The 72,089-nt window shown below is 38.5% G+C and overlaps 1 protein-coding gene and 2 pseudogenes across 1 annotated transcript; all 3 read left to right on the top strand.

The window, feature by feature from the left end:
• Window positions 1–18,801: 18,801 nt before the first annotated feature.
• Window positions 18,802–19,737, top strand: LOC113922086 (olfactory receptor 6C2-like). The gene has a single exon (XM_027593858.1). The coding sequence runs from the start codon at window positions 18,802–18,804 to the stop codon at window positions 19,735–19,737; it is 936 nt and encodes a 311-aa protein (XP_027449659.1).
• A 24,558-nt stretch (window positions 19,738–44,295) lies between these two features.
• On the top strand, window positions 44,296–46,390 carry LOC113922366 (annotated as a pseudogene).
• A 6,901-nt stretch (window positions 46,391–53,291) lies between these two features.
• LOC113922104 lies at window positions 53,292–54,211 on the top strand (annotated as a pseudogene).
• The last annotated feature ends 17,878 nt before the right edge of the window (window positions 54,212–72,089 follow it).

Genomic DNA, 72,089 nt, shown 5'->3' with positions numbered 1-72,089 from the left:
CCTCAGTTTTCTTTTATTAGCAAATCTACATACAGTCTTTATCTTTCCAGTGCCTCTTTCACAGCAGGTTCTACCTCCCTCACCCAAATCCAAGAAAATGACTCTTGCAGGTATCTGAGAATGTAAAAACTGTGCCCAAGCCTGGTTCCTATAGTTAATGAGCCCCTTGACTCCAACGTATCACCAAGAAAATTGGTGATCTTGCAACAGTAGTTATGAATCTAACTCAATACCAGGTAAGTGGATTTGACTTTGGTTTCTTGATTTCCAGCTTGGCCTGATACATAGATTAATGTAAAGAGTTCTACATAGTTTATAAGTCCAAAATAGAAAACCTTTTCTTATTTCTCATAGACAGACAAGAGTGTCCATGAGCACTTGTTCTTACCTTTGTCCTTCCGTGGAATGAGTTACATTTTTTTAAACAGATTTAACATAATACTACCACAAAATGAAAATTAAATGATAATTTATTCAATTTAAATTCTTTTTTTTAAGATTTTATTTATTTATTTGAGAGAGAGAATGACACAGAGAGAGCATGAGAAGGGGGAGGGTCAGAGGGAGAAGCAGACTCCCTGTTGAACAGGGAGCCCAATGCGGGACTTGATCACGGGACTCCAGGATCGTGACCTGAGCCGAAGGCAGTCGCTTAACCAACTGAGCCACCCAGGCGCCCCTCAATTTAAATTCTTAATTTGGCAATTTGTAAAGAAATAAAATTATATAAGTTTGCTTTTGTAAGAATGTAACAAGTAAGCAGAAATGCAAAAGTAAAAATTAGGACAGTATACAAACAACATGAAAATGTTAAGTAAATGAATATATACTATATATATGGCATATATAATAGATAGGTATATAGGTAGACAGAGAGAGAGGTAAAGAGAGAGAAGAAGGAAAGTAAGAGGGCAAGGGAAGGTTGATCTTCCTGATTGACAGAAACTTCTCTGAAGATGTGGTTTCTAATATTTACTTTGTTAGTAAGTATAAGTTGAAATACTATTGTAAAGTATTGTGATATAATGAATATTTATTGCAAATGTGATGGTTGTGAGAAATGTATCAGATATATGGTGGAGGTCATGTTTTTAGTGGCTTTCAAAAGTATTTAAATTCATATTATTGTTCAAACTAATATTTCTAAAATGCTTTTCCTTTAACAATAGGGAAAATTACATGTATGTAATCACCACACAGAGCACACCTGTGCCATAATCCTCTTAAAAATCAATGGTGGGGGAGGAGCAAGATGGCGGAGGAGTAGGAGACCTAAATTTCGTCTGGTCCCAGGAATTCAGCTGAATAGGGATCAAACCATTCTGAATACCTATGAACTCAACAGGAGATCAAAGAAAAGAATAGCAACAACTCTCTGAACAGAAAAGAGACCACTTTCTGGAAGGTAGGATGAGCAGAGAACTGAATCTGAGGGGATATTTTGGAAGATAGATGGTGGGGGAGGAAGCCTCCGTCAGCCACTACTGGCAAGTGCTAGAGCCACGGAGCACAAAATCAGAACTTTTAGAAGTCGACTCCCCTGAGGAACGTCGCTCCAGTGGCTAAGCGGGGGGTGGAACCCTCACTGGGACAGTGTGGTCTCGGGACCTTTGTGGTCACAGAAAGACCGGGGGTGCCTGAGTGCAGCAGAGCTCCCAGGTATCAGAGTGAGGAAGCCGGCTGCAGAGACGGAGCAGAGGAATGGGATCTCGGCTCAGAGTTGCCATAGACCAGGATCCGTGGCACAGTCAGGCCACTGCTCAACCAGCAGGGCCCCAACAAGTGGCAGATCCAGGGAGACACCCCTACCTCCCCCGGAAGGAGCGGTGCAGAGGCACACCACAGGGACCTGCTGGGTTTGGAGACTCCACATGGGGTCGTGTGTCAGAGATAGAAATGCTCAGTTGCAGGCCAGGGGAGCATGGAGTGCAGCCGGAGACCAGGGAGATGGGAGTGATTGACTGCTTTTCTCTGGGGGCTCACTGAGGAGGGGGGCCCCAAGTTCTTGGCTTCTCTGGGGCAGAGATGGAGAGGCTGCCATTTTCACTCTTGTCCCCCAAAGCTATAGGGAAAGCTAGCAGGGACAAAAGCTCCCGAGAGCAAACCCAAGCAGTTACTTAGCCCAGACCAGCAAGGGCGGGGCATTCCACCTCCGGCAAAGACATCAGGGAACCACAGCAACAGGCCCCTCCCCCAGAAGATCAGCAAGAACCACCAGCTAAGACCAAGTTTACCAATCAATGAGAATGGCAGAACTCCATCACTAGGGGAATACTGCACATACAATTCATGGCTTTTTTTCCATGATTTTTTAGTCTTTCAAAGTTAATTTTTTATAACTTTCTTTTTCGTTTTTTAATTTTTCTTTTTCCCCTTTTAAACCAACATCTTACCAATCCCTTTTTTTAAAAAATCTTTTTTGTTTTTCATTTTTAGAGTCATATTCTATCCCTTCATAGTAGTTAACCTTATTTTGGTATATATATATAAAAGTTGATCTCTCTTTAAAATTCTGGGATACAGTTTCTCCTAACAGACCAAAATATACCCTAAATCTCTAGTGTATGGTTTTGTTCTAGTCTCCTGCTTGATCACATTCTCTCCCTTTTGTTTTTAAATCCTTTCTTTTTTCAAACAACTTCTTATCAATTCCTTTTATAAAATCTTTTATAATTTTCATCTCTACACTCATATTCCATCTCCTCATCATATTTACCCTTACTTTTGTACATATATAAGCTTTTCTTTCTTTAAAATTTTGGGAGGCACTTTCTTCTAACAGACCAAAATACGCCCCAAATCGAGTGTGTGGCACTAATTTATGCACCAGCCTGATCATATTTGATCATATTCTGTTTTTTGTTTGTTTCTTTGTTTGTTTTTACAATTTTCTTTTTCTTTTTCTTTTTTCCTTCTTTCCCTTTCTTTTCCCCCGGTTTCAGGTCTCTTCTGATTTGTTTAGATTATATTTTTCTGGCGTTCTTGTTAACCTGTCAGCATTTTGTTCTCTCATCTATTCTCCTCTGGACAAAATGACAAGAAGGAAAAAACCACCTCAAAAAAAGAATAGACAGTACCAACGGCCAGAGACCTAATCAATATGGACATTAGTAAGAGGTCGGAACTAGAGTTCAGAATGACGATTTTAAACATACTAGCTGGGCTTGAAAAAAGCATGGAAGATATTAGTGAGAACTAAAATCTAACCAAGTCGAAATCAAAAAGGCTATTAATGAGGTGCAATCAAAAATGGAGGTTCTAACTGCTATGATAAATGAGGCAAAAGAGAGAATTAGTGACATAGAAGACTAAATGATGGAAAATAAAGAAGCTGAGAAAAATAGAGATAAGCAACTACGGGATCACAAGGGCAAAATTCGAGAGATAAGTGATACATAAGATGAAACAATATTAGAATAATTGGGATCCCAGAAGAAGGAGAAAGAGAGAGAGATGAAGAAGGTATATTGGAGCAAATTATACCAGAGAACTTCCCTAATTTGGGGAAGGAAACAGGCATCAAACTCAAGGAGAATGCCCCTCAAATCAATAAAAATACGTCAACAATCTGACATCTAATAATAAAACTTATGAGCCTCAGAGACAAAGAGAAAATCCTGAAAGCATCTCAGGACAAGAGATCTATAACCTACAATGGTAGAAACATTAGATTGGCAACAGACCAATCCACAGAGACCTGGCAGGCCAGAAAGGACTGGCATGATCTATTCAGAGCACTAAATGACAAAAATTTACAGCCAAGAATACTATATCCAGCTAGGATGTCATTGAAAATAGAAGGAGAGAGGCGCGGAGCAAGATGGCAGAGGAGTAGGAGACCTGGATTTCGTCTGGTCTCAGGAAATCAGCTGAATAGGGATCAAACCATTCTGAACACCTACGAACTCAACAGGAGATCGAAGATAAGAATAGTAACAACACTCTGAACAGAAAAGCGACCACTTTATGGAAAGTAGGATATGCAGAGAAGTGAAACCGAGACGATATTCGGGAGGATAGACGGTGGGGGAGGGGGCCTCCGTCGGCCGCTTCTGGCAAGTGCTAGAGCCGCAGAGCACAAAATCGGAACTTTTAGAAGCTGGCTCCGCTGAGGGACATCGCTCCAGTGGCTAAGCAGGGGGTGGAACGCTCGCGGGACAGTGTGGTCTCAGGACCCTCGAGGTCACAGAAAAACCGGGGGTGCCTGAGTGTGGCAGAGCTACCAGGTATCGGAGCGGGAAAGCCGGCTGTGGAGACTGGCCGAGGCGCGGGTTCTCAGCTCGGGGTGGCCATAAACTGTGATCCGCGGCCCAGTCGGGCCACTGCTCCTCCAGCAGGGACCCAACAAGCGGCAGAGCCGGGGAGATTCCCCTTCCTCCCCCGGGAGGAGTGGCGCAGAAGTGCACCGCAGGGATCTGCTGGGTTTGGAGACTCCACACGGGGTTGGGTGCCAGACATAGAAACGCTCGATTACAGGCTGGGTGAGCACGGAGTGCGGCCGGAGACCGGGGAGACGGGAGTGACTGCTTTTCTCTGGGGGCACACTGAGGAGCGGGGCCCCGAGTTCTCAGCTCCTCCGGGCAGAGATTGGGAAGCCACCATTTTCACCCTGGTCCTCCAACGCTGTACCGAGAGCTTGCAGGGAACAAAAGATCCTGAGAGTAAACCGGAGCAACTTGATTAGCCAGGACTCATGAGGGCGGGGCAATTCCGCCTCCAGCAAAGACATATGGGAACCACGGCAACAGGCCCCTCCCCCAGAAGATCAGCACGAACAGCCAGCAAGCCAAGATCAAGACTACCGATCAAGGAGAACGGGAGAACTCCAGCGCTAGGGGAATACTGCACATACAATTCATGGCTTTCTTACCATAATTCATTAGTTTTTCAAAGTTAATTTTTTTAACTGTTTTTTTTTAATTTTTCTTTTTCCCTTTTTCAAACAACATCTTATCAATCCCCTTTTTAAAAAAAAACTTTTTATTTTTCATTCTTAGAGTCATATTTTTATCCCTTCATAGTAGTTACCCTTATTTTAGGCATATATATATATAAGTGGTTCTCTCCTTAAAATTTTGAGATACAATATCTTCTAACAGATCAAAATATACCCTAAATCACTAGTGTATGGCTTTGTTCTATTCTCCTGCCTGACCATATTCTCTCCCTTTTTTTTTCTCTTTTTTTTTTTCTTCCTAAATCTTCTTCTTTCTTTTTAAAAAACAACTTCTTATCAATTCCTTTTATACAATTTTTTATAATTTTCATCTTTATATTCATCTTCCATCCCTTCATTGTATCAACCCTTATTTTGTACATATATAAGTCTTTCTTCCTTTAAAATTTTAGCAGGCACTTTCTTCTAACAGACCAAAATATGCCCAAAAGCTAGTGTGTGGCACTGATCTATGCACTAGCCTGATCATATTTGATCATATTCAGTTTTTTTTGTTTTGTTTTGTTTTTCTTTGTTTTTATCTTTTTCCTTTCCCTTTTTTTTTTCTCTTTTTCTTTCCCTTTCTTGTCCCCTGGTTTCAGGTCTTTTCTGATTTGTATAGAGTATATTTGCTGGAGACGTTGTTAACCTGTTAGCATTCTGTTCTCTCATTCATCTATTCTCTTCTGGACAAAATGACAAGACGAAAAAAATCACCTCAGCAAAAAGAACAAGAGGTAGTACCGTCTGCCACGGACCTACACAATGCGGACATTAGTACAATGTCGGACCTAGAGTTCAGAATCATGACTTTAAAGATACTAGCTGGGCTTGAAAAAAGTGTGGAAGTTATTAGAGAAACCCTTTCTGGAGAAATAAAAGAACTAAAATCTAACCAAGTTGAAATCAAAAAGGCTATTAATGAGGTGCAATCAAAAATGGGGGCACTAACTGCTGGGATAAATGAGATAAAAGAAAGAATCAGCGATATAGAAGACCAAATGATGGAAAATAAAGAGGCTGAGAAAAAGAGAGAGAAACAACTACAAGATCACGAAGGCAGAATTCGAGAGATAAGTGATACGATAAGACAAAACAACATTAGAATAATTGGGATCCCAGAAGAAGAAGAAAGAGAGAGAGGGGCAGAAGGCATATTGGAGCAAATAACAGAGAACTTCCCTAATGTGGGGAAGGAAACAGGCATCAAAATCCAGGAGGCACAGAGAACCCCTCTCAAAATCAATAAAAATAGGTTAACACCCCGACATCTAATAGTAAAACTTACGAGTCTCAGAGACAAAGAGAAAATCCTGAAAGCGGCTCGGGAGAGGAGATTTGTAACCAACAATGGTAGAAACATTAGATTGGCAACAGACCTATCCACAGAGACCTGGCAGGCCAGAAAGGACTGGCATGAGATCTTCAGAGCACTAAACAAGAAAAATATGCAGCCAAGAATACTATATCCAGCTAGGCTATCATTGAAAATAGAAGGAGAGATCAAAAGCTTCCGGGACAAACAAAAACTAAAGGAATTTGCAAACACAAAACCAGCCCTCCAAGAAATATTGAAAGGGGTCCTCTAAGCAAAGAGAGAGCCTAAAAGCAGCAAAGATCAGAAAGGAACACAGACAACATACAGTAACAGTCACCTTACAGGCAATACAATGGCACTAAATTCATACCTTTCAATAGTTACCCTGAATGTAAATGGGCTCAATGCCCCAATCAAAAGACACAGGCTATCAGATTGGATTAAAAAACAAGACCCATCCATATGCTGTCTGCAAGAGACTCATTTTAGACCCAAAGACACCCCCACATTGAAAGTGAGGGGGTGGAAAACCATTTACCATGCTAATGGACACCTAAAGAAAGCTGGGGTGGCAATCCTTATATCAGACAAACTAGATTTTAAAACAAAGACTGTAATAAGAGATGAGGAAGGACACTATATCCTACTTAAAGGGTCTATCCAACAAGAAGATCTAAAAATTGTAAATATCTATGCCCCGAACATGGGAGCAGCCAATTATATAAGGCAATTAATAACAAAAGCAAAGAAACACATCGACAACAATACAATAATAGTGGGGGCTTTAACACCCCCCTGACTGAAATGGACAGATCATCTAAGCAAAAGATCCACAAGGAAATAAAGACTTTAAATGACACACTGGACCAAATGGACTTCACAGACATATTCAGAACATTCCATCCCAAAGCAACGGAATACACATTCTTCTCTAGTGCCCATGGAACATTCTCCAGAATTGATCACATCCTAGGTCACAAATCAGGTCTCAACTGGTACCAAAAGATTGGGATCATTCCTTGCATATTTTCAGACCACAATGCTTTGAAACTAGAACTCAATCACAAGAGGAAAGTCGGAAAGAACTCAAATACATGGAGGCTAAAGAGCATCCTACTAAAGAAGGAATGAGTCAACCAGGAAATTAAAGAAGAATTAAAAAAATTCATGGAAACCAATGAAAATGAAAACACAACTGTCCAAAATCTTTGGGATACAGCAAAGGCAGTCCTGAGAGGAAAGTATATAGCAATACAAGCCTTTCTCAAGAAACAAGAAAGGTCTCAAATACACAATCTAACCCTACACCTAAAGGAGCTGGAGAAAGAACAGCAAATAAAGCCTAAACCCAGCAGGAGAAGAGAAATAATAAAGATCAGAGCAGAAATCAATGAAATAGAAACCAAAAGAACAGTAGAACAGATCCACGAAACTAGGAGGTGCTTCTTCGAAAGAATTAACAAGATTGATAAACCCCTGGCCAGACTTATCAAAAAGAAAAGAGAAAGGACCCAAATCAACAAAATCATGAATGAAAGAGGAGAGGTCACCAACACCAAAGAAATACAAACAATTATAAGAACATATTATGAGCAACTCTATGCCAGCAAATTAGATAACCTGGAAGAAATGGGTGCATTCCTAGAGATGTATCAACTACCAAAACTGAACCAGGAAGAAATAGAAAACCTGAACAGACCTATAACCACTAAGGAAATTGAAGCAGTCATCTAAATCTCCCAAGCCAGGGCCAGATGGTTTCCCAGGGGAATTCTATCAGACATTTAAAGAAGAATTAATACCTATTCTCCTGAAACTGTTCCAAACAATAGAAATGGAAGGAAAACTTCCAAAGTCATTTTATGAGGCCACCATTACCTTGATCCCAAAACCAGACAAAGATCCCATCAAAAAGGAGAATTACAGACCAATATCCTTGATGAACATGGATGCAAAAATTCTCACCAAAATACTAGCCAATAGGATCCAACAGTACATTAAAAGGATTATTCACCACGACCAAGTGGGATTTATCCCTGGGCTGCAAGGGTGGTTCAACATCCGCAAATCAATCAACGTGATACAATACATTAACAAAAGAAAGAACAAGAATCATAGGATCCTCTCAATAGATGCAGAGAAAGCATTTGACAAAGTACAGCATCCTTTCTTGATCAAAACTCTTCAGACTATAGGGATAGAGGGTACATACCTCAATATCATAAAAGCCATCTATGAGAAACCTACAGCGAATATCATTCTCAATGGGGAAAAGCTCTCAGCTTTTCCCCTAAGGTCAGGAACGCGGCAGGGATAGCCACTCTCACCACTGCTATTCAACATAGTATTAGAAGTCCTAGCCACAGCAATCAGACAACAAAAAGAAATCAAAGGCATCCAAATCGGCAAAGAGGAAGTCAAACTCTCACTCTTTGCAGATGAGATGATACTGTATGTGGAAAACCCAAAAGACTCCACCCCAAAACTGCTAGAACTCATACAGGAATTCCGTCAAGTAGCAGGCTATAAAATCAATGCACAGAAATCAGTGGCATTCCTATACACCAACAACAAGACAGAAGAGAGACCAATCAAGGAGTCGATCCCATTCACAACTGCACCCAAAACCAGAAGAGACCTAGGAATAAATTGAACCCAAGAGGCAAAGGATCTGTACTCAGAAAACTGCAAAATACTCAGGAAAGAAATTGAGGAAGACACAAAGAAATGGAAAAACGTTCCATGCTCATGGATTGGAAGAACCAACATTGTGAAGATGTCAATGCTGCCTAGAGCAATCTACACATTCAATGCAATCCCCATCAAAATACCATCCACTTTTTTCAAAGAAATGGAACAAATAATCCTAAAATTTGTATGGAACCAGAAGAGACCCGAATAGCCAGAGGAATATTGAAAAAGAAAAGCAAAGCTGGCGGCATCACAATTCCGGACTTCCAGCTCTATTACAAAGCTGTCATCATCAAGACAGTATGGTACTGGCACAAAAACAGACACATAGATTAATGGAACAGAATCGAGAGCCCAGAAATGGACCCTCAACGCTATGGTCAACTTATCTTTGACAAAGCAGGAAAGAATATCCAGTGGAAAAAGACAGTCTCTTCACCAAATGAGTGTGGGAACATTGGACAGCCACATGCAGAAGAATGAAACTGGACCATTTCCTTACACCACACACAAAAATAGACTCCAAATGGTTGAAAGACCTAAACGTGAGACAGGAGTCCATCCAAATCCTAAAGGAGAACACAGGTAGCAACCTCTTCGACCTCAGCCGCAGCAACTTCTTCCTAGAAACATCGCCAAAGGCACAGGAAGCCAGGGCAAAAATGAACTATTGGGATTTCATCCAGATAAAAAGCTTTTGCACAGCAAAAGAAACAGTCCACAAAACCAAAAGACAACCGACAGAATGGGAGAAAATATTTCCAAATGACATATCAGATAAAGGGCTAGTATCCAAAATCTATAAAGAACTTATCAAACTCAACACCCAAAGAACAAATAATCCAATCAAGAAATGGGCAGAAGACATGAACAGACATTTTTTCCAAAGAAGACATCCAAATGGCCAACAGGCACATGAAAAAGTGCTCAACACGGCTCGGCATCAGGGAAATCCAAATCAAAACCTCAATGAGATACCACCTCACACCTGTCAGAATAGCTAAAATTAACAAGTCAGGGAAGACAGATATTGGCGGGGATGTGGAGAAAGGGAACCCTCCTACACTGTTGGTGGGAATGCAAGCTGGTGCAACCCCTCTGGGAAACAGTATGGAGGTTCCTCAAACAGTTGAAATTAGAGCTACCGTTCGATCCATCAATTGCACTACTGGGTATTTACCCCAAAGATACAAATGTAGGGACCCGAAGGGGTACGTGCACCCCAATGTTTATAGCAGCAATGTCCACAATAGCCAAACGGTGGAAAGAGCCAAGATGTCCATCGACAGATGAATGGATAAAGAAGAGGTGGTATATATACACAATGGAATATTATGCAGCCATCAAAAGGAATGAGATCTTGCCATTTGCAACGACGTGGATGGAACTGGAGAGGGTTATGCTGAGTGAAATAAGTCAATCAGAGAAAGACATGTATCATATGACCTCACTGATATGAGAAATTCTTAATCTCAGGAACAAACTGAGGGTTGCTGGAGTGGTCGGGGGTGGGAGGGATGGGGTGGCTGGGTGATAGACATTGGGGAAGATATGTGCTACGGTGAGCGCTGTGAATTGTGTAAGACTGTTGAATCACAGATCTGTACTTCTGAAACAAATAATGCAACATATTTTAAGAAAAAAAAAGAAAAAGAAGAAGATAGCAGGAGAGGAAGAATGAAGGGGAGTAAGTCAGAGGGGAGACGAACCAGGAGAGATGATGGACTCTGAAAAACAAACTGAGGTTTCTAGAGGGGAGGAGGGTAGGGGGATGGGTTCGCCTGGTGATGGGTATTAAAGAGGGCACATTCTGCATGGAGCACTGGGTGTTATGAACAAACAATGAATCATGGAACACTACACCAAAACAAATTATGTAATATATGGTGATTAACATAACAATAAAAAATTTTAAAAAAAGACAGAGGAGGACAAATACCATATAATTTCACTTATATGTGGAATCTAAAACAAATGAACAAAAAAACAAAACAGGAAGTGCCGAGGTGGCACAGTTGGTTGAGTGTCTGACTCTTGGTCTCGGCTCAGGGTGTGATCTCAGGATCATGAGATCAAGCCCCACATCGGGGCTCAGCACAGAGTCTGCTTGAGACTCTCTCTCCCTCTCTCTCTGCCCCTGCCCCCCTATGCTCTCTCTCTAAAATAAATAAATAAATCTTAAAAAACAAAACAAAAACAGAAACAGACTCATTGATAGAAGAAACTGTTGGTTTCCAGAGGAGCTAGGGGTTGGGTGGCAGGTGAAATAGGTGAAGAAAATTAAGAGGTACAAATTTCCAATGATAAAATAAATCATGGGGATGTAATGTACAACACAGAGAATATAGCCAACAATATTATAATAATTTTGTACAGTGTCACATGGTAACTAGACTTATCGCGGGGATCATTTTGTATGTATAAAAATATTGATTCACTGTAATATACACCTGAAAATAATAAGATATTGAATGACAATTAATCTTCACTAAAAGAAAAACATGTTTTCTAGATTCCCTTCATCAGACTAACAAACTTTGTTTCTATTCCTAATTTGCTGAGAATGTTTAATAATGTGTGGGAATTGTAGTTATAAAATGCTTTTTTCTGCATTATTGAGATGATATTTTTTCCCTTCATTCTACTAATGTGGTGGATTACATTTATTGATTTTCAAAGGTTAAACCCACCTAGAATTTCTGTAATAAACCTCACTTTATGGTTACACATATCCTTTTCTAACACTCTATTTAAGTTGATAATTCATATTTAAGGATTTTTATGATTATTATGACAAAAATCAACCTGTAACTTAACTTCTTGCAAAATCATTTCCAATTTTGGCATGAAAATTATACTACCCCCATAACCAAGTTGAGAATTATTCTTCCTTTTACTCTTCTCTGGATTGGTTTACATAAAATTAGTAGAATTTTTTCTTTAAATATTTGGAATAATTTACTAGTGAAGCCTTTGGTCCTGAATTTTCTTTGTGAGAATATTAGTAATTATGGATTCAGTAAGTTTAACTTACATTGGAATATTTATATTTTCTTTTTCTGTCTTTTTTTTGTTGTGTTTTTAACATAAACTAATATTTTATGTAAACTATTTTATTGGCCTAGTGTTCTTTATGATGTGCTTTATTATTCTTTTAATATTTGTTGCATCTGCATTGATCCTCCTGTTTTTCATTTGGATAATTTCATTTTGGATAATTTCTTATTTTTTCCCTTTTGCTTCTTCTTGACTATATCTACAAGTTTACCTTTTTTAAAGAAATCATTTAATAGTTGCATTTATTTCTTTAATCTTATATTTATTCTCTATATAACTGATTTCTACTTTTATTATTCTTCCTTCTATTTATTCTCTTTTAGCTTGTTCTCGTAATCTCTTAAAATGAACGCTTAGGTCACTGGTTTTTCAATATATTACATTTTAAATAAAAATTTCCCTCTAAACAATGTTGTTGCTATACTGCACACATTTTGATATGTTATATATTATTGCAAGATGAAAGAAAATTTACCATTACAACCCACATCTCAAGAAATTACTAGAGCATAAACTATAGTTTTTTTTCCCAAGTGCACAGGATTAATCCAAGGAAATAGTATGAAAATGAAAAGCAGTAGTGAATGCCCAAACCAGATGTTTATTGTGTAAATAATAGTAGCTTGATGTGAAAACTATATATGATAATATGCACAATTAAGTATATTGTAAAAAGAAAATAAATATTCAGATGAGTTTAAAAAAACTATCTTTATGGGATGCCTGTGTGGCTCAGTCGGTTAAGCGTCTGCCATCGGCTCAGGTCATGATCCCAGAGGTCCTGGGATCGAGTTCTGCATTGGGCTCCTTGCTCAGCAGGGAACCTGCTTCTCCTTCTGCCTGCAACCCCCTGCTTGTGCTCTCTCTCCTTCTCTGACAAATAAATAAAATCTTTAGGGCGCCTGGGTGGCTCAGTTGGTTAAGCGACTGCCTTGGCTCAGGTCATGATCCTGGAGTCCCGGGATCGAGTCCCGCATCAGGCTCCCTGCTCAGCAGGAAGTCTGCCTCTCCCTCTGACCCTCCCCCCTCTCATGTGCTCTCTCTCTCTCTCTCTTTCAAGTAAATAAACAAATAAATAAAATCTTTAACCAAAAAAAAAAAACTATATATGAATCTATATATGACCAATCTTAGGAAGTGCTGAAAGGGGAAGATGGAAAAAGTATTTTTATTTTTTTAAATATTCATATATATTCATACATTTCCTTAAAATATTAAAAAGATTTAGTTGCTTTGAGTTTTCTAATATTTTCCTATTTTATCCTTTTTAATGATTGAGAAAAAATGATTAATGGAATAGAGTTGTGATCTTTCAACTTCCATATATTTTAGGGAAGAAAGGCAAGAAACGCAGACTACTTCTTGACCATCTGTTTTATTACTGTTGCATCTTGATCTGTGCCTGATGCTATTGTTTATCTTTGTGTCTCTAAGGACACTGCCCCCACTGCTGCATCTTTTAGGATTTTTGCCCAGATCCATTACAAAGGCTAATTAGGGATGTTTGAACCTGGGTCACCAAGGACTAAGTTGTTTATTATTTAGTTTGAAATTTAGCAAATAAATCAAATATAAATCTTAATAATGTAAAAGCCTCTTATCCTTTCCAGAGAAGTCATAACAGTGACTTCAAAACAAGAGGAGAAAATATTTTAACTATATTTTACTTTCAACCAAGAGAGAGCTAGAAAATATTTCCTAGACATAAAGAGGACCAAAATTCTTGGTCTGAAAATCTTCTCAGTGTGTTGAAGATGAAAAATACAAGGAGTTCTAGGCTCTCCCAGAGCATCAGTCAGGGTAAGTAGAGTCATAAACTGAGACCAAGTAAATCCCACACAAACATTTTCTAATAGATCTTCTTCATCAAATTAGCTTTTAGGGCTCATTGTTAAATAATCAACTGAAGCTAAAAATAACTCTCAGAAGAGTACATACAGAGGCCATTTCATTTACTTTCATCTTTGGTAAATCTACATGTCAATTTTTCTCTAAGAAGCAAATTTGACAAGATTTACCAAAATCAGATGTAAGTAATATTTGAATTATTATATAAAGATGCACAGATCTTTCTGAGATGTATTTTTTGAATGCTGCTTTTTATAGTTTACATAAAGGTAATGTGGAGTTATATGCAGTGAGAAGTTATCTTGGCCACACACTCATTTTCCTCTTTAAAGAGAAAATGTCTATCTACGTTAAAAATCACTGATATGACAATTTACATAATATTGGCAAAGTTAGTTTTCCTAGATCTTTTTTAAAATATAAAACTCTTTGGGGATGCCTGGGTAGCTCAGTCAGTTAAGCATCTGCCTTGGGCTCAGGTCATGATCCCAGGGTCCTGGGATCCAGCAGCACATCAGGCTCCCTGCTCAGTTTGGAGCCTGCTTCTCCCTCTCCCTCTGCCTCTCTCCCCACTCCCGCTCTCTCTCTCTCTCTCTTCACTCTCTCTCTCTCTCAAATAAATAAAATCTTTAAAAAAAACTTAGAAACTTAAAACATTATGTATATATGTATATAGAGAGAGAAACTTAAAACATTATATATATGTATATATATAAAACTTAGAAACTTAAAACATTATATATATACATATATATATAAAATATATATATACGCCACCCAGGCATCCCATATAGTTTTTTTAAACTCTTGTAAATATATATTTTCTTTTTACAATATACTTAATTGTGCATATTATCATATAGTTTTCACATCAATCTACTATATTTACACAATAAACACCTGGTTTGGGCATTCACTACTGCTTTTCATTTTCATATTATTTCCTGGGATTAATCCTGTGCACTTGGGAAAAAAAACTATAGTTTATGCTGTAGTACTTTTTGAGATGTGGGTTATAATGGTAACTTTTCTTTCATCTTAAACCTTGTCTCTTAAAAACAGCATTAATGAATGGAATAAATGAAAAATATTTTGGAACAAGGGCCACCACCTAGAAGGTGCAGGAAAAAGCATGTTACCATGTAAAGCTCTAGGAGCCACTGGAGTGAGAAATAATGGATTGAGGAAGTTAGGCAGGCTGAAAAGAGTATCTTTCCACTTCATTAAAATTATCTATTATAGTTATTATGGTGTGCCCCTTTAGTTCCTAGGAATGTCAAAGTTCTTCAAAAAAATCATTGTCATCTCTCCTGTGGAATGAAGGTGACAGTAAACCTTGGGCTTTAATTGTAGTAACTGAGCAGACAGTGAGAGATGATCCTGCCCTCACATCTGGAGAAAGTGAATATTTTATGGAAAAAGTGACAGCCAATCACAGCACAAGCTAATTGATTTTTGCCAGGAAATTGAAAAGCATATTGCCTTCTATTCATTTATATGAGACACTCAAATCCTGGAGATATTAGTTCAAAACTAAAAAAAGTTTTTGAGTATGTTAGTAAAACTAAGTGTAATAGCTGAGGAAAAACTATAGAACAACTATTAAGCCAATGCAAAAATTAGAGAGTTCTTAAACTGCAGTTTTAAAATACGAAAATATGCATTGAAGAGACATAAATGGAAATTTAAGAGGGAAAAAATCTTTCTCTGCAGAAGACAAGAATGAAAGTAAACTGAACAGATGACTATTTCATGGTGTAAATTGTGTGAATTAATACCCAATGGCACTGGCCTTTATAAAATATGTGTCAATAATCTTGAAAAAAAGGTACATGATACATTGTAGTAATTTCAGCATGGATACAAGTAAGTCCCACAGTGAGTTGAAGGAAACCATGATAGGAACAAAGTTTATAGATGATACCTTGGTAAATGTATACAAAAGTTCTAAATGAGTATCTTTTTCCTTGAAATTTCATTTACAGGAATTATTATAAAATCATGCAATAATGTTCATAAAAAGCTGCTTTTTGCAGACATTTTAACCTTTGTAGAAAACAAAGAGATTCATAAAAGGGTGTTGGAAATGGATTCAAAATTTCTAGTGTACTCATAAAGCTATTTCCATATAGATAAATTTATGAAATAATAAGAATTTACAAAAATAAAGAAGAATTTAAAAACTGGAATGACACAAATACAGTGAGTGGATTGAAATTAAATAGAATTAAATTAAGTGTATTTTATTATAGAAATGTAAAAATATTTATATTTTAAGATAAATAGCATGTGAAAATTATTATTCAAATATGTAAATACTTGGACCTCCAGCTTGAATATCTTACTGACAGATTCCTCAAGAAAGCAAAACAACTACCAAGAAAAATATAACTATTTAACTGTTTGACAGCTAAAGGAAGTCAGAGATGCCAGTTAATAGTTCAGCCAGCATGAAAGGTAGTAACATTCATGCATATCATGATAGTTTCATGCTATGTTACTACCTTTCATGCTGGCTGAACTATTAACGTTAAATACTGGGACATATAAAATTTTAATAATTAAAATTAGTGACAAAGCAGTTTCTTTTTTTTAAGATTCATTTATTTATTTGAGAGAAAGAGAGCGGGAGGGGGAGGCAGAGGGAGAGGGAGAGAAAGAGAATCTCAAGCAGACTTCCCAATGAGTGCACAGCCCAAAGTGGTGCTTGATCCCACGACCCCAAGATCAGACCTGAGCCAAAACCAAGAGTTGGACACTTAACTGACTGCACCACCCAGGCGCCTCAGAAAGCAGTTTCAAGATGAAACCCAAATAGGACAGAAGATAGCTTTGAATATGTAGGCAAATGAATAAGATATATACGTGTATGTATATATACAACAATGTCTTTTTTTTTTTTTGTCTTTTTCTTTTTTATTTATTTGACAGAGAGAGAGAGACAGCGAGAGAGGGAACACAAGCAGGGGGAGTGGGAGAGGGAGAAGCAGGCTTCCTGCTGAGCAGGGAGCCTGATGTGGGGCTCAGTCCCAGGACCCTGGAATCATGACCCCAGCCAAAGGCAGACGCTTAAAGACTGAGCCACCCAGGCGCCCCTATACAACAATGTCTTACCATTGACTCTAAGTCTAGGATTGTTAGTTTTAGAGCTAGTCCAGTAAAAAAGACAAGAGTCCCTAATTTCAACAAACTTACTTTCTCACTTAAAGTGCTAAGATGCAGTTAACAATTATTTGTTATGAGAGCACAAATAAGGACCAGTGAATACATAGAGTTTAGAAGACTTCTCAATAGAAGTGATGTTCCATGTGAAAATCACAAATAAGTAGTTTTACCTGGGTAGACTGGGAAGTAAAGATGCACTGTGGAAGGACAGAGGGAGCGATGGGGGGGGTTGTTTGTTTGTTTACCTATCACATGGTAAATTTTCAGTAAATATAATCTATTCCTCTTACTATAAGAAATGTGGAATAGAAAGAAGATAGGACTTACACAGAGCATAAATCCCACTTAGGATTTTGTGGTTTTGAGCTCATGTCACATGAATTATCTGTAGGAGTCCAGATAATACTAGCTGACATATATGAAGCATATACTATGCATCAGCTTTTATTATAAATATATTATGTCATCTAATTATTTTAACTGTATATGGTAGATACTCTTATTATCTCCATTTTATAGATTAAAAAACTGAAGGCCTTAGAGGTTGGGAAACTCGCCCAAGGTCATACAGAGGTGGGCAGGAAAGCCAGGTATAGTGCGATGGAGATCTCACTGTAAAGGTGTGCTCTTAATCAGCATGATGCTGCCACCACAACTTAGAGTGAGAAAGAGAGTAAAGACAGGTGTGTGGAGAGTATATTTAGTATTTTTAATTTGATTTTGAACTTAGTGATAATGAGGTATTACAGTGTTTTCCGTACTTAACTAAACAGGCTGAAATATGTGGGTTTTTTTCCAGCTGTGTATCATTGATCCCAACATTTCTTCATATGTAGCAGATAAACTGTGCATTAAAATACTCTCTGTATCATGTATCCAGTGGACACTGAGTGTGAATTACATACTACCAGAGAAACATGAGAGTCAGAAGAGTGATCCAACAATATGGAAGTTGCATGTTAAAACACAAAAAACATAAACACATGCTTGGTCACTGTGGCACGATGCAAAATACAAGTCACAGATGGATCAGCAGAGCCTGATGGAGCCCAGATCAGTTTTTATATATGTACATTTTATCATGACCATATCTTCAAGAAAAGACATAAAACAAACTAAATCAAGATATTCACTTTTGAAATAAAGAAATGTTAGATATAAGAAGAAATTATAATTTTGTTGAATCACACACCACAATGTAGGTCATATCTAATCACATGAGAAAATACATTCTTGGGTATAGATTAAAACTGTGAAAGAAAAGTGGAAAATGAGATGGTAGAACATTTTTAAAAATATGTTTAATATTCTAGAGGGGAGCAGGGTGGGAGGATGGGTTAGCCTGGTGATGGGTATTAAAGAGGGCACGTTCTGCATGGAGCACTGGGTGTTATGCACAAACAATGAATCATGGAACACTACATCAAAAACTAATGATGTAATTATGGTGATTAACATAACAATAAAAAAATTTTTTAACTAATGATGTAATGTATAGTGATTAACAGAACATAATAAAAAAAAAAGGAAATAGTAGTAGCCACTCACTAAAAAAAAAAAGTTTAAAAAATCTCTCACAAAACTGCCAAAAGAATAAAATAAAATAAACAATTGAGTAGCCAGAGCATTGGCAATATCAATTACTAACTTATAGAAGAAACCACAGGTTCCTTTGTATGCTGTCTCTGGTAGTCACTGTTTATTCCCATCTAGCTTTGACACCACTCTATTCAAATAAAATATCTTTAAATTTTACGTGAAATTAAATAAAATTCAGTAGTCAGTGATGAAAAACCACACAGTAACAACCTTCATCTTATTGGGACTGACAGATGACCCTCAACTTCAGATTCCAATTTTTATGTTTCTATTTCTTACTTACATGTTGAGTATAACTGGGAACCTGACCATCATATTCCTCACTTTAGTTGACTCTCATCTTAAAACACCAATGTACTTCTTCCTACAGAATTTTGCTTTATTAGAAATTTCATTCACATCTGCGTGTATCCCTAGATATTTATACAACATAGCAACAGGTGACAGGTCAATTGCATATAATATTTGCATTATTCAAGTGTTTTTTATCGATGTCTTTGGAGTAACAGAATTTTTTCTCCTGGCTACGATGTCCTATGACCGCTATGTGGCCATCTGCAAACCCCTGCATTATGTGACCATCATAAACAGCAGTGTCTGCAAGAGGCTTGTCCTCTGCTGTTGGATGGCTGGCTTGTTGATCATAGTCCCACCACTTACTCTGTCCCTAAATTTGAAATTCTGTGATTCAAATGTGATTGATTATTTTTTCTGTGATGCATCTCCAATCTTGAAGATTTCATGCTCGGACACATGGCTCATAGAGCAGTTGGTTATGGTCTGTGCTGTGCTGACCTTCATTCTGACCCTTGTGTGTGTTCTTCTGTCTTACATTCACATCATCAAGACCATTCTACAATTCCCCTCTGCCCAACAAAGGAAAAGAGCGTTTTCTACTTGTTCTTCTCACATGACTGTTGTTTCCATCACCTATGGAAGTTGTATCTTCATCTATGTTAAACCTTCAGCAAAGGAATCAGTGACTATTAATAAGGGTGTGGCAGTGCTATTATCATCCATCGCTCCCATGTTGAACCCATTCATTTACGCTCTGAGAAACAAACTAGTGAGACGAGCCTTCAGTGAGTTCTTAAAAAAAATTGCATTGCTATCAAAAAAGTAAGAGAATGCTCAAGTCCAGAAATAAAATAACAAGCTAAGCATAAACCATGAAGCTCTAAATCTGTTTGTCTCTTTTTAATCTGATCTCTATTTAGGTTAACTTTCTCAAACATTTATTGCATCCAGATTGAATACCCTTCACCACATGAATTCACTCCTTTAACTTCCCACCCTGCAAACCAACCCAAGATCCCAATCAGAGGACATGATAATAATTTTCTATTAAACATAAGCCCGATTTTACTTCTAATCTCACAAACAAAATTGAAATGCAGAAAAATAAAACAAATGAGAACCAAATGAGGAAATAAATAGCTTATCTTATATTTTCTTGATCTTGTAAAAAATAATGGATTTAAAGTGCTCTTCTAATCTTCTAATCTAAATGTTGCTGAATGTTAATTGATTAAATTAAAATGTATTGAGTACCTAGTCCTGGCAGGTCAAGTTCTAAGCAAAAAAATTTTTAACTAGGCTCCATGTGCAATGTAGAACCAAACATAGGGTTTGAACTCGATCTTGAGATCAAGACCTGAACTGAGATCAAGAGTTAGGGGCTTAACCAACTCTGCCACCCAGGCACTGCTCTAGGCAGAAATTTTTAATTAGTAATATCCCTGATTATACTTAACTCACTAATAATCCTGTATTACTAATTTTTTTAAAGCACCATTGGGGGTAGGTGGGCAGGGGAAGGGGTTAAATGGGTGATGGGTATTAAGGAGGGCACTTCTGATAAGCACTGGGTGTTATATGTAAGTGATGAATCACTAAGTTCTACACCTGAAACTAATATTACACTGTATGTTAACTAACTGGAATTTAAATAAAAACTTGAAAAAGAAAAAAAAAGCACCATTGGCAAAGAGTAATATGATATAATTGAAAAGTAAAGAAAATAAAAGTAAATACATATCCAAATAAATGTGTCTTAAATGAAAGTAGAATTTGATATCTAGGATCCTGGGGTGTATTTGTAAATACACACACACACACACACACACACACACGCACGTGCACACTCATATAAAATGCTGAAATTTTAAAAGTAAAAGATTCACAAACTATATAAAATACATGATATTTTAAATGTGAGGAAAAACTCTTTTCTGAAAGGATATGATATTATAAGTTCAGTGTCAAAATGCTAATTGTTATTGAGGAATTAAAGAAGTTAAAATTATGAAAAATATTCAGTTGTTTAAATGCAATATGAATATCTAAATTCAAAATGTAGCTAAATTAACAAATAAATTTTTGTATATCATGAAAAGAGAATTTCAAAAGAAATCTAAAAAACAAACCATCAATATACATGGAAGTCTAAAAGGAATTCTAAATGAAGTTATAATTAAAGTAATAGTTAAATTTTTTCATGAAGTAAATGGCATATAGATTAGAAGACCACAAATTGTATACCAATTTTTCTTAAAAGAGCTCATAAAACTACTACGTAAATTATCATATTGGTAAGTTTTCTCCTGGCTTTCTGGCATCCAGGCCTAATGGCCATCCTTTTGGACTCTCTCCTGGTATCTCTTGGATATGGCACTTACAGTTGACTCTGTTAAAAAAAAAAAAGGGGGGGTGCCTGGGTGGCTCAGCGTTAAGCATCTGCCTTCAGCTCAGGTCATGATCCCAAGGTCCTGGGTTCGAGCCCTGTGTCAGACTCCCTGCTCAGTGGAAAGCCTGCTTTTCCCTCTCCCACTCCCCCTGCTTGTGTTCCCTCCCTTGCTGTTTCTCTCTCTGTCAAATAAATAAATAAAATCTTAAAAAAAAAAAACTCTTTCTCTCATTCTTCCATTCTATTTTCTCTATTTTTCATTCAGGTCTCATTGTAAACGTCATCCACCTACAGGCTGTTACTTCCTTGCCCACCACACAAACATACAAACTAAATCTGGAGAAACTGTGTATCCCATCTGCTGTTTTGACCTAAACTTTCTGTTCTTTAATACCAATTTCTAAAATTTTGTTTATATTGTGTATCTAAAATCTTCTAGAAAGTCAAGCACTTTACTTTTTATGCATACTTTACTATATATATATAAAACCTAGTAAGTAAATGATATTAAATATGTTAGCTTCCAAATATACTAGTGAAAAAGCCTCACAAGTACTGAAAAAAAATTACTTATTAAAGAAAAGTGCTAACTTCTGTCAAGAAAATTCATAAAAGAATCAAATGGAAAAATGGGTAAAATATGCTATACAATTTTAAAGAACTTTAAATCAAGATTTAACTACCCAGAGAAGGGAGCAAGTGGCGGAGGAGTAGGAGACCTGGATTTCGTCTGGTCTCAGGAATTCAGCTGGATAGGGATCAAACCATTCTGAACACCTACGAACTCAACAGGAGATCGAAGAAAAGAATAGCAACAACTCTCTGAACAGAAAAGCAACCACTTTCTGGAAGGAGGACGTGCGGAGAAGTAAAACCGAGGTGATATTCAGGAGGTTAGATGGCGGGGAGGGGTCTCCGTCGGCCACTTCTGGCAAGTGATAGAGCCGCAGAGCACAAAATCGGAACTTTTAGAAGGCAGCTCCGCTGAGGGACATCGCTCCAGTGGCTAAGCTGGGGGGGAACTCTCACAGGATGGTATGGTCTCAGGACCCTCGGGGTCACAGAAAGACTGGGGGTGCCTGAGTGCAGCAGAGCTCCTGGGTATCACAGCAGGGAAGCCAGCTGCAGAGACGGAGCCAAGACGTGGGCTCTCAGCTCGGGGTTGCCATAAACTGTGATCGGTGACAGTCGGGCCACTGTTCCTCCAGCAGGGACCCAAAAAGCGGCAGATCTGGGGTGACTCCCCTTCCTCCTCCAGGAGGAGTGGCGCAGGAGTGCACCGCAAGGATCTGATGGGTTTGGAGACTCCACACGGGTTCGGGTGCTGGAGATAGAAATGCTCGGTCACAGGCCGGGTGAGCACGGAGTGCGGCCAGAGACTGGGGAGACGGGAGTGACCTGCTTTTCTCTGGGGGCGCACTGAGGAGTGGGGCCCCAAGTTCTCAGCTCCTCCGGGGCGGAGGACTGGGAGGCCACCATTTTCATTCTCGTCCTCCAAAGCTGTGCTGAGAGCTTGCAGGGAACAAAAGCTCCTGAGAGCAACCCGAGCAGCTTTGCTTAGCCCGGACCGACAAGGGCGGGGCAATTCCGCCTCCAGCAAAGACATTTGGGAACCATGGCAACAGGCCCCCTCCCCCAGAAGATCAGCACGAAGAGCCAGCAAGCCCAGACCAAGTTTACCGATCAAGGAGAACGGGAGAACTCCAGCCCTAGGGGAATACTGCACATAGAATTCATGGCTTTTTTTGACCATGATTCATTAGTCTTTCAAAGTTAATTTTTTTAACTCTTTTTTTTTAATTTTTTCTTTTCCCCTTTTTCAACCAACATCTTATTAATCCCTTTTTTAAAAAAATTTTTTTTCATGTTTAGAGTCATATTCTATCCCTTCATAGTAGTTACCCTTATTTTTGGCATATATATATAAGCTGTTCTCTCTTTAAAATTTTGAGATACAGTTTTTTCTAACATTCAAAATATACCCTAAACCTCTAGTGTATGGCTTTGTTCTGGTCTCCTTCCTGATCACATTCTCTTTCCCCCTTTTTTTTTCTTTATTTATTTCTTTATTTTTTTTAATCCTCTTTCATTTTTCAAAAACTTTCTTATCAATTCCTTTTTTAAAATTTTTTATAATTTTCATCTATACAATCATATTCCATCCCTTCATCGTATCAACCCTTATTTTGTACATATTTAAGTCTTTCTTTCTTTAAAATTTTAGGAGGCACTTTCTTCTAACAGACCAAAATACACCCAAAATCTAGTGTGTGGCACTGATCTATGCAACCAGCCTGATCATATTTGATCATATTCTGCTTTTTTTGTTTTGTTCTGTTTTGTTTGTTTTTATCTTTTTTCTCTTTTTTTTTTCCTTTCTTTTTTCTTTCTTTCCCTTTCTTTTCCACTGGTTTCAGGTCTTTTCTGATTTGTTTGGGGTATATTTTCTAACGACATTATTAACCTGTTAGCATTTTGTTCTCTCATTCATCTATTCTCCTCTGGACAAAATGACAAGACAAAAAAAATCACCTCAACAAAAAGAACAAGACATAGTACCATCTGCAAGGGACCTACTCAATACGGACATTAATACGATGTTGGACCTAGAGTTCAGAATGACGATTTTAAAGATACTAGCTGGGCTTGAAAAAAGCATGGAAGTTATTAGAGAAACACTTTCTGGAGAAATAAAAGAACTAAAATCTAACCGAGTCAAAATCAACAAGGCTATTCATGAGGTGCAATCAAAAATGGGGGCACTAACTGCTACAATAAATGAGGCAGAAGAGAGAATCAGCAATATAGACCAAATGATGGAAAATAAAAAAGCTGAGAAAAAGAGAGATAAACAACTACTGGATCACGAGGGCAGAATTCGAGAGATAAATAATACGACAAGATGAAACAACATTAGAATAATTGGGATCCCAAAAGAAGAAAGAAAGAGACAGAGGGGCAGAAACTATATTGGAGCAAATTATAGCAGAGAACTTCCCTAATTGGGAAAGGAAACAGGCATCAAATCCAGGAGGGAAAGAGAATCCCCCTCAAAATCAATAAAAATAGGTCAACACCCCGACATCTAATAGTAAAACTTACAAGTTTCAGAGAAAAGAGAAAATCCTGAAAGCAGCTCGGGAAGAGATATGTTCTAACCTATTGGTAGAAACATTAGATTGGCAACAGGCCTATCCACAGAGACCTGGCAGGCCAGAAAGGACTGGCATGATATCTTCAGAGCACTAAATGAGAAAACATGAAGCCAGAAATACTATATCCAGCTAGGCTGTCATTGACAATAGGAGAAACAAAAAGCTTCCAAGACAAAAAAAAAATAAAGGAATTTGGCAAACACAAAACCAGCCCTACAAGAAGTATTGAAAGGGGTCCTCTAAGCAAAGAGAGAGCCTAAAAGTAACACAGACCAGAAAGGGACACAGACAATATACAGTAACAGTCACCTTACAGGCAATACAATGGCACTAAATTCATACCTTTCAATAGTTACCCTGAATGTAAATGGGCTCAATGCCCCAATCAAAAGACACAGGCTATCAGATTGGATAAGAAAAAACAAGACTCATTGATATGCTGTCTGCAAGAGACTCATTTAAACACAAAGTCACCCCAGATTGAAGTGAGGGGATGGAAAGCCACTTACCATGCTAATGGACACCAAAAGAAAGCTAAGGCAGCAATCCTTATATCAGACAAATTAGATTTTAAACCAAAGACTATAATAAGAGATGAGGAAGGAAACCCTACCATACTTAAGGAGCCATCCAACAAGAAGATCTAACAATTGTAAATATCTATGCCCCTAACATGGGAGCAGCCAATTATATAGGCAATTAATAATAAAAGCAAAGAAACACATTAACAGCAATACAATAATAGTGGGGGACTTTAACACCCCCCTCACTGAAATGGACAGATCCTCTAAGCAAAAGATCAACAAGGAAATAAAGACTTTAAATGATACACTGGACCAAATGGAATTCACCGATATATTCAGAACAATTCATCCCAAAGCAACAGAATACACATTCTTCTCTAGTGCCCATGGAATATTCTCCAAAATAGATCACCATCCTAGGTCACAAATCAGGTCTCAACTGGTACCAAAAGATTGGATCATCCCTGCATATTTTCAGACCACAGTTCTTTGAAACTAGAATTCAATCACAAGTGGAAAGTCAGAAAGAACTCAAATACATGGAGGCTAAAGAGCATCCTACTAAAGAATGAATGGGTCAACAGGAAATTAAAGAAGAATTTAAAAAATTCATGGAAACCAATGAAAATAAAAAACAGAACTGTTCCAAATCTTTGGGATGCAGCAAAGGCAGTTCTGAGAGGAAAGTATATAGGAATACAAGCCTTTCTCAAGAAACAAAAAAGGTCTTAAATACATTAAATAAATACAAAGGTCTTAACAACCTAACCCTACACCTAAAGGAGCTAGAGAAAGAACAGCAAATAAAGCCTAAACCCAACAGGAGAAGAGAAATAATAAAGATCACAGCAGAAATCAATGAAATAGAAACCAAAAGAACAATAGAACAGATCAACAAAACTAGGACGCTGGTTCTTTGAAAGAATTAACAAAATTGATAAACTCCTGGGGCCAGACTTATCAAAAAGAAAAGAGAAAGAACCCAAATCAACAAAATCATGAATGAAAGGAGGAGAATCACAAACCAACACCAAAGAAATACAAACAATTATAAGAACATATTATGAGCAACGATATGCCAGCAACTTAGATAATCGTGAAGGAAACGGATGCATTCCTAGAGATGTATCAACTACCAAAACTGAACCAGGAAGAAATAGAAAACCTGAACAGACCTATAACCACTAAGGAAATGGAAGCACTCATCAAAAATCTCCCAACAAACAAAAGCTCAGGGCCAGATGGCTCCCCAGAGGAATTCTACCAAACATTTAAAGAAGAATTAATACCTATTCTTCTGAAACTGCTCCAAAAAATAGAAATGGAAGGAAAACTTCCAAACTCATTTTATGAGGCCACCATTACCTTGATCCCAAAACCAAAGACCCCATCAAAAAGGAGAATTACAGACCGATATCCTTGATGAACATGGATGCAAAAATTCTCACCAAAATACTAGCCAATAGGATCCAACAGTACATTAAAAGGATTATACACACGACCAAGTGGGATATATTCCTGGCTGCAAGGTTGGTTCAACATCTGCAAATCAATCAATGTGATTACAAACATTTAATAAAAGAAAGAACAACAACCATAGGATCCTCTCAATAGATGCAGAAAAAGCATTTGACAAAAGTACAGCATCCTTTCTTGATTAAACTCTTCAGAGTATAAGGATAGAGGGATACATACCTCAATATCATAAAAGCCATCTATGCAAAAACCCACAGCCAATATCATTCTCAATGGGGAAAAACTGAGAGCTTTCCCCCTAAGGTCAGGACACGGCAGGGATGTCCACTATCACCCCTGCTATTTAACATAGTACTAGAAGTCCTAGCCATAGCAATCAGACAACAAAAAGAAATCAAAGGCATTCGAATCAACAAAGAAGTCAAACTCTTACCCTTTGCAGATGATATGATACTTTATGTGGAAAACCCAAAAGACTCCAACCCCCAAACTGCCGCTAAACTCAATAGGAATTCCAGTAAAGTGGCAGATATAAAATCAGTGCACAGAATCAGTGGCATTCCTATACACCAACAACAAGACAGAAGAAAGAGAAATTAAGGAGTCGATCCCATTTACAATTGCAACAAAAACCATAAGATACCTAGGAATAAATCTAACCAAAGAGGCATAAATTCTGTACTCAGAAAACTATAAAATATTCATGAAAGAAATTGAGGAAGACACAAAGAAATGGAAAAACGTTCCATGCTCATGGATTGGAAGAACAAAAATATTGTGAAGATGTCAATGCTACCTAGAGCAATCTACACAGCTCAATGCAATCATCCCTATCAATAACATCCACTTTTTTCAAAGAAATGGAACAAATAATCCTAAAATTTGTACGAACCAGAAAAGACCCCCGAAAAGCCAGAGGAAATGTTGAAAAAGAAAAGCAAAGCTGGTGGCGTCACAATTCTGGACTTCAAGCTCTATTACAAAGCTGTCATCATCAAGACAGTATGGTACTGGCACAAAAACAGAATAGAGAGCCCAGGAAATGGACCCCTCAACTCTATGGTGAACTCATCTTTGACAAAGCAGAAAGAATGTCCAAATGGCAAAAAGACAGTCTCTTCAACAAATGGTGTTGGGAACATTGGACAGCCACATGCAGAAGAATGAAACTCGACCATTTCCTTACACCACACACAAAAATAGACTCCAAATGGTTGAAAGACCTAAATGTGAGACCGGAGTCCATACAAAATCCTAAAGGAGAACACAGGCAGCTTCAACCTTAGCCACAGCAACTTCTTCCTAGAAACATCGCCAAAGGCAAGGGGAAGCAAGAGCAAAAAAGAACTATTGGGATTTCCTCAAGATAAAAAGCTTTTGCACAGCAAAAGAAACAGTCCACAAAACCAAAAGACAACCATCAGAATGGGAGAGAAGATATTTGCAAATAACATATCAGATAAAGGGCTAGTATCCAAAATCTATAAAGAACTTATTAACACTCAACACCCCAAAGAACAAATGATCCTATCAAGAAATGGGCAGAAGACGTGAACAGACATTTTTCCAAAGAAGACATCCAAATGGCCAACAGACACATGGAAAAAGTGCTCAATGTCGCTCGGCATCAGGGAAATCCAAATCAAAACCTCAATGAGATATCCACCTCACACCCGTCAGAATGGCTAAAATTAACAAGTCCAGAAATGACAGATGTTGGCGGGGATGCGGAGAAAGGGGAACCCTCCTACACTGTTGGTGGGAATGCAAGCTGGTGCAGCCTCTTGGAAAACAGTATGGAGGTTCCTCAAACAGTTGAAAAAAGAGCTACCATACGATCCATCAATTGCACTACTGGGTATTTACCCCAAAGATAGAAATGTAGGATCCGAAGGGGTACATGCATACCAATGTTTATAGCAGCAATGTCCACAATAGCCAAACTATGGAAAGAGCCAATATATCCATCTAAATTTGAATGGATAAAGAAGAAGTGGTATATATATACAATGGAATAATATACAACCATCAAAAGGAATGAAATCTTGCCATTTGCAAATACATGGATGGAACTGGAGGGCATTATGCTGAGTGAAATAAGTCAATCAGAGAAAGACATGTATCATATGACCTCACTGATATGAGGAATTCTTAATCTCAGGAAACAAAGTGAGTGTTGCTGGAATGGTGGGGGTTGAGAGAGATGGGGTGGCTGGGTGATAGACATTAGGGAGGGTATGTGCTATGGTGAGCACTGTGTATTGTGTAAGACTGTTGAATCACAGATCTGTACCTCTGAAACAAATAATACATTATATGTTAAAAAAAAAAAAAGAAGAAGAAGAAAGATAGCAGGAAGGGAAAAATGAAGGGGGGGAATTCGGAGGGGGAGACGAACCATGAGAGACGATGGACTCTGAGAAACAAACTGAGGGTTCTAGAGGGGAGAGGGGTGCGGGGAATGGGTTAGTCTGGTGATGGGTATTAAAGAGGGCATGTACTTGCAGGAGCACCTGGTGTTATACGCAAACAATGAATCATGGAACACTACATCAAAAACTATGATATAATGTAATGGTGATTAACATACATAATAAAAAAAAGAAAGAAATATTAATCTATAGTTTTTTTTACTGTAGTAACATATCTGACTTGGGAATCGTGGGTAAATTGACCTGATATAAATGAATTGGAAGGTGTCCCTGTCTTCAAATTTTTGGAAGACTTTGAAAAGGACTGGCATTAATTCTTTGAATGTTTGGTAAAATTCACCAGTGAAGCCATATTTACAATTTTCCCTTAGCTTTATTTTTTGAAACATGAATTATTTTTAAGTGTGCTATTTAGTTTCTAGATATTTGTGGGTTTTCTGGAGATCCCTCCTTTGATTCACAATTTTATTCCACTTTTGTCAAAGAATACACTTTGTGAAAGTTGAATGTTTTGCATTTATTAAGATTCGTTTTTATGGCTCAGAATACAGTTTATCTTGACAAATGTTCAGTGTACATTTTAAAAGAATATATTCTTATCTTATTAGGTGAAAGATTCTATAGATGTTGGTTAAATCTCACTGGTTCATAGAGTTTTTCAAGTTCCTCATTTTCTTGTTAATCTTCTGCTTAGTTGTTCTATCCATTAGTCATTAGTTGATAGCATTGTTCAAGTCCTCCATATCCTTACTGATTTTCTGCCTATTAGTTCTGCCCAATTATTGAGAGGAGTATTGAAATATCCTACTATAATGTATTTGTCCATTTCTCCCTACATTCTATCAGTTTTTGTTTCTGGTACTTTGAAACTCTGTTATTAAGAGCATAAAATTTGGGAATTCTGTATGCCATTTTAATAAACTGACCTCTTTCATCATTTTGAAATGACTTCCTTATTTCTGATATTAAACTTTGCTCTAAAATCTAGTTGTCTAGGGGTGCATGGGTGGTGCAATCGGTTAAGTGTCCAACTCTTAGTTTTGGCTCAGGTCATGATCTCAGGGTCTTGAGATCAAGAATCACGTTGGGCCCTGTGCTCACTGGGGAGTCTGCTTGAGATTCTCTCTCCTCCCTCTCCCCTCTACCCCTACCCCCCACTCTCTCTTTCTCTCTCTCAAATAAATACATCTTTAAAAAAATAGTAAAATAAATAAAATCTAGTTGTCTAATATTACTATGGCCATTTCAGATTTCTTTTGATTAGTGCTAGAAAGTATATTCATTTCCCATTCTTTTAATCTGTTTGTCTCTTTATATTTAAAATGGATTTATTGTACACAGCATGTAGTTGGGTTTTGTTTATTCAATACAATATCTGACTTTTAATTAGGTATTTACACATTTATATTTAATGCAATTTTTACATGTCATTTAAATCTATCATCTGCTAATTGTTTTCTTTTGTATCATCTGTTACTGGTTTCATTTTCTCTCTTTTGTATGCTTACTTGGTTTAAGTGAATTTTTTTAATGTTTTGATTTTATCTCCTATATTAGATTCTTACTTGCTGCTTAACAAATAGCGTGTAGTGGCTTGAAACAACACAAATTTATTATCTAAGCATCCTTTAGGTCAAAAGTACAATATGAGTCTCACTGGGTTAGAAATCAAGGTGTTCCTTTCTGGTGGCTCCAGGGAGAATCCATTTCCTTGAATCTTGAGCCTCTAGAAACTGCCCACATTGTTTAACTAATGGACACCTTCCATCTTCAAAGTCAGCAACACTGTATCACCCTGAACATTTTTCTATGGTCGAATATCCCTCTAACTCTTTTCCTATGCTTCCCTCTCCCAGTAGGATCCTTGTTATTGCTTTGGGCCCACCTGAATAATCCAGGATAATTTTCCTATTTTAAAGGCAGATAATTAGCAACCTTAATTTCACCTTAACCTTAATTTTTCTTTGACACTTAACATAATATACTCATGGGTTATGGGATTAGGACATGGGCACCTTTGGGGATGACAGAGAGACACTACTCTTCGATGGGTTACTAGCTGTAACATTTTGTATTGTTGTTTCAGGAGTATATTTAGAATTTATAGTATACATCTTCAATTTACCACAGTATAACTTCCAAGTAATATTATAGCACTTCCCATGCAATATAAGAACCTAACAACATAATCCCATTTCTTCCAATTTAGCATTTGTGCTATTGCTGTTATTTACTTTACATTATTATTATTTTTGTTGTTATTTAAGCAATCAATAATCTTTTTAAAGTTTTAAGTAATAAAAACATCATTTTTATCGATGTTGTCATTTCTGGTGCTCTTCATTCCTTTGTGTAGATCTTCTATCTATATCACTTTCCTTTTACCTGATAGTTACATGTTGTTTTCACTGTAATATTTATTGAATTATGTACTTGAGATTTGTGGGGTGCCTGGGTGGCTCAGTTGGTTAAGCATCCAACTCTTGCTTCTGGCCCTGGTCATGGTCTCAGGGTCATGAGATCAAGCCCTGTGTTGGGCTCCCCACGGTCTGCTTGAGATTCTTTCCTCTCCCTCTCCCTCTGCCCCTCTTCCCACTCACTCTCTCTCTTAAATAAATAAATATAAATTTATTTATTTATTTATTTATTTATTTAATATAATGACTAGAAATATATAATAGAAAAGTACATAACCCATGAACTACAGTTGTGTATATGAAGGAATATGTTACATTTTAGAGGGCATATTGATAATATAATTCACAAGCCTCAGAGTATATTTTAACTGAAATTCTACTTCTGGGAATTTGGATTTTCATAAATGTGTATTTCATAACAATGCTTCTTGTGACTTTTTAAATAATTTTTCAATTAGAAAAAGATCCATTTTAAAACTTTGTATAGCCATACCATTAGCTATATAAAGCCCTTTTAATAATAGAGAAATTACCATTAAATTTTCAGATTTAGAATTATTTTAAAATGTGAGGGACTAATCAAAAACACATAAAACAAAACACTCAAAATGATGAATATTCATAAATTCTTCATCAAAGTAAGTATATGTCATATTTTTAAGGAAAAATGCAAGTTATATAACATGTAAAATGTATTTTTATATTTATTATTTCTATAAATATATGAAATTGATTATATATTTACATTCTATATAATATTTATATAAATATGTTGACTTATATACATATTCTATATTTCCCAATATAAATGTAGAAATATATTACATTGAACCATATGAAATCTCAGTGGTTGGCTGTCTTTCTCCTTAAAGAAAGGCAATTATATTTTTTGAACTTATTCATATAAAGCAGTGTTATATCACAAAAAAATTATTGAAAAGATATATTCAAGAATATTAAAAGTATATGGGGCACCTGGGTGGCTCAGTCGTTAAGTGTCTGCCTTTGGCTCAAGTCATGATCCCAGCGACCTGGGATCAAGCCCCACATCAGGCTCCCTGCTCGGCGGGAAGCCTGCTTCTCCCTTTCCCTCTCCCCCTACTTGTGTTCCCTCTCTCGCTGTGTCTCTCTGTCAAATAAATAAATAAAATCTTTAAAAAAAAAGAATATTATAAGTATAAACTTACATTGATTTATATTTTTCCTTTTTTGATTATCTGTATTTTACCTTAGAAGTAAATATAATAAAAATAATAAAGAAGAAAATGGTGTTTCATGATCATTTAGCTGCTATAAATGATGAAAACAAAATTTTTAAAAGTCTGTCTGGTTCCTTACCAACTGATTGTCACTGTTTTGTGTTAGACTGTGTCTGACATTACTGTTGAGTCTTCCAGTCTCTAAGGAACCATCCTCACCAACGCATCTTTCAGGAGTCTTGCTCAAGTACCTTACACAAGGGATTCATTAGTGATTTTTTAATCTAGACACCAAGAACCCTTTTGTTTATAAGCTTAGCTTCTATCTTGTCAACAACGCCCTTTCCCAAAAAAGGGGCATTCTTCAAAAGGGGGGGCAATCTTATTGGTGCAATATCAGAGTGATGAGAATTACCAACTCTTCAAACCAAATAGAGTTCCTCATAGTCTGAAAGTCCCTGAATAGTATTCTACTTTCAAGTGGAGAGAAAACTAGAAGATATTTCCTACATTAGAAATGAAAAGGTCTAAGTAAGAAAATATTTGCAATGTGTTGGAAATAAGAAATCCAGAGATGTAGGCCATCTCAGAGCACCAATGAATATGATAGGCCATGAATAAGAGTGGCCAGAAACCCACACACAAGCCCCCCATTAACATTTTCCTCTTCATCTTTTTAACCTTCAGGGCTATCAGTCAGCTGGAGTAATTATTGACACACAGAAAAGTAAGTAAAATTTGTGATTTCCCTTTGAGAGATTTAGATGACAATTTCCTCTGAGTAACAGATAAGATCTATTTTTACCAATGTTGTGATGAAAAGCTATTTAAATAATTGTAAAGTGAGTCATGAGATCTTTACTGATTGAAATGTTTTCATCAAGGCTGTATGATATTTGTGTAGTCACCAAAATATTATAATTTTATTAGATAAATATAGATGATATATGTAGATTAGATATAGATAGTGAACGACATATTACCTGACACTGATTTATTTAGTAACCCATGCACTCTTTTAGAATGGAAAAAAAAAATCTCTGAAAGCCAATAAAGCAAATATAACTCTATCAGTTACAGTTCAGGGTCAGTTATTTTCCCGAACATTGCCTCTTAATAAATTTGAAAATAAAACAGAATAAGAGAAACGGAAAAGAAAGACTTGGTGGATATTGCCCAGACTACTCAGGTCTGAGAACATTACTATGAGATGCTCTAGGAACTTCTAGGTTGAGGATAGGACAATGAAGAGAATGTGGGTGGCTTATAGAGCAAATGCTTTCAAATATACACACTGAGCGGCTGGTGAGTGTAACACTCAGCAGAAAACCATGGCCCTAGGTCAGTCCTCCCTCCATAATATGACAGCAGTTTTAGCTGTGGGAACTGGACACAGAGTGGGGGTTGTCAGAGCCAATATCAATTGAAAGGTAATGTTTTAAAGGAATCAATTAAAACCATTCACATAATAAATTAAATGAGATCTCCAGGGAGATTTTTCTTTAAACTCATCAATTTAAGAAACCTGTAACCCCTGGAGATAATTATTCAAAACTAAAATTATGGACTAGCTGCTATTATAAATAATTGGTGGAAAAAATTAGTGATAATTTAGGAACTATTATGGAGTAGCTATGGTCCAAAACCCAGATTTACAAAGCCCTTAAGCTTTTTTTGTTAGTATCCTACAGAAATATGAGTTGATAAGGTATAATTGGCAACAACAAAGAGAAAACTCTCTAGGAAAAACTTTTTTTAAAGAAAAAAGATTTTTTTAAAACTCTCCATATCCCATGTGGGACTCAAACTCACAACCCCAAGATGAGAGTCACATGCTCTACCACTGAGCCAGCCAGGCACCGCTCTTTATCTGCAGAAGGCAGGGAGGAGAAAATTTTTTGTTTTGTTTTGTTTTGTTTTATGTGATAGTTTTACATACAGGCTGAATAGGTAACCATTATATGGGTGATTTCAGAGCCACTAAAAATTACTACACCAAAGTACCAATATCCTTTACAACTTTTTTTAAAGACTTCATTTATTTATTTCAGAGAGAAAGAGAGAGCACGAGGGGGGAGGGGCAAGGGGAGAGGGGCAAGCAGACTCCCCACTGAGCAGGAACCCCCCTCCCCAACACGGGGCTCCAACCCAGGATCCTGAGATCATGACTTGAGCTGAAGGCAGATGCTTAACTGATTGAGCAACCCGGAAGACCCTAAAACTTTTTTAAAAAATAGAATGCAATACTGATTTTCATGTAAGCAAAGGCAAATATTCATGCAGTGGCCTGGAAGTGTAATATTGATAAAAAACATTATGGATGTCACTTTGGTGACATTCAAAAGCATTTAAAAAATAAGCACATCCTTGTCCTAGAAATTTCAGTGATATTATTAATAACAAATGTGATGTTTCTACAAGGATGCTATTGACAAACCTTGTATAATTTTTAGAAACAAAAACTAAGGAGAATCTAAATACTGTATTTAGTCATGGTTTAAACATGAGGTGTGGGATGCCTGGGTGGCTCAGTCCATTAAGCATCTGCCTTCGGCTTAGGTCATGATCCCAAAGTCCTGGGATCGAGCCCTGCATCAAGCTCCTTGCTCAGCAGGGAACCTGCTTCTCCCTCTATCTGCCACTCCCTTGTTTGTGCTCTATATCTCTCTCTCTGACAAATACATAAATAAAAATCTTTAAAATTTTTTAAAAATTTAAAAATAATAAATGAGGTATATTGTCACATTAAAAATGGAGAATTCTTAGAGAAAAACCATAAAATCTTGACAAAAGAGATGAGATTTAAAATATGATGACACATATTCACAAAAACCTGAAATTAAATAGATGCATATCTCTAATTATTGAGATGTAAATAGGCACACAAAATGTTTTAAGGATAATAGGATATGTGACAAGTGATGTATTCAATTATATGTCACGCATTTACTAATCACATTAGTATATAATATTTCTAGGTACAATCACAGAGGGCAAAGTTGGGAAAAATATACTCCCAAATAATTGGATTAGTTATTTCTACCCTATGTGATTTTACATTTTTTTCTTTTGGCTTATCAGATTAAAGCTTTTCAATAATGCACATTATTTCTTTAATAAAATCATAATAAAGAAGAAAAAAGATGCCTTGTAATTTTCCAAATACTTCACATGGTAGAAAGAATAATATAGACTTTTACCTTAAAATATGGTCCTATTTTTTGGCCCAGCAACTTGTGTCTGTCTTCTATCTCCATTGCACCCTCTTATATCTGAAAACTTGTTTCCAACATTGTTTCTTGCAAAACACAAAATTTCAGGGCACCTGGATGGCTCAGTCGTTAAGCGTCTGCCTTTGGCTCAGGTCATGATCCCAGGGGCCTGGGATCGAGCCCCGCATCGGGCTCCCTGCTCGGTGGGAGGCCTGCTTCTCTCTCTCCCACTCCCCCTGCTTGTGTTCCCTCTCTCTCTGTGTCTCTCTCCGTCAAATAAATAAACAAAATCTTTAAAAAAAACACACACACAGAAAAGTTTCATCATGTCTTTGGTACCTGTGTCTCCAAAGACATATAAATGAAATAATTTTATTAATTTATTTGCATATTTAGCAAACAAAACAAATGTTAAATTTGATACTGTAAGAATATCAATATTTATAAGTCAAGAGAGTTTATGATGTTTATAAGCCCTTTGAAAGAGACATTCTTTTAAATGATGAACAGTGTAAGAAAATATTTATTCACTATAATTGCACAAAATCAACCAAAGGGAGGCAAGATGGCAGAGGAGTAGGAGACCTAGATTTCGTCTGGTCTCAGGAATTCAGCTGAATAGGGATCAAACCATTCTGAACACCTACGAACTCAACAGGAGATCAAAGAGGAGAGTAGCAACATGTCTCTGAACAGAGAAGCGACCACTTACTGGAAGGTAGGACGTGCGGAGAAGTGAATCCGAGGCGATATTCGGGAGGATAGACGGCGGGGGAGGGGCCTCCACTGGCCGCTTCTGGCAAGTGCTAGAGCCGCGGAGCACAAAATCGGACCTTTTAGAAGTCGGCTCCGCTGAGGGACGTCGCTCCAGTGGCTAAGCGGGGGTGGAACCCTCGCGGGACAGTGGGGTCTCAGGACCCTTGGGGTCACAGAAAGACCGGGGGAGCCTGAGTGCGCCAGAGCTCCCAGGTATCGGAGCGGGGAAGCCGGCTGCAGAGATGGAGCCGAGGCGCGGGCTCTCAGCTTGGGGTTGCCATAAACTGTGATCCGCGGCCCAGTCGGGCCACTGCTCCTGCAGCAGGGACTCAACAGGCGGCAGATCCGGGGAGACTCCCCTTCCTTCCCAGGGAGGAGAGGCGCGGGAACGCACCGCAAGGATCTGCTGGGTTTGGAGACTCCACACGGGGTCGGGTGCCAGAGATACAAACGCTCGGTCACAGGCTGGGTGAGCACGGAGTGCGGCCGGAGACCGGGGACAAAGGAGTGACTGCTTTTCTCTGGCGGCGCACTGAGGAGCGGGGCCCCGAGTTCTCAGCTCCTCCGGGTGGAGATTTGGGAGGCCACCATTTCTGCCCTGGTCCTCCAAGGCTGTACGGAGAGCTTGCAGGGAACAAAAGCTCCTGAGATCAAACCCGAGGAGCTTGCTTAGCCCGGACCGACAAGGGCGGGGCAATTCAGCCTCTGGCAAAGACATTTGGAAACCACAGCAACAGGCCCCTCCCCCATAAGATCAGCACGAACAGCCAGCAAGCCAAGACCAAGTTTACCGATCAAGGAGAACGGGAGAACTCCAGCGCTAGGGGAATACTGCACATAGAATTCATGGCTTTTTTTTACCATGATTCATTAGTTCATCAAAGTTAATTTTTGTTAACTGTTTTTTTTTTCTTTTTCTTTTTCCCTTTTTCAACCAACATCTTATCAATCTCTTTTTTAAAAAAAAAATTTTTTTATTTTTCATTTTTAGAGTCATATTTTATCCCTTCATAGTAGTTACCCTTATTTTTGGCATATACATATATAAGTTGTTCTCTCTTTAAAATTTTGAGATACAGTTTCTTCTAACAGATAAAAATATACCCTAAATCACTAGTGTATGGTTCTGTTCTAGTCTCCTGCCTGATCACATTCTCTCCCTTTTTTCTTTTTCTTTTTAAATCTTCTTTCTTTTTTCAAACAACTTCTTATCTTATCAAGTCCTTTTATAAAATCTTTTATAATTTTCATCTTTACAGTCATCTTCTATCCCTTCATTGTATCAACCCTTATTTTGTACATATATGTCTTTCTTCCTTTAAAATTTTAGGAGGCACTTTTTTCTAACAGACCAAAATACGCCCAAAATCTAGTGTGTGGCACTGATCTATGCACTAGCCTGATCATATTTGATCACATTCTGCCTTTTTTTGTATTGTTCTGTTTTTGTTTTTATCTTTTTTTCTTTTTTTTTTTTCTCTTTCTTTTTTCTTTCTTTCCTTTTCTTTTCCCCTGCTTTCAGGTCTTTTCTGATTTGTATACAGTATATTTGCTGGGGACGTTGTAAACCTGTTAGCCTTTTGTTCTCTCATTCATCTATTCTCCTCTGGACAAAATGACAAGACGAAAGAAATCACCTCAGCAAAAAGAACAAGAGGTAGTACCGTCAGCCAGGGACCTACTCAATACGGACATTAGTACGATGTCGGACCTAGAGTTCAGAATCATGACTTTAAAGATACTAGCTGGGCTTGAAAAAAGCGTGGAAGTTATTAGAGAAACCCTTTCTGGAGAAATAAAAGAACTAAAATCTAACCAAGTCGAAATCAAAAAGGCTATTGATGAGGTGCAATCAAAAATGGGGGCACTAAATGCTAGGATAAATGAGGCAGAAGAGAGAATCAGTGATATAGAAGACGAAATGATGGAAAGTAAAGCGGCTGAGAAAAAGAGGGAGAAACAACTACAGGATCACGAGGGCAGAATTCGAGAGATAAGTGATTCGATAAGACAAAACAACATTAGAATAATTGGGATCCCAGAAGAAGAAGAAAGAGAGAGAGGGGCAGAAGGTATATTGGAGCAAATAATAGCAGAGAACTTCCCCAATGTGAGGAAGGAAACAGGCATCAAAATCCAGGAGGCACAGAGAACCCCTCTCAAAATCAATAAAAATAGGTCAACACCCCGACATCTAATAGTAAAACTTACGAGTCTCAGAGACAAAGAGAAAATCCTGAAAGCAGCTCGGGAGAAGAGATATGTAACCTACAATGGTAAAAATATTAGATTGGCAACAGACCTATCCACAGAGACCTGGCAGGCCAGAAAGGACTGGCAAGATATCTTCAGAGCACTAAACGAGAAAAATATGCAGCCAAGAATACTATATCCAGCTACACTGTCATTGAAAATAGAAGGAGCGATAAAAAGCTTCCAGAACAAACAAAAACTAAAGGAATTTGCAAACACGAAACCAGCCCTCCAAGAAATATTGAGGGGGGTCCTCTAAGCAAAGAGAGAGCCTAAAAGCAGCAAAGATCAGAAAGGAACACAGACAACATACAGTAACAGTCACCTTACAGGCAATACAATGGCACTAAATTCATACCTTTCAATAGTTACCCTGAATGTAAATGGGCTCAATGCCCCAATCAAAAGACACAGGCTATCAGATTGGATTAAAAAACAAGACCCATCCATATGCTGTCTGCAAGAGACTCATTTTAGACCCAAAGACACCCCCACATTGAAAGTGAGGGGGTGGAAAACCATTTACCATGCTAATGGACACCAAAAGAAAGCTGGAGTGGCAATCCTTATATCAGACAAACTAGATTTTAAAACAAAGACTGTAATAAGAGATGAAGAAGGACACTATATCCTACTTAAAGGGTCTATCCAACAAGAAGATCTAACAATTGTAAATATCTATGCCCCGAACATGGGAGCAGCCAATTATATAAGGCAATTAATAAAAAAAGCAAAGAAACACATCAACAACAATACAATAATAGTGGGGGACTTTAACACCCCCCTGACTGAAATGGACAGATCCTCTAAGCAAAAGATCAACAAGGAAATAAAGACTTTAAATGACACACTGGACCAAATGGACTTCACAGACATATTCAGAACATTCCATCCCAAAGCAACGGAATACACATTCTTCTCTAGTGCCCATGGAACATTCTCCAGAATTGATCACATCCTAGGTCACAAATCAGGTCTCAACTGGTACCAAAAGATTGGGATCATTCCCTGCATATTTTCAGACCACAATGCTTTCAAACTAGAACTCAATCACAAGAGGAAAGTCAGAAAGAACTCAAATACATGGAGGCTAAAGAGCATCCTACTAAAGAAGGAATGGGTCAACCAGGAAATTAAAGAAGAATTAAAAAAATTCATGGAAACCAATGAAAATGAAAACACAACTGTCCAAAATCTTTGGGATACAGCAAAGGCAGTCCTGAGAGGAAAGTATATAGCAATACAAGCCTTTCTCAAGAAACAAGAAAGGTCTCAAATACACAATCTAACCCTACACCTAAAGGAGCTGGAGAAAGAACAGCAAATAAAGCCTAAACCCAGCAGGAGAAGAGAAATAATAAAGATCAGAGCAGAAATCAATGAAATAGAAACCAAAAGAACAGTAGAACAGATCAACGAAACTAGGAGCTGGTTCTTTGAAAGAATTAACAAGATTGATAAACCCCTGGCCAGACTGATCAAAAAGAAAAGAGAAATGACCCAAATCAACAAAATCATGAATGAGAGAGGAGAGATCACAACCAACACCAAAGAAATACAAACAATTATAAGAACATATTACGAGCAACTCTATGCCAGCAAATTAGATAACCTGGAAGAAATGGGTGCATTCCTAGAGATGTATCAACTACCCAAACTGAACCAGGAAGAAATAGAAAACCTGAACAGACCTATAACCACTAAGGAAATGGAAGCAGTCATCAAAAATCTCCCAAGAAACAAAAGCCCAGGGCCAGATGGCTTCCCAGGGGAATTCTATCAGACATTTAAAGAAGAATTAATACCTATTCTCCTGAAACTGTTCCAAAAAATAGAAATGGAAGGAAAACTTCCAAAGTCATTTTATGAGGCCACCATTACCTTGATCCCAAAACCAGACAAAGATCCCATCAAAAAGGAGAATTAGAGACCAATATCCTTGATGAACATCGATGCAAAAATTCTCACCAAAATACTAGCCAAGAGGATCCAACAGTACATTAAAAGGATTATTCACCACGACCAAGTGGGATTTATCCCTGGGCTGCAAGGCTGGTTCAACATCCGCAAATCAATCAACGTGATACAATACATTAACAAAAGAAAGAACAAGAATCATATGATCCTCTCAATAGATGCAGAAAAAGCATTTGACAAAGTACAGCATCCTTTCTTGATCAAAACTCTTCAGAGTATAGGGATAGAGGGTACATACCTCAATATCATAAAAGCCATCTATGAAAAACCTACAGCGAATATCATTCTCAATGGGGAAAGGCTGAGAGCTTTTCCCCTAAGGTCAGGAACACGGCAGGGATGTCCACTCTCACCACTGCTATTCAACATAGTATTAGAAGTCCTAGCCACAGCAATCAGACAACAAAAAGAAATCAAAGGCATCCAAATCGGCAAAGAGGAAGTCAAACTCTCACTCTTTGCAGATGATATGATACTGTATGTGGAAAACCCACAAGACTCCACCCCAAAACTGCTAGAACTCATACAGGAATTCAGTCAAGTAGCAGGATATAAAATCAATGCACAGAAATCAGTGGCATTCCTATACACCAACAACAAGACAGAAGAGAGACAAATCAAGGAGTCGATCCCATTTACAATTGCACCCAAAACCATTAGATACCTAGGAATAAATCTAACCAAAGAGGCAAAGGATCTGTACTCAGAAAACTATAAAATACTCAGGAAAGAAATTGAAGAAGACACAAAGAAATGGAAAAACGTTCCATGCTCATGGATTGGGAGAATCAACATTGTGAAGATGTCAATGCTACCTAGAGCAATCTACACAATCAATGCAATCCCCATCAAAATACCATCCACTTTTTTCAAAGAAATGGAACAAATAATCCTAAAATTTGTATGGAACCAGAAGAGACCCAGAATAGCCAGAGGAATACTGAAAAAGAAAAGCAAAGCTGGCGGCATCACAATTCCGGACTTCCAGCTCTATTACAAAGCTGTCATCATCAAGACAGTATGGTACTGGCACAAAAACAGACACATAGATCAATGGAACAGAATTGAGAGCCCAGAAATGGACCCTCAACTCTATGGTCAACTTATTTTTGACAAAGCAGGAAAGAATGTCCAATGGCAAAAAGACAGTCTCTTCAACAAATGGTGTTGGGAAAATTGGACAGCCACATGCAGAAGAATGAAACTGGACCATTTCCTTACACCACACACAAAAATAGACTCCAAATGGTTGAAAGACCTAAACGTGAGACAGGAGTCCATCCAAGTCCTAAAGGAGAACACAGGTAGCAACCTTTTCGACCTTAGCCGCAGCATCTTCTTCCTAGAAACATCGGCAAAGGCACGGGAAGCCAGGGCAAAAATGAACTATTGGGATTTCATCAAGATAAAAAGCTTCTGCACAGCAAAAGAAACAGTCCACAAAACCAAAAGACAACCAACAGAATGGGAGAAAATATTTGCAAATGACATATCAGATAAAGGGCTACTATCCAAAATCTATAAAGAACTTATCAAACTCAACACCCAAAGAACAAATAATCCAATCAAGAAATAGGCAGAAGACATGAACAGACATTTTTCCAAAGAAGACCTCCAAATGGCCAACAGGCACATGAAAAAGTGCTCAACACGGCTCGGCATCAGGGAAATCCAAATCAAAACCTCAATGAGATACCACCTGACACCCGTCAGAATGGCTCAAATGAACAAGTCAGGGAACGACAGATGTTGGCGGGGATGTGGAGAAAGGGGAACCCTCCTACACTGGTGGTGGGAATGCAAGCTGGTGCAACCACTCTGGAAAACAGTATGGAGGTTCCTCAAACAGTTGAAATTAGAGCTACCGTTTGATCCAGCAATTGCACTACTGGGTATTTACCACAAAGATACAAATGTAGGGACCCGAAGGGGTACGTGTACCCCAATGTTTATAGCAGCAATGTCCACCATAGCCAAACTGTGGAAAGAGCCAAGATGTCCATCGACAGATGAATGGATAAAGAAGAGGTGGTATATATACACAATGGAATATTATGCAGCCATCAAAAGGAATGAGATCTTGCCATTTGCAACGACGTGGATGGAACTGGAGGGTGTTATGCTGAGTGAAATAAGTCAATCAGAGAAAGACATGTATCACATGACCTCACTGATATGAGGAATTCTTAATCTCAGGAAAGAAACTTAGTGTTCCTGGAGTGGTTGGGGGTGGGAGGGATGGGGTGGCTGGGTGATAGATATTGGGGAGGGTATGTGCTACGGTGAGTGCTGTGAATTGTGCAAGACTGTTGAATCACAGATCTGTACTTCTGAAACAAATAACGCAACATATTTTAAGAAAAAAGAAAAAGAAGAAGATAACAGGAGAGGAAGAAAAGGGGAGTATGTCGGAGGGGGAGACGAACCATGAGAGATGATGGACTCTGAAAAACAAACTGAGGGTTCTAGAGGGGAGGGGGGTAGGGGGATGGGTTAGCCTGGTGATGGGTATTGAGGAGGGCACGTTCTGCATGGAGCACTGGGTGTTATGAACAAACAATGAATCATGGAACACTGCACCAAAAACTAATGATGTAATATATGGTGATTAACATAACAATAAAAAAATAAAAAAATTAAAAAAAAAAAACATAAAACTGATTATGAAGTTTAGAGTCAATTAGTGAATAGAGAAGATTTCTGGGTATAAATGCAAGTGATGTTACAATACTTTTTATTAAGATTTTATTTATTTATTTATTTGAGAGAAAGAGAGTGCACAAACAGGGCAAGGGGCAGAGGGAGAGAAGCAGTCTCCAGGCTCAGCATGGAGCCTGATGTGGGGCACAATCTAATAACACTGAGATCATGTCCTGAGCCAAAAATCAAGATTTCTGGTATTTTTTGTTTCTGTGTACTTAGTTTCCATTTGATATCATACATTTTTGGCACAAAGAACTTTTGCATTCTGGAGTGCCTGGGTGGCTCTGTTGGTTAATCGTCTGACTCTTGATTTCAGCTCAGGTCACAATCTCAGGGTCTTGAAATTGAGCCCTACATCAGGCTCTGTGCTGGGTGTGGAGCCTGCTTAAGATTCTCTCTTTCCCGGGCGCCTGGGTGGCTCATTTGGTTAAGCGTCTGCTTTCGGTTTAGGTCATGATCCCAGGGTCCTGGGATTGAGTCCCACATTGGACTCCTGGCTCAGCAGGGAGCCTGCTTCTCCCTCTGACCTTCTCCCCTCTCATGCTGTTTCTCTCTCTCTCTCTCTCTCTCAAATAAATAAAAGTATTTAAATTTTTAAAAAAATCTGTTAAAAAAAATTATCTCTTTCCGTTTCCATCTGCCCTCCCCCACATCCACGCTCACACACTCTCTTTCTCTCTCTCTAAAAAAACAAACAAAAAAAAAACAACAAAAAAAAACAAAAAGAAACAAAACTTTTAGCATTCTTTTAAGTGGAACTCTACTGGAAATAGCTTACCTCAGCTTTTTCTGTGTAAAAATGTCTTATTTTGTTTTCACATCTGATGAGCTTTTTGCTGAATAAGAATCTTAGTTTGTTGTTGTTGTTGTTGCCCTTTCAGCATTACAAAGATGCCATTCCATTGTCTTCATACTGGTGAGTTTTCTTTGCTTTTCAGCCCATTTCCAGCTTTCTGGATCCTAGAAGATTTTTCTCTATCCTGTTAGACTGCCCCCATTTTTGGAGATTGGCTACCATGCATCTTGTGTTGATTTGGAATATACTGAAAGTTTCTTTTAGCTCTATATCCCCTTCCTCATTCTTCTGCATTTGAAAACTTGAAATATATTCAGAAGACATTTGACTTGCATTTGGGACAATATCTGCTCCTTTCCCCCAGCTTATTTCACTTAGCCTAATGTCTTCAAGTTTCATCCATGTTGTAGCATGTGTCAGAATTCCATTCCTTTTTAAGGCTGAATAACATTCCCTTGCATGTATATACTACATTTTCTTTACCCACTCATTTGTCAGTGGACATTTTGCTGCTTCTATCTTTTGGTTATGGTGAAGAATGCTGCTATGAGTACTGGTGTACCAATATTAGTTCAATCTGCAGCTTTCAATTTTTTTAGGTATATACTGAGAAGGGGAATTATTGGATCATATGGGCAATTCAATGTTTAATTTTCTGAGGAATCTCTATGCTGTTTTCCACAGTGGTTGCACCATTTTACGTTGCACCCAGAAATGCAGATTAAAATTTCTCCACTATTTTGCGGGGTTTAAAACATACATAAATGTTAAGTGTATGAGGGCAAAGGCCAGGAGGATAAACATAGAAGTCACACTTGTATGGTTCTTAATTATATATATGAAGGGATATATCGTCAATTGAAGATAGATTGTGATAAGTTTAATATGTATGCTATAAATAAATCCAAAAATAACAGAAGTTTATAGCATATAGGTCAAAAAAGGGAATCAAATGGAATTAATCTCAAAGAAAGTAGAAAAAGAAGAAAAAAGAAACTAAGAAAGAACACAAATAATAGGGAACAGATAGTATATTAGATTCAAATCTAAGCATATCAACAATCATATCAAATGTAAATTATTTGAACAGCAAACTTAAAAGTCAGAAATTGTCACATTTGGACATCATTGAGCCCTGGGACCAGGTACCAACCCATGCCAGGGATGCCCTCAGGAACCTAGGCAATGTCCTCCAGCATGAAGCCAGCAAATACTTACTGACCAATTGCTAAGAACTGAAAACCTGGTGCGGAGCAAAAATAGACCCAGAACTGCTTGCACTCAAACAAAAAAGGTAAAATTACACCTGTGACAAGTCTTACTGAAAGTGAGGTGATCTCACTGACCTTCAGGAAGTTTGCCCTGGAGTCTGACACATATTGCAGCTATAACTCGGTCCACAGAGCCGTGAGCGATGACACCAAGTGGCTGGGGAAGTTCTGTGGCGACACAACCCTGGGTCCCATCTCCTCCGAAGGGAATGAGCTCTTGGATCAGCTTGTCTCTGACCTCAGTATCACGGCACGCCAATAGCTTCTCCACCTCCTACAAGACCCTGCCAGTGCACCACCAAAAAAGGGCAGGTCCAGGGCCCCGGGGAAGATGCTCGGTCGGGTACGCCCCTCCTCAACCCAGGCCCCAAGTCCGGACTCCCATCTGCAGAGAAACCAAAGGCCTCCTCTGAGGCCCAGGCAACTCTGGGGAGCCCTAATGTGCCCAGTGTCCCCTGCCCAAAGCAGTGCCAATGAATAGGCACCTTGGAGACCAACATCCGTACCAGCAACCTGGTGGTGCCCGCAACAGTGAAGTCTGTGGTTCCGGGCCCAGGGGAAGCCTCCGATGTCACTGTCAGTCTCACTGGTGCTTACAAAACCGGAAGCCTGGACCTGCCCTCTCCACTCACTGACACCCCCTGAAGTTTTACAGGCCCTGCCAGCAGTGCCTCCCCAGAAGAAAGAATCCATTTATCTGATGATAGGCCATGCAGAAGACAACAGAAGTCCTATCCTTCCTCCAAAGGGCTTCGTGGTTCTCTACCGGCCCAACCAGGACCAGATTCTCCCCACTCTCAGCAAGACGACATGCCCCTCCCAGCCTGTTCGGCTGCTGGGTCCCAGGCCTGAAACCCAGGCCAGACTCCCAGCCCCTAGCCTTACAGATTCCTTTCTTATCCAAATAAATGTTTCTTGACTGGAAAAAAGAAAAAGAAGAAAATTGTCACATTGGGAGGGAAAAGAGAGGCAACTCTGCTGCCTAAAGAAAAGTAAGCAAAAAAAAAAGGGGGGGGGCAAACCAGGAAACAGACTCTTAACTACACAGAACAAACAAAGGGTTACCAGAAGGGAGGTGGACACGGAGTGGGCTAGATGGGTGATGGGTATTAAGGAGGGCACTTGCTATGATGAGCACTGGGTGTTGTATGTAAGTGTTGAATCATTAAATTCTACACCTAAAACTAAATAAATAAATAAACCACATAGACAATTTTAAAAACTTAAAGGCAGAAATAAGGGAGGGAACGTTTAAAAATGGAAAAATATACACAATAATAACACTAATCAAAAAAAGTCAGAGTGGCCATATTAACATCAAAGTAGATTAAAGCAAAAAATATTAATTGGGATAAAAACATCATTTTTCAATGACAAAGGGGTTTATTCTTCAAGAAACTTTAACTACCCTATTTATTCTTCAAGAAACCTTAACTACTGGGTGCCTGCATGGCTCAGTCGGTTAAGTGTCTGCCGTTGGCTTAGGTCATGATCCCAGAGTCCGGATATCAAGTCCCACATCAGGCTCCCTGCTCACTGGGGAGTCTGCTTCTCCCTCTACCTCTGCTCCTTCTCTCTCTCTCTCTTTCTCTCTCTCTCTCAAATAAATAAATAAAATCTTTAAGAGAAAAAAAAGAAACCTTAACTACTGTAAATGCTTATGCATATAATAAAGAACTTCAAAATACATGCCACAAAATCTGATAAAACAGCAAGAAGAAAAAGAAAAAAAAAACACAATTATAATAAAAAAATGTCAACATGCCTGTCTCAATAATTAACTGAATCATTATCCAGAAATCCATTAAGTATACAGAAGACATTATCTATCACCATGATCTGACATTTACAGAACACTTCAAGGACAAAAACAAAGGGCAGAACTGTTGTAAGTTTCACAAATGATATTTATCAAGTTAGGCAATATTCAGGGCTCTGAAACAAGCATTGTTAAATTTTAAATGATTTAAATTACACAAAGTATGTTATCTGGCCACATGGAATTAAATTAGAAATCACTGACAAATTTTCCTGAGAGACACCCATGACTGGGAAACAAATATCAAAATTTGTGGGATGCAGCTAAAACACTATTTGTAGGGAAATTAATGGCTCTGTAGCAATAATAGTGATTAAAATAATTGTAATGTGTATCATTGGCCATAATCTTAGTCACATAGCCATACCAGGTATAAGAGAGACTGAGTAGTATTTTATCTGGGCAGTTTGCACCCTGTATAAAATAGAGGTTCAGTTGCTATGGATAAGGGAAGAGAAATACCAGACAGGACATTACCAGTCCCTGCCATAGCCCATCAAGACATTCTTCAAAAATTTACTCTAAATAGAGAGATCTCCTTTCCCCCAGCCTACCCCCTCTGCCAGGGAAGACTTTCAATCACTCTCTGCCAACAATGGGATGACAGAAGTGTGATGTGATGTGGCTGGTCAGGGTGAGAAACCTCAGCACAGGAGCACCGGCTGGACTGAGTACAGGGGCAGTAAAGACATCTGCTTCAGTGGGGGCAGCAGGAACACACCTCTACTCTGTCACTTGACACCGGGATCAATATGAGCAGCAAGAGTAAGAATCTCCAGAAATGACAGCAGAGATAGTCAAAGAAAAAGCTCTATTCAAGTTCACTGGGCAGTAATAAACCATAGCAAAACCAGAAACATATCCCAGAACCAGGCAATTTTTTTATTCAGTATTTGGGAGGCAAAACTCCATTGCTTCAAATACCAAAAGTAGTTTCACTGCCTAGCCGAAAAGTCTTAAGTAGAAGGAGAAATTATGAAAATAAAGGCCAGGTAGCACTAAAAGAACATCAAGTTTGAAAATTAAATGTGGGTAAGTCTCTTAAATATGGGGACAAGTAGCTAGGGTAGCATGGAGGAAGAAGAAGAATCTTGATATTTGAATAAACCTTTACCCAAACCCTGCACCAGCTCTGTAGGGCATTCTGACCACTCATTTCTCTGCTCCTCAGTTACTTCTTCTGTAAAATCAGGATAGTTTGGGATTTTTTTTTTAATTTAAGATTTATGTCAAAGATAAATAATACATAATATATCCAAAGTGCCAGAATGTCTAATTCTAGGAGAAATATAGAGATTCAACAGAGAAATCCAAACAGAATTCAGATGGCATCAGACCATCCTCAGTGTCTCTGAAGACATTGTTCCCACTGCTACATGCGTTTTTACATTGTTGATTAGACTGCGACCAATTCATTAGTAACTTTTGAAACTGGGTCACCAAGGACTATTTTGTTGTTCACTCAGATGTTCCCTGTGCACTGGTAACAAACTAAACATATAAAAGAAATGTTGCTATTATAGAATTTGCAGGGAAGCTTGCCTCCCTGCCCAAGAAGATCAGATATACCACTCTGACAAACCTAGAGAGAAAGTTCCTTACCTCTGCAGCTTTTTTTCCTTTAAATGAACACAGCAACTGTGAAATCTAGTATCAGTGCCATTTTATAGCCTTGGTGAGAGAAGCGGAGACTAAACCTGGGCTCATTGTATCAGGAGCCGTGGACATTTAGGAAAGGTCAGTTGTCAGGCTTGCCTGTGAGAGGGTATGTGTGTGCACACACGATTGTGTGGAGGGTAAGGCTGGGGGCTGTGATAGGTGGAATATGAGAGTGGGAACAGAAGTACACACACAACTCCTCACCAACTGAAAGCTGCTCAAATTGTGATTCTCTGAAGGGCCTCTGATAAAGAACTGTCAGAAAAGTAAGTAATTGTCATGACATATTTTTCCAAATTCTCCAAACATAGGCAGCGGGTGAACACAGTCAATTTTTAAAATCTGGAATTCAGTTCGTTATAATTGATACTGCAGAAAAGTATTTAGGAATCATTTCTGATAGGTTGTTATTCTGAAGGATATGAAATTAGAATTTTCTGCCATGGTTATTTCACAACTATGAGTTAAGGAAGCTCTTTTTTTATTGTATTTTTTTTTTTAGAAGCAGGGGGCAGAAGGAGAGGGAGAGAGAGAATCTTTTTTATTATTATTAACATATAATGTATTATTTGTTTCAGGGGTACAGGTCCGTGATTCAACAGTCTTACACAATTCACAGCACTCACCATAGCATATACCCTCCTTAGTGTCCATCACCCAGCCACCCCATCCCTCCCACCCCCCACCACTCCAGCAACCCTCAGTTTGTTTCCTGAGATTAAGAGTGGGAGAGAGATAACCTTAAGCAGGCTCCACACCCAGTGCAGAGCCCAACACGGGGCTCCATCTCACAACTCTGAGATCATGACCCAAGTGGAAACCAAGAATTACAGTCTCAGCCAACTGGGCCACCCAGGCACCCCAAGCTGAGGAAGCTTAAAAGATAGAAAAATAAAGGGCAACAGAAAAGACACTGCCACCCAATAATATCCACTAGTGTCACAGAAATCAAATAATATCAGTATTACAAATTACCTTTCAAGGAACCTCCCCTTATTCTCTGTTATTTAGGTCCTTTTCACCACTTTTCTTTGGAGGGGAGAAGGGTGGTAGTGGTGGCAGAATTTACTCTTCTTGAATCTCTTCCATCTAGTCCATGGACAGCCTCTGACCCAAATGAAGACTAAATGAGGTTTGTTCCAAAATTAAGGAGGGTCAAAGTGTCCCAAATATATTCACTACATAGGAAGTCGATGAAAGAATAAACTGACTCACAGTCACTCATCTAACTCCCAAAGTGCCAGTGAAAGTAAGTGGTTTTGTATAGGTAAGTCTTCAAGGCCTATCTGTGAACGGTAATTGAAAACACTACTTACAGGAAGAGGGTGGTAAATTTTATTATTTATTTGATTAAATTGTTTCAAATTTTAATTGATCTGAATTCAAACTTAAATAAGTTTTAGTCCCCCAGAGAAATTTTCCCAGTATAACAGAGAACATCAGTATGATTGCTGGTAAAAGCCAAGACGAAGCAGTCTTATATCCAAAGGATCTGCCCCCACAGGCTTAACTGCATTATCAAAAGTAGCGTTTATTTACAAGCTTCCTGAATTAAAAACACAGTGTCGCTGAAGGTTAACACATATTATATTAAGCATTTTAAACATTAAATTCATGATCAAATACTAGTATGACTGAGTTCATCAGTCTTTCCTATCAATATAGAAGAATTCATGTTTTGATAAGAGAAAGAAATAATTTTAGATCCTAAGAACTTCATAAGAGAGAGAGAGAAATGGAGTTACATTGTCAATAACCAGTACAAGGATTTACACTCTTCTACAGTGGAAGGGAGAGAGGGAAGAAATGAATCTGACCCATCATTCAGTTTGGCCTATCAGAGTCTTTCCCCTGGCAAGTAGGTGGCAAGACACTATTTCTCCAGTAAGTCATTTCTCCCATGAGCTAAGGGGGGAGGGACCTGTCTCTGTTCCCAGATCACGTCTGTGAACCTTGAGCAGTACACCTTGCTGACTCAGTTTATTTGGCTGTGAATCTCTTACAGATTCACAGCCAATGGTAGTAAAAAGAAAAAAACCTAGAGAAACTGAATAAATATAGGGAAATATAAATAGCTATTAATAACTAATAAATATCTAATAACTAAGAGTGATGGCCAAGGAACAAGCATGGAGTAGTTATCACCCAAAATGCTCAGCTCTATTTTCACTGTTAATCTTGTGCATCAAAATGCAATATTATCTCCTACTGGTAGCCTGAAAGCTCCTTGAGGGAGCAATTTGTTAAGGACAGGAGCTCCAGGCTCTGATATTATGTTCTTTAAATAACAGGCTTATTAGATATTTAGTTGAATGAATAAATGTCGATTATTTACTTGAGCAATACAAGAGTAACTTAATGTAATTTTGATTCTCTATTCAGAAAACATACATTGGATACAAACAGGGACAATTGTTTAAAACATAAGAGATTAGTTTTTACTCTCGTGTGGAAGTGTATAGGATTTCCCTACAAACACTAGAGTTATGCCTAAATTTGCTCATGTAACAATCAATTCCCCCGAATAAAACCCTACTATAGGCTAATATATTAAGTTATTATTAACCATTGATATCTCCAATGAGAATGCATTTACTGAATCTTCTTTTACAGGATGGATACCTGAAAGCAGCTGCTTGAAATACGAATCTCAGTGAGGCTGTTTTGACATGAAGGAGCGAGGGAATTTCCTTAGCACCTATCTAATGGGATTTCAGGGGGTGGGGAATGTAAATTGGAGTACAGGGAGGCTTAACACTCATGGGAGGTGCAGAAGTAGACAGTGACAAATGTCCTTGAGAAAGGTAAGGTACTTCATAATACACTTACGAAGATTGGCTCATATGTGTCCATTTGTTTCTGGATGTTGCTTGGCCAAGTTACATACGTCAAAAGCCAGAAAACATAAGCAGCAGGGTAGGGAGCTGGTTTATTAGTGAGGAAAGTTGATTTGAAGTGGGAAGCAGCAGAAGTTGTTCAAAGAGGTCACTAAGATAAACCCTAAGACAGATTCCGAAGGTTAAGTGCTATGAAGAACACAGGGCTGGTCAGGCTGATCAGGCTGGCAAAGAAACAAATACCACAGATCACTCCCTCTGGACTCCATCCATGACCCAAAGCACCACAACAGGACTTATATTTAAAGTATATATAAATTGGGTTTATAGTCAAGTTCCAGAAAAACATTTCTTTATATCACTTCAGGAAACCTCTGCCTAGGCAGTCCCAAACTGGCTTAAAAATACTCTCATTTGCCTAAACATAGGGTGAAAAACAAAACTACATCTTTGTGTTTTAAACTTTTTATCTCCCTATTTAGAAATAATTCAAAGTGAAAAGAGCGGAACTAACATAAATGAATGTGCTGTTAAGATTCAGCTTAACAACATGAGATGATCAACATAAAATACTAGTTAAACATCTGTCCAAACCCATAGAATGTACAAGAGTGAACCATAAGATAAACTATGTACTCTGATGTGTCAATGTAGGCTCGTCATTTCTAACAAAGGTAACACTCTGGTGGGGGGTGTTGATAATACAGGAGACCATGCATTTGTAAAGGCAGGAGGTATATGGGATATATCTGTACCTTCCCCTTCAATTTTGCTGTGATCCTAAGATTACCCAAAAAAAAATAAGTTTTAATTTTAAAACACACCAAAAAACACACCAAAACCACTAATTAACAGATCCTTCTTGGTTTTGAAAATGGACCATTTCAGTACGGTGTGGAAAAACAAAGGAAAGTAAGGATGGGGGGAATCGAAAACTGACACAACTATCTCCAGGATAAGGACAAATAAAATCTGTACAATAAGGCAATATTGCTGAGAAACGGCAAATCAGACATATGATTTATGTTTTGTTCTTATTTGATATCTTCATAAATATGCTTTCTAGTTAGTTAAAAGCACAAGATCCATACTAGATATTTCCTATAGATGTCTCTATGTTAACAAATGGAATTAAGTAAAAGAAGAAAGTGCATGTGAGCCGGCTTGCCAGGATGTTTTTCTTCAGGTTCCAATACTAGCTTTTTGTTTGTTTGTTTGTTTTAATAAGCTTGTGTTTCTTTTTTTTAATTTTTTTTAAAGATTTTATTTATTTGACAGAGAGAGACACAGCGAGAGAGGGAACACAAGCAGGGGGAGTGGGAGAGGGAGAAGCAGACTCCCCACTGAGCAGGGAGCCCGATGCGGGGCTCGATCCCAGGACCCCGGGATCATGACCTGAGCCGAAGCAGACGCTTAACGACTGAGCCACCCAGGCGCCCATTACTAGCTTTTTATGACACTTCTGTCTCCAGGCAGAATCCCTCTTGACTTGGTGCAAGGCAGTGATGAGAAATCACACCACAGTAACAACATTCATCCGGCTGGGATTGACAGATGACCCAAAAATACAAGTTCTGCTTTTTCTTTTTGTTTCTCACATGTTGAGTGTGACTGGAAACCTCATCATTACCACCCTCACACTTTTGGATTCCCATCTTAAACTCCCATGTATTCTTTCCTCCGAAATGTCTTTCTTAGAAGTCTCATTCACCACTGTCTTTATTCCCAGAATCCTATATACTATGACAACTCGAGATAATACCATTACCTATAATGCTTGTGCCACCAAATTATTTTTTGTTGTCCTCTTTGGAGCAAGAGAATTTTTTCTCCTTGCTGCCATGTCCTATGACCACTATGTGGCCATTTGTAAGCCTCTGCATTACACGACCATCATGAACAGCAGAGTCTGCACTGCCCTCGTTCTCTGCTGCTGGTTTGCCGGCCTGTTAATCATCTTCCCACCTCTTGGCATGGGCCTCCAGCTGGAATTCTGTGACTCCAATGTGACTGATCATTTCAACTGTGATGCATCTCCTATTTTACAGATAGCCTGCTTGGACACAGTGTTAATAGAGAGAGTTGTTTTGAGTTTTGCCGTGCTGACGCTCATTATTGCCTTAGTGTGTGTAGTCCTCTCCTATACCTACATCATTAAGACCATTCTGCCCTTCTGCCCAACAGAGGAGAAGGGCCTTTTCCACCTGCTCTTCCCATATGATTGTGGTTTCCATCACTTATGGCAGCTGTATCTTCATCTACACCAAACCTTCAGCAAAGGAAGGAGTAGCTATTAATAGTGTCTGTGATCATTACTTCAGTTGCCCCTTTGCTTAATCCATTCATTTATCCACTTCAAAACAAACAAGTGAAAAATGCCTTCAAAGACACAGTAAAATGCACTGTATTTCTCACAAAGAAGTAAGAGACCATTTATGTTTTTTGAGGCTAAGTTAAATTTAAATCTGAATAACCCATGAGCAACATTCATGAATATGCCAAATAAGTGGTTTAAATTAACTGTATTCTTTCCTTTAAGCCAATTTACCCACAGAAATGTTTCTACTGCCCATTCTGGCAATTTTTTGAGTGTACTGTATCCTGAAATACAATATGACTACAGAAGAGAAAGAACAAGACTTCCAAGTACTGAATGTGTTCTACTGACATCGCCATTGATGGTGTTTAAACATAGACTCAAGGAGAACAAGACTGAATTTAGGGGTAGAACAACTAAGTCCTGCATAGATAACTTCTTCAATATCCAGACTTATATTATCCTTTAATTTAAGAAGAATGTCAATGAGAGATGGGCGAAATCCGTGAAGGGGGTCAGGTGCATGGTGGTGGATGGTAACTAGATTTGTGGTACTGATCCCTTTGTAACATATACAGATGTCAATCATAATGCAATATACCTAAAACTTATATAATGTTATACACCAATTTTACCTCAATTTTTTTAAAAAAGAAGAATGTTAGAGATTAGGAGTCTTGATCAAAACATCAAAAATGTTACTAATTTGAGAAGGGGCAACTGGTTAGCACAGACTGACTACTGAAGATAAAATCCAGGTATAGTTGGGGAAAAAAATAATAGAAAAAAGGGAGAGACATGGGAAAAAAGTAACAGTCATTCAGGAATGTTGGACCAAATAATTGGAATTTTTTTCTATTAAATGTAGAAACAGTAATTGTGGAAGTAAAGTTGTGTGCTTTCATAGCACATATACAACCATTATCCATGCTTATTAAACATCATCCAGTTGCTCAAATGTATTTTTTATTTTGTACTCTTTAATTGTTCATACAAGGTAATGGCCATCATATAAGTTTCTTTTATACTTCAAAAATATTCAGGGGTACCTGGGTGGCTCAGTCGGTTAAGCGTCTGCCTTCGGCTCAGGTCATGATCCCGGGGTCCTGGGATCGAGTCCCGCATTGGGCTCCTTGCTCTGCGGGGAGCCTGCTTCTCCCTCTCCTCCCCACTGTGCTTTCTCTCTCACTATCTCTGTCTCTCTCTCTCAAATAAATAAAGAAAATCTAAAAAAATTTTTTTAATAAATAAAATAAAAAATATTCAGGGAAAATAGAATTCTATTCTCCAAGGCCTTTCTTCTTTTTTCACTTAAAATTTCTAAAAACCTACAAAATCCCACTACATGTTCAAAAGCTTCTCTTCTGATAATTAATTTAAGCATGCATCTATATGTTGTATGTTTTTACTTAGTAGTTGGGTTGATTACTTCACCTGAATTGTGAATCCTTAGCAAACAGAGTTTGTCTAGGAATCTCATTGCTTGTTTCAGATGATGACAGGAAAGTTAAGAATATTGTAGATTCAAAAAAATATCCTTCCTAATTTGCCATTCAACAATCAAGTGCATCTGGATAGGTCCAATACTGGAAATTCAGTAGGCTCATAAAAGGTAATCCTCTCCTTCTGATTTAGATGATGAGATAGTCTCCTCTTGTTCACTGACTCAGTAAGAGGAAATGGAAAAGGGTTGCCTTGTGTCAGGTCTTTGGAGCTGGAGGTAGTGCATCAAATAACAGGTCACACTTGGACCCAACTCCAGTTCCTAAACATAACTCAAATATTACTGAAATTGATCATGGCTTTTCATTTTCCCAGCTTCAACAATGAAAATATTCAGAACTTTGTTGAACTTAATTTTATGTGTACGTTCCCTTGACATAGAAGGGACAAATTTTTACACCAGCCTGCTCTCCCTCAGCTCTTTCTTCTAGATCCCCTATTTCAGTCATTCAGTGTTATCAGTTTCTTCCATCAAAAAGTTCTTGTTTACATCTCATATTCCTGCCATACTTCTAATCTAAAATTGTATCTTTCAACCAGAATTATCTTGACAACTGCCTAATGATATCCTATTTCTAATCTCTTCTCTGTATTAGTCAGCCTAAGCAATATCACAATATGTATTTTCCTTAAACACTATTTTAATTAGTGTACTTCTTCCTTTAAATCTTCTAAAGCCTTTTAGTACTTAATTTTGAAACTCATTCTCTTAGCAATCCAGAGTTGCCAAACTATGTTCATAGTTGCCATCTACGTTCAACCTCACTAATCCAAACATTTTCTGCAACCCGTCAACATTAACCCTAAACCAAAATCTAAGCTTTTCACAGAATACTCACTTACCTGAAATATCCTTCATTTTCCCTTATTCAAACCTATTTATATCCTATTCAAACATAAGTGATTTTTAAGAACCCAGTTCAAATCCATCTTCCATTTCCCTCCTCTCATCCTTTCTTCCCAAAATGATTTTCTATTTCCATACACCCCATAGGAATTCTTGTTAATTCCACATATTTTGTCATTATTCCCCAATTGGTTTGCATTGTTTATGTTCTATATGTTTCATCTTGTCTCTATAATTCTCCAAGGGCAAACATCTTTGACAAAGGAAGTATTTTAAAATTTTCTTAATAATAAATGCCAGTTTATCACCTCTACACTAGGTGTTGGTTGTACATATCTGACTGCCTGAACTGAACTCTTTTTTAAAGAAGTCTCACATAGTTCAATAATATAGGACAGTGGATTTTTTAATATTTTTAAATTATTTCCTCATTGTTTGCCTTAACTTTGCTCCGACAATTCTAATGAAACCAAATTCTCCCTTCCTGATTAGACATAATCTGATCTGTATCACTTAAACCACACACTATAGTTGTTCACACTATTTCTCCTGCTTGCATCCAACACATATCATCATTCTTTCATTTATTCATTCAACAATTACTGAGTAACTACTATGTGCCAGATACTCTTTATGAACTGATAGGACAAGGTTTCTGGCCTCATGGAACTTGTATTCCACCCTCAAGAAGGAAAAAGACAATGCTTATAAATAAACAGGACCTCCCAGATTCACTCCTTCCCTTGGTCTCTAGAACCCTTCTTTAAGTATGGCCTTCTTGGAAAATAAAAATAAATACAATTATATTGATGAGGTATGTCCAAGGAACAGAGAAAGCAACTGAAAGAGTTTCCAATGGCCAAAATTGGAACAATTTGGGTAACAAAATAAATAAAATAGTAGTAGATAATAACCCAAAGAATAAAATAAATATCCAAGAATTCGTACTGATATAAATAAATGATTGAATAAATTAATAAATGAGGGAGAAGAGACAAATCTCCTCTGCAGAAGTCTTCCAAATAATTTATGTAGATACTCCATCCTAAAGAAAAGGAAAACTTTACAGTAGAAAAACTGACAATCTCTCAGTCAAGTGATCCAGGTCAATAGCAACAGTCGTAAATCATTTTGACAGTATGTATCTTTGACAGGATGTGATAAAAATACCACTTTGCTTCTGTAGTCTTCTTACCAATAGCATCAGACAAATTCCAATAATGGGGCATTCCATGAAATATCTGGCCAGTAATCCTCAATAATATAATCCTCAGTAACCCCTGTCAGGGTCTTCAAATATAAGGAAGGTCTGAGAAACTGTCACAATCAAGAGGAGCCTAAAGATAATATAACAACTAAATACAGTAATACAACTAAAGATAATAGAAAAAATTAAGATAATATAACAACTAAATATGATATCCTAAAATGAGATCCTGGAATAGAAAAAAGATACTGAAAGGTGAAAACTCAGAAAAATCTTAATAATTATTAAATATGGATTTTATTTAATGATAATATATCAGTAATGGTTCATTAATTGTAACAAGGGCACCGTACTAATGTGAGATGTTAATAATAGGGGAAACTGGGCATATGATGTATGGGAACCAGCTATACTACCTACTCAATTTTTCTGTAAGTCTAAAACTCTTCTAAAAAAATAAGATCTATTAAAAAATACTGTCCTCAAGTTCAATGACAATTATTTTCTCCATGCTGAAAAAATGTAAAGCTACTTAAGTGATGGATTTGAAAGAAAATTTAAAGACCTCTCTTGCAGGCTACTCAACACAAGGATGCCATTCAACCCCATTGTTTCATTTCTCTCATTCTTTTCTTTTTTTTAATAATTTTTATTGTTATGTTAATCACCATATATTACAACATTAGTTTTTGATGTAGTGTTCCATGATTCATTGTTTGTGCATAACACCCAGTGCTCCACGCAGAATGTGCCTTCTTTAATACCCATCACCAGGCTAACCCATCCCCCACCCCCCTCCCCTCTAGAACCCTCAGTATCTTTGTCAGAGTCCATCGTCTCTCATGGTTCGTCTCCCCCTCCGACTTACTCCCCCTTCATTCTTCCCCTCCTACTATCTTCTTCTTTTTTTTTCCTTAACATATATTGCATTATTTCTTTCAGAAGTACAGATCCGTGATTCATCAGTCTTGTACAATTCACAGCACTCACCATAGCACATACCCTCCCCAATGTCTAGCACCCAGCCACCCAATCCCTCCCACACCCACCACTCCAGCAACACTCAGTTTGTTCCCTGAGATTAAGAATTCCTCATATCAGTGAGGTCATATGATACATGTCTTTCTCTGATTGACTTATTTCACTCAGCATAACACCCTCCAGTTCCATCCACGTCGTTGCAAATGACAAGATCTCATTCCTTTTGATGGCTGCATAATATTCCATTGTGTATATATACCACCTCTTCTTTATCCATTCATCTGTCGATGGACATCTTGGCTCTTTCCACAGTTTGGCTATTGTGGACATTGCTGCTATAAACATTGGGGTGCACATACCCCTTCGGATACCTACATTTCTATCTTTGGGGTAAATACCCAGTAGTGCAATTGCTGGATCGTATGGTAGCTCTATTTTCAACTGTTTGAGGAACCTCCATACTGTTTTCCAGAGTGGATGCACCAGCTTGCATTCCCACCAACAGTGTAGGAGGGTTCCCCTTTCTCCACATCCCCACCAACATCTGTCGTTTCCTGACATGTTAATTTTAGCCATTCTGACGGGTGTGAGGTGCTATCTCATTGAGGTTTTGATTTGGCTTTCCCCGATGCCGAGCGATGTTGAGCACTTTTCATGTATCTGTTGGCCATTTGGATGTCTTCTTTGGAAAAATGTCTGTTCATGTCTTCTGCCCATTTCTTGATTGGATTATTTGTTCTTTGGGTGTTGAGTTTGATAAGTTCTTTATAGATTTTGGATACTAGCCCTTTATCTGATATGTCATTTGCAAATATCTTTTCCCATTCTGTCAGTTGTCTTTTAGTTTTATGGACTCTTTCTTTTGCTGTGCAAAAGCTTTTTATCTTGATGAAATCCCAATAGTTCACTTTCGCCCTGGCTTCCCTTGCCTTTGACGATGTTTCTAGGAAGAAGATGCTGTGGCTGAGGTCGAAGAGGTTGCTGCCTGTGTTCTCCTTTAGGATTTTGATGGACTCCTGTCTCACGTTTAGGTCTTTCAACCATTTGGAGTCTATTTTTGTGTGTGGTGTAAGGAAATGGTCCAGTTTCATTCTTCTGCATGTGGCTGTCCAAGGTTCCCAACACCATGTGTTGAAGAGACTGTCTTTTTGCCATTGGACATTCTTTCCTGCTTTGTCAAAGATGAGTTGACCATAGAGTTGAGGGTCCATTTCTGGGCTCCCGATTCTGTTCCATTGATCTATGTGTCTGTTTTTGTGCCAGTACCATACTGTCTTGATGATGACAGCTTTGTAATAGAGCTGGAAGTCCGGAATTGTGATGCCGCCAGCCTTGCTTTTCTTTTTCAATATTCCTCTGGCTATTCGGGGTCTCTTCTGGTTCCATACAAGTTTTAGGATTATTTGTTCCATTTCTTGGAAAAAAGTGGATGGTATTTTGATGGGGATTGCATTGAATGTGTAGATTGCTCTAGGTAGCATTGACATCCTCACAATGTTTGTTCTTCCAATCCATGAGCATGGAACGTTTTTCCATTTCTTTGTGTCTTCTTCACTTTCTTTCATGAGTATTTTATAGTTTTCTGAGTACAGATCCTTTGCCTCTTTGGTTAGATTTATTCCTAGGTATCTTATGGTTTTGGGTGCAATTGTAAATGGGATCGACTCCTTGATTTATCTCTCTTCTGTCTTGTTGTTGGTGTATAGGAATGCCACTGATTTCTGTGCAATGATTTTGTATCCTGCTACTTTACTGAATCCCTGTATGAGTTCTAGCAGTTTTGGGGTGGAGTCCTTTGGGTTTTCCACATACAGTATCATATCATCTGCAAAGAGTGAGAGTTTGACTTCCTCTTTGCCGATTTGGATGCCTTTGATTTCTTTTTGCTGTCTGATTGCTGGGGCTAGGACTTCTAATACTATGTTGAATAGCAGTGGTGAGAGTGGACATCCCTGCCGCTTTCCTGACCTTAGGGGAAAAGCTCTCAGCTTTTCCCCATTGAGAATGATATTTGCTGTAGGTTTTTCAGAGATGGCTTTTATGATATTGAGGTATGTACCCTCTATCCCTATACTCTGAAGAGTTTTGATCAAGAAAGGATGCTGTACTTTGTCAAATGCTTTTTCTGCATCTATTGAGAGGATCCTATGATTCTTGTTCTTTCTTTTGTTAACGTATTGTATCACGTTGATTGATTTGCGGATGTTGAACCAGCCTTGCAAGCCAGGGATAAATCCCACTTGCTCATGGTGAATAATCCTTTCAATGTACTGTTGGATCCTATTGGCTAGTATTTTGGTGAGGATTTTTGCATCCATGTTCAGCAAGGATATTGGTCTGTAATTCTCCTTTTTGATGGGGGTCTTTGTCTGGTTTTGGGATCAAGGTAATGGTGGCCTCATAAAATGACTTTGGAAGTTTTCCTTCCATTTCTATTTTTTGGAACAGTTTCAGGAGAATAGGTATTAATTCTTCTTTAAATGTCTGATAGAATTCCCCTGGGAAGCCATCTGGCCCTGGGCTTTTGTTTGTTGAGAGATTTTTGATGACTGCTTCAATTTCCTTAGTGGTTATAGGTCTGTTCAGGTTTTCTATTTCTTCCTGGTTCAGTTTTGGTAGTTGATACATCTCTAGGAATGCACCCATTTCTTCCAGGTTATCTAATTTGCTGGCATAGAGCTGCTCATAATATGTTCTTAGAATTGTTTGTATTTCTTTGGTGTTGGTTGTGATCTCTCCTCTTTCATTCATGATTTTGTTGATTTGGTCATTTCTCTTTTTTTTGATAAGTCTGGCCAGGGGTTTATCAATCTTGTTAATTCTTTCAAAGAACCAGCTCCTAGTTTCGTTGCTCTGTTCTACTGTTCTTTTGGTTTCTATTTCATTGATTTCTGCTCTGATCTTTATTATTTCTCTTCTTTTGCTGGGTTTAGGCTTTCTTTGCTGTTTTTTCTCTAGCTCCTTTACGTGTAGGTTAGGTTGTGTATTTGAGACTTTCCTTCTTTCTTGAGAAAAGCTTGTATTGCTATATACTTTCCTCTTAGGACTGCCTTTGCTGCATCTCAAAGATTTTGAACAGTTGTGTTTTCATTTTCATTGGTTTCCATGAATTTTTTAAATTCTTCTTTAATTTCCTGGTTGACCCATTCATTCTTTAGTAGGATGCTCTTTAGCCTCCATGTATTTGAGTTCTTTCTGACTTTCCTCTTGTGATTGAGTTCTAGTTTCAAAGCATTGTGATCTGAAAATATGCAGGGAAGAATCCCAATCTTTTGGTACCTGTTGAGACCTGATTTGTGACCCAGGATGTGATCAATTCTGGAGAATGTTCCATGGGCACTAGAAAAGAATGTTCATTCCGTTGCTTTGGGATGGAATGTTCTGAATATGTCTGTGAAGTCCATTTGGTCCAGTGTTTCATTTAAAGTCTTTATTTCCTTGTTGATCTTTTGTTTAGATGATCTGTCCATTTCAGTCAGGGGGGTGTTAAAGCCCCCACTATTATTGTATTGTTGTCAATGTGTTTCTTTGCTTTTGTTATTAATTGCCTTATAAAATTGGCTGCTCCCATGTTAGGGGCATAGATATTTACAATTGTTAGATCTTCTTGTTGGATAGACCCTTTCAGTAGGATAGAGTGTCCTTCTTCATCTCTTATTACAGTCTTTGTTTTAAAATCTAATTTGTCTGATGTAAGGATTGTCACCCCAGCTTTCTTTAGGTGTCCATTAGCATGGTAAATTGTTTTCCACCCCCTCACTTTCAATGTGGGGGTGTCTTTGGGTCTAAAATGAGTCTCTTGCAGACAGCATATGGATGGGTCTTGTTTTTTAATCCAATCAGATAGCCTGTGTCTTTTGATTGGGGCCTGTAGCCCATTTACATTCAGGGTAACTGTTGAAAGATATGGATTTAGTGCCATTGTATTGCCTGTAAGGTGACTGTTACTGTCTATTGTCTGTGTTCCTTCCTGATCTATGCTGCTTTTAGGCTCTCTCTTTGCTTAGAGGAGCCCTTTCAATATTTCTTGAAGGGCTGGTTTCATGTTTGCAAATTCCTTTAGTTTTTGTTTGTCCTGGAAGCTTTTCATCTCTCCTTCTATTTTCAATGACAGCTTAGCTGGATATAGTGTTCTTGGCTGCATATTTTTCTCGTTTAGTGCTCTGAAGATATCATGCCTGTCCTTTCTGGCCTGCCAGGTCTCTGTGGATAGGTCTGTTGCCAATCTAATGTTTCTACCATTGTAGGTTACATATCTCCTCTCCCGAGCTGCTTTCAGGATTTTCTCTGTCTCTGAGTCTCATAAGTTTTACTATTAGATGTCAGGGTGTTGACCAATTTTTATTGATTTTGAGAGGGGTTCTCTATGCCTCCTGGATTTTGATGCCTGTTTCCTTCCCCACATTAGGGAAGTTCTCTGCTATTATTTGCTCCAATATAACTTCTGTCCCTCTCTCTCTTTCTTCTTCTTCTGGGATCCCAATTATTCTAATGTTGTTTTGTCTTATCGTATCGCTTATCTCTCGAATTCTGCCCTCGTGGTCTTGTATTTGTTTATCTCTCTTTTTCTCAGCCTCTTTATTTTCCATCATTTGGTCTTCTATATCACTGATTCTCTCTTCTGCCTCATTTATCCTAGCAGTGAGTGCCCCCATTTTTTATTGCACCCCATTAATAGCCTTTTTGATTCCGACTTGGTTAGATTTTAGTTCTTTTATTTCTCCAGAAAGGGTTTCTCTAATAACTTCCACGCTTTTTTCAAGCCCAGCTAGTATCTTTAAAGTCATGATTCTGAACTCTAGGTCTGACATCGTACTAATGTCCATATTGAGTAGGTCCCTGGCAGACGGTACTACCTCTTGTTCTTTTTCTTCGGTGATTTTTTTTGTCTTGTCATTTTGTCCAGAGAAGAATAGATGAATGAGAGAACAAAATGTTAACAGGTTAACAATGTCCCCAGCAAATATACTCTATATAAATCAAAAAAGACCTGAAACCAAGGGAAAAGAAAGGGAAAGAAAGAAAAAAGAAAGAGAAAGAAAAAGAAAAAGATAAAAACAAACAAAAACAGAGCAAAACAAAAAAAACAGAATATGATCAAATATGATCAGACTAGTGTATAGATCAGGGCCACACACTAGATTTTGGGCATATTTTGGTCTGTTTGAAGAAAGTGCCTCCTAACATTTTAAAGGAAGAAAGACTTATATATGTACAAAATAATGGTCGATAAAATGAAGGGATGGAAGATGACTGTAAAGATGAAAATTATAAAAGATTTTATAAAAGGAATTGATAAGAAGTTTGAAAAAAGAAAGAAGAAGATTAAAAAACAAAGAAGAAAAGAAAAAAAGAAAAGGGAGAGAATGTGATCAGGCAGGAGACTAGAACAAACCCATACACTAGTGATTTAGGGTATATTTCGATCTGTTAGAAGAAACTGTATCTCAAAATTTTAAAGAGAGAACTTACATATATATGCCAAAAATAAGGGTAACTACTAAGAAGGGATAAAATATGATTCTAAAAAATGAAAAATAAATTATTTTTTTAAAAAGGGATTGATAAGATGTTGGTTGAAAAAGGGAAAAAGAAAAATTCAAAAAAAGAAAAAAAAACAGTTAAAAAAATCAACTTTGAAAAAACTAATGAATCATGGTAAAAAAGCCATGAATTCTATGTGCAGTATTCCCCTAGCGCTGGAGTTCTCCCATTCTCCTTGATCAGTAAACTTGGTCTTGGCTTGCTGGCTGTTCGTGCTGATCTTCTGGGGGAGGGGCCTGTTGCCCTGGTTCCCAAATGTCTTTGCCGGAGGCTGAATTGCCCCGCCCTTGTCGGTCCGGGCTAAGCAAGCTGCTCAGGTTTGCTCTCCGGTGCTGTTGTTCCCTCCAAGCTCTTGGTACAAGTTTGGAGGACCAGAATGAAAATGGTGGCCTCCCAATCTCCACCCAGAGGAGCTGAGAACTCGGGGCCCCACTCCTCAGTGTGCCCCCAGAGAAAAGCAGTCACTCCCGCGTCCCCAGTCTCCGGCCGCACTCTGTGCTAACCCGGCCTCTGACGGAATGTTTCTATCTCTGGCACCCGATCCTGTGTGGAGTCTCCAAACCCAGCAGATCCCTGCGGTGCGCTCCCGCGCCGCTCCTCCCAGGGGAGGAAGGGGAGTCTCCCCAGCTCTGCTGCTTGTTGGGTCCCTGCTGGAGGAGCAGTGGCCCGACTGGGCCGCGGATCACAGTTTATGGCCACCCCGAGCTAAGAGCCCGCGCCTTGGCTCTGTCTCTGCAGCTGGCTTCCCCGCTCCGATACCTGAGAGCTCTGCTGCACTCAGGCACCCCCGGTCTTTCTGTGACCCCGAGGGTCCTGAGACGACACTGTCCCGCGAGGGTTCCACCTCCCACTTAGCCACTGCAGTGACATCCCTCAGCGGAGCCGACTTCTAAAAGGTCCAATTTTGTGCTCCGCGGCTCTATCACTTGCCAGAAGCAGCCGACAGAGGCCCCCTCCCCCACCATCAATCCTCCCGGATATCGCCTCGGATTCACTTCTCCGCACGTCCTACCTTCCAGTAAGTGGTAGCTTTTCTGTTCAGAGAGTTGTTGCTATTCTTCTCTTCGATCTCCTGTTGAGTTCGTAGGTGTTCAGAATGGTTTGATCCCTATTCAGCTGAATTCCTGAGACCAGACGAAACCCAGGTCTCCTACTCCTCCACCATCTTTTCTGGTTTACTGATCTTATTAATTCTTTCAAAGAACCAGCTTCTAGTTTCGTTGATCTGATCTACTGTGTTTCTGGTTTCTAAATCATTGATCTCTGCTCTAATCTTAATTATTTCTCTTCTAATGCATGGCTTAGGCATCATTTGTTGCTTTTTCTCTAGTCCTTTAAAGTGTACAGTTAGTTGGTGAATTCAAGATTTTTCTATTTTTTTGAGTGAAGCTTGGATGACTATGTATTTCCCCCTTAGGACTGCCTTTGCGGTATCCCATAGGTTTTGGACCAATGTGTTTTTGTTCTCATTGGTTTCCATGAATTGTTGAAGTTCTCTGATTTCCTGGTTGACCCAAACATTCTTGAGCAGAGTAGTCTTTAGCTTCCAAGTGTTTGAATTTCTGCCAATTTTTTTCTTGTGATTGCGTTCCAGTTTTAAAGCAATATGACTCTTTATTTTGGTCAACAGTTGGCTTATACAGATGGCTGCTCCCATGTTGGGGGCATAAATATTTACAATTTTCAGACCTTCTTGCTGGATAGACCCTTTAAGAATGATATAGTGTCCTTCAGTGTCTCTAACTACAGTCTTTAGTGTAAAATCTAATTTGTCTGATATAAGAATTGCTACCCCAGCTCTTTTGAGGTCCGCTGGCATGGAAGATGGATCTCCATCCCTTCACTTTCAGTCTGGATGTAACTTTAGGTTCAAAATGAGTTGCTTGTAAACAGAATATGGATGGGTCCTGTCTTTTTATCCAATCCGCAACCCTGTGCCGTTTTATGGGAGCATTTAGGCCATTCACGTTGAGATTATTGAAAGATATGAATTTATTGTCATCACATTGCCTGTGAAGACCTTGTTTCTATAGATTGTCTCTGTCAATTTCTGTTGTATATCATTCTTGGGGTCTTCTCCTTTTGTAGAACCCCCCTTAATGTTTCTTGCATGGCCGGCTTAGTGGTCACATATTCTTTCAGTTTCTGCCAGTCTTGGAAGCTCTGCATCTCTCCATCCATTTTAAATGACACCCTTGCTGGATAAAGTATTCTTGGCTGCATGTTCTTCTCTGAATATGTCTTGCCAGCCCTTTCTGGCTTGCCAGGTCTCTGTGGATAGGTCTGACGTTATTCTGATGTTCCTCACTCTGTACTTAAGGAATCTCTTCCCCCTAACTGCCCTTAAGATGGTTTCCTTCGTTCTAAAATTTGTAAGTTTTACTATTACATGCTGGGATGTTGGCCTGTTTTCCTTGATCTTGGGAGGGGTCCTCTCTGCCTATTGCTCAGAGAGTTGCTGTGAAGATTGGTTGAGACAAACTATGTAAAATGTTTAGCACAGTATCTAGCACATAGTAAATGTTCTAGAAATGTTAGCTGTTATCCTAGAAAGATTTGAAAATTAATTTGAAGACACAAAAATGGATTTCCAATCCAGAAGCATCTCTTATATGATTGAATTTCATCATCAAAAGTCTATTTTTCAATTATAAATATCTCTAGAATTGATAGTTCAAAATCATTGCCAGCTTTGGAAAGCTTAGCATTGATCCTTTTTTCTAGTTCTACAGTAACAAGAAAGCTATCTGAGAGCAGCTTTCTGAATAATAAAACACTTAAATGTTTACTTAAGTGGTTAAACTTTCATATAGAAAATTTCTCACTTACTGAGTTTTCAGAACAATTATAGAGACCAAAGGACAGAAATGGGTGGACTACTTATTGAAGGAGCTGGAGAACATATTAGAGTTGGAAAATCTGGAGATCAGAAAAATAGACTCCTGAAATTTTTTTCCATATGCCTAAATGTTTTTCCATATAATTAAAAAGATATAGTAATTAGGATACAGGAGACAAATTCATTTTCCTGCCACTAACAAGATAGCCACTCTATTATATATATAATAATAACTTCCAACTTCTTAACCTCAAAATTACGGGACTGAACAAAATGCACAGCAGTATCAGCTGCATTTAAGCTGTTCATAATCTGTAGGTTATAATATATAAAGGGACCTGTACCCAACAATGCTGAGGTTTTATTATTTTCCTTTTAAGAAAGAGGGAAAAGGGGGGGTGGAGCAAGATGGCGGAGGAGTAGGAGACCTAGATTTCGTCTGGTCTCAGGAATTCAGCTGAATAGGGATCAAACCAGTCTGAACACCTACAAACTCAACAGGAGATCGAAGAAAAGAATAGCAACAACTCTCTGAACAGAAAAGCGACCACTTTCTGAAAGGTAGGACGTGCGAAGAAGTGAATCCGAGGCGATATTCGGGAGGATAGACGGCGGGGGAGTGGGCCTCTGTCGGCTGCTTCTGGCAAGTGATAGAGCCGCGGAGCACAAAATCAGAACTTTTAGAAGTCAGCCCCGCTGAGGGACGTCGCTCCAGTGGCTAAGGTGGGGGGTGGAACCCTCACGGGGTCTCAGGACCCTTGGAGTCACAGAAACACCAGGGGTGCCTGAGTGCAGCAGAGCTCCTAGGTATCAGAGGGGGGACAAGACACATCAATGTGCTGTCTGCAAGAGACTCATTTTAGACCCAAAGACATCCCCACATTGAAAGTGAGGGGGTGGAAAACAATTTACCATGCTAATGGACACCTAAAGAAAGCTGGGGTGGCAATCCTTATATAAGATAAACTAGATTTAAACCAAAGACTGTAATAAGAGATGAAGAAGGACACTCTATCCTACTGAAAGGGTCTATCCAACAAGAAGACCTAACAATTGTAAATATCTATGCCCCTAACATGGGAGCAGCCAATTTTATAAGGCAATTAATAACAAAAGCAAAGAAACACATTGACAACAATACAATAATAGTGGGGGACTTTAACACCCCCCTGACTGAAATGGACAGATCATCTAAACAAAAGATCAACAAGGAAATAAAGACTTTAAATGAAACACTGGACCAAATGGACTTCACAGACATATTCAGAACATTCCATCCCAAAGCAACGGAATGAACATTCTTCTCTAGTGCCCATGGAACATTCTCCAGAACTGATCACATCCTGGGTCACAAATCAGGTCTCAACTGGTACCAAAAGATGGGGATTCTTCCCTGCATATTTTCAGACCACAATGCTTTGAAACTAGAACTCAATCACAAGAGGAAAGTCAGAAAGAACTCAAATACATGGAGGCTAAAGAGCATCCTACGAAAGAATGAATGGGTCAACCAGGAAATTAAAGAAGAATTTAAAAAATTCATGGAAACCAATGAAAATGAAAACACAACTGTCCAACATCTTTGGGATACAGCCGAGGCAGTCCTGCGAGGAAAGTATATAGCAATACAAGCCTTTCTCAAGAAACAAGAAAGGTCTCAAATACACAACCTAACCCTACACCTAAAGGAGCTAGAGAAAAAACAGCAAATAAAGCCTAAACCCAGCAGGAGAAGAGAAATAATAAAGATCAGAGCAGAAATCAATGAAATAGAAACCAAAAGAACAGTAGAACAGATCCACGAAACTAGGAGGTGCTTCTTCGAAAGAATTAACAAGATTGATAAACCCCTGGCCAGACTTATCAAAAAGAAAAGAGAAAGGACCCAAATCAACAAAATCATGAATGAAAGAGGAGAGATCATAACCAACACCAAAGAAATACAAACAATTATAAGAACATATTAGGAGCAACTCTATGCCAGCAAACTAGATACCTGGAAGAAATGGGTGCATTCCTAGAGATGTATCAACTACCAAAATGGAACCAGGAAGAAATAGAAAAGCTGAACAGACCTATAACCACTAAGGAAATTGAAGCAGTCATCAAAATTCTCCCAACAAACAAAAGGCCAGGGCCAGATGGCTTCCCAGGTGAATTCTACCAAACATTTAAAGAAGAATTAATACCTATTCTCCTGAAACTGTTCCAAAAAATAGAAATGGAAGGAAAACTTCCAAAGTCATTTTATGAGGCCTCCATTACCTTGATCACAAAACCAGACAAAGACCCCATCAAAAAGGAGAATTACAGACTGATATCCTTGATGAACATGGATGCAAAAATTCTCACCAAAATACTAGCCAATAGGATCCGACAGTACATTAAAAGGATTATTCACCATGACCAAGTGGGATTTAACCCTGGGCTGCAAGGCTGGTTCAACATCCGCAAATCAATCAACGTGATACAATACATTAACAAAAGAAAGAACAAGAATCATAGGATCCTCTCAATAGATGCAGAAAAAGCATTTGACAAAGTACAGCATCCTTTCTTGATCAAAACTCTTCAGAGTATAGGGATAGAGGGTACATACCTCAATATCATAAAAGCCATCTATGAAAAACCTACAGCGAATATCATTCTCAATGGGGAAAAGCTCTCAGCTTTTCCCCTAAGGTCAGGAACGCGGCAGGGATGTCCACTATCACTACTGCTGTTCAACATAGTATTAGAAGTCCTAGTCACAGCAATCAAACAAAAAGAAATCAAAGGCTTCCAAATCGGCAAAGAGGAAGTCAAACTCTCACTCTTTGCAGATGAGATGATACTGTATGTGGAAAACCCAAAAGACTCCACCCCAAAACTGCTAGAACTCATACAGGGATTCAGTAAAGTAGCAGGATACAAAATCATTGCACAGAAATCAGTGGCATTCCTATACACCAACAACAAGACAGAAGAGAGATAAATCAAGGAGTCGATCCCATTTACAATTGCACCCAAAACCATAAGATACCTAGGAATAAATCTAACCAAAGAGGCAAAGGATCTGTACTCAGAAAACTATAAAATACTCATGAAAGAAAGTGAAGAAGACACAAAGAAATGGAAAAACGTTGAATGCTCATGGATTGGAAGAACAAACATTGTGAGGATGTCAATGCTACCTAGAGCAATCTACACATTCAATGCAATCCCCATCAAAATACCATCCACTTTTTTCCAAGAAATGGAACAAATAATCCTAAAACTTGTATGGAACCAGAAGAGACCCCGAATAGCCAGAGGAATATTGAAAAAGAAAAGCAAGGCTGGCGGCATCACAATTCCGGACTTCCAGCTCTATTACAAAGCTGTCATCATCAAGACAGTATGGTACTGGCACAAAAACAGACACATAGATCAATGGAACAGAATCGGGAGCCCAGAAATGGACCCTCAACTCTATGGTCAACTCATCTTTGACAAAGCAGGAAAGAATGTCCAATGGCAAAAAGACAGTCTCTTCAACACATGGTGTTGGGAACCTTGGACAGCCACATGCAGAAGAATGAAACTGGACCATTTCCTTACACCACACACAAAAATAGACTCCAAATGGTTGAAAGACCTAAACGTGAGACAGGAGTCCATCAAAATCCTAAAGGAGAACACAGGCAGCAACCTCTTCGACCTCAGCCACAGCAACTTCTTCCTAGACACATCACCAAAGGCATGGGAAGCCAGGGCAAAAATGAACTATTGGGATTTCATCCAGATAAAAAGCTTTTGCACAGCAAAAGAAACAGTCCACAAAACCAAAAGACAACCGACAGAATGGGAGAAAATATTTGCAAATGACATATCAGATAAAGGGCTAGTATCCAAAATCTATAAAGAACTTATCAAACTCAACACCCAAAGAACAAATAATCCAATTAAGAAATGGGCAGAAGACATGAACAGACATTTTTCCAAAGAAGACATCCAAATGGCCGACAGGCACATGAAAAAATGCTCAACATCACTTGGCCTCAGGGAAATCCAAATCAAAACCTCAATGAGATACCACCTCACACCCGTCAGAATGGCTAAAATTAACAAGTCAGGGAACGACAGATGTTGGTGGGGATGTGGAGAAAGGGGAACCCTCCTACACTGTTGGTGGGAATGCAAGCTGGTGTAACCACTCTGGAAAACATTATGGAGGTTCCTCAAACAGTTGAAATTAGAGCTACCATTCGATCCATCAATTGCACTACTGGGTATTTACCACAAAGATACAAATGTAGGGACCCGAAGGGTTACGTGCACCCCAATGTTTATAGCAGCAATGTCCACAATAGCCAAACTGTGGAAAGAGCCAAGATGTCCATCAACAGATGAATGGATAAAGAAGAGGTGGTATATATACACAATGGAATATTGTGCAGCCATCAAAAGGAATGAGATCTTGCCATGTGCCACGACGTGGATGGAACTGGAGGGTGTTATGCTGAGTGAAATAAGTCAATCAGAGAAAGACATGTATCATAAGACCTCACTGATATGAGGAATTCTTAATCTCAGGAAACAAACTGAGTGTTACTGGAGTGGTTGGGGGTGGGAGGGATGGGGTGGCTGGGTGATAGACATTGGGGAGGGTATGTGCTACGGTGAGCGCTGTGAATTGTGCAAGACTGTTGAATCACAGATCTGTACTTCTGAAACAAAGAACGCAACATATTTTAAGAAAAAAGAAAAAGAGGAAGATAGCAGGAGAGGAAGAATGAAGGGGAGTTAAGTCAGAGGGGGAGACAAACCATGAGAGATGATGGACTCTGAAAAACAAACTGAGGGTTCTAGAGGGGAGGAGGGTTGGGGGATGGGTTAGCCTGGTGATGGGTATTAAAGAGGGCACATTCTGCATGGAGCACTGGGTGTTATGAACAAACAATGAATCATGGAACACTACATCAAAAACTAATGATGTACTATATGGTGATTAACATAACAATAAAAAATTAAAAAAAAAAAAGACAGTATGGTACTGGCACAAAAACTGACACATAGATCAATGGAACAGAATAGAGAGCCCAGA

Source organism: Zalophus californianus, chromosome 9 (genome assembly GCF_009762305.2).
Source record: "Zalophus californianus isolate mZalCal1 chromosome 9, mZalCal1.pri.v2, whole genome shotgun sequence".
In the NCBI taxonomy this organism is placed as follows: domain Eukaryota; kingdom Metazoa; phylum Chordata; class Mammalia; order Carnivora; family Otariidae; genus Zalophus; species Zalophus californianus.
Note: the sequence above shows the minus strand (reverse complement) of the source record. Positions and strands in the feature narration are given on the sequence as shown.

What these genes read in the sequence shown, in the direction of transcription:
- LOC113922086 (XM_027593858.1), top strand. Translation starts at nt 18,802, where the DNA reads ATGAAAAACCACACAGTAACAACCTTCATCTTATTGGGACTGACAGAT.